This window comes from Hypomesus transpacificus, chromosome 8 (genome assembly GCF_021917145.1).
Source record: "Hypomesus transpacificus isolate Combined female chromosome 8, fHypTra1, whole genome shotgun sequence".
Classification (NCBI taxonomy): Eukaryota; Metazoa; Chordata; class Actinopteri; order Osmeriformes; family Osmeridae; genus Hypomesus; species Hypomesus transpacificus.
In genome coordinates, this window is record NC_061067.1 from 6,294,126 (window position 1) to 6,358,607 (window position 64,482).

The following is a 64,482-nucleotide window of genomic DNA, read 5'->3' on the forward strand; positions in this document are numbered from 1 at the left end:
AACACACTCTTAAAAACCTTTTCAGTTTGGCAACCGGTGAATAAAAATGTCACCTCCCTCCCTAAACACACACACACACACAGAAACGGCAGCCCCTGTGGTTTCCACTCAGGCAGAAAATGATATGATTACCTCCCCCATTATCCTATTAGCAGTGGTCTGGTCTGGGGGGATGTGGGAGGCCAGTTTAGGGGGGGCCGTTTCAGCCAGGTTTACTGCTAAACCTTTGCTGCACGGTGGGATTACTGTCACAGCCAATGAGACAGAAGAGCCCCGCCCACACAACGATCCTTCCTGCTACCAGTGTGGAGGAGTTGGCCTGGCTACTGTTAGCTTAGCAGAGCGGGCCAACAATGCATGTAGCTACTGTCAGCTTAGCATTAGGCATAGGTTAGCTAAGGCTTGTTATGCAGTTCATACAGCACATGGAGAAAGGGTTTAAATAGCCTATAGCGCATGGGTTGGTTCTTTGGGGGTTTATTGTGTGTTTTTGTGTGTGTGTGTGGGGGGGGGTTAGGTCTGGCGGCTCCCTCAGCTCTCCTCTCTCCAGTTCTCTCCAAACCCAAGACCAGCAGTCCTGCCATCTCCAAACCACAAGAAGGTTTGTATAGTAACCTCTCCTCACTAGGTAGATGTGTAGAGTGTGTCCCTGAGCTGGACTCCTGTCCCTCCGGTCTGGTTAACCCCTCAGTGGACCCCAGTCTCACCCAACACACACCTGCCCCATTCATAATGAACTGAAAATACAGTTATGTGCTTAAATATTTACTGAAATAAGCACCCTAAATCTGATTCTCACTCTTAGTTTTTTGGGCTAATCCAATGTCTTTGTTTTTCTTTGAAGACTGGGAAGAAATATTCAAAATGGAAGGTGTATTCATCTTTCTTTTGGTGTTGTATTGTATGAATCAAATCTCACAGATTGTACTAAAAGTTTCTCACAGATTTCTAAAAGTCAATCAATGACTTGTAGAATATCGAAACCCTGGGGTAGTGTTTGGTTGGCTGGTGAAAGCTTGCATCGATGCATGAGACTTATCTACTGAACCTCAATCAATCAGCACTGTTTCATGGTGGCTAAGTCTGTGCTTGTGACTCACTGTTGTGATGAAATTCTATGAACTTGTGGTCATTTTCATTGTAAGCTGCTCAGCACTGTGTAGTCCTATTCGAGGCTAACTTGCCCTGTGTTCCCAACAGAGATAGAGGCCAAGCCAGACATGAACTTGGAGACAGACAGGAAGCTGGATAAGCTTGAGTCCTTCCTGGGCAAGCTGAACAGTAAAGGTGATTGTAGTCTTCACTGTGTACAGAACATGACACCAGAACGTGACACCATTTGTATTACAGTATACATACTATACTATTCCTCATTAAAAAATTTAGACAAACTTCAAGCAAACGACACCCAGTTAACAACACCCCCCTCCCCCACCTTCTCCGTCTTGACCCCATCAGTGGCAGGCCTGTCAGAAACCACCATCACAGTGACGGAGAAGAAGGTGAAGGAGGTGATGGACCTTGACGATGAGATCTTCTCCAAGTTCTACCGCCACGCGGCTGAGCTGCCACACCTGAGCTGCCAGGTGGACCTCGAGGAGGACTTTGATGCCATATTCGGCACCAGCATGCCCATGTAAGCCTTGTGGAGCCCCTGCATGGCTTTCTTTGTGTGAAACTTTTAACATCAAAGTAAATCACATGGAGTGGACTACATGGGAATCATTAGATATACTATTACCATGACAGCATCCCTGGGGTGCACATTTTAACATACTGTAGGATGAGTCAGCATTGTGCAAACCCTAGTACACACACACACACTCATACACACACGCTACCTCCTCTCCTTCAAGCCCTAACGTCTGACCCCTCTCCCAGGTTGACCTCCGACATGGTGCAGCACAAGCGGGCAGTGCGACCGGCCCGGAACGTTCCGGCGTCCAGGAACCCCCTGAAGATGCTGGCGGCGAGGGAGGACATCCGCCACGAGTACACGGAGCAGAGGCTCAACATCGGCCTGCTGGAGAGCAAGAGATGAAGGCAGAGAAGAGTGAGTGAACCTCCCGCTGTTATAGACTCCCGAGAGACCAGCTCAAACTCTCTGAAGAAGGAACGGCTGTTGTGGAATGACTGCTTTGTAGGGTGTTTCTGTTAGCATGGTTGTTATTTCACTTCGGAATGTGTGTTTTTTACGTGTCTTAAAACTTGTTGAGGTGTATGTGTTTTGTTTTTTGTTCAATTGTATGTGTGCTGTGTGTATATACCTGCCTGTCCTTCATGGAAATATAGATTATTGGATCTGTAGGTCTGTGTGTGTGTGTGTATTCACCGTGTCTTTATCCTAACTTAGACTCTCTGTCCTGTGTGTGTGTGTGTTCTCCAGTGAGTAAGAACTCAGGTTTCTCAGAGGTTGCTCTAGCCGGTCTGGCCAGTAAGGAGAACTTTAGCAGTGTTCACCTACGCAGTGTCAGCATTTCAGAGCAGACATCCAACAACAGTGCCTTGCCCTACAAGAAGCTCATGCTGATCCAGGTCAAAGGTAGCTCCATCACACACACACACACCGTGCATGCCTGCAGCACACACACCCTCATCAGCCCTCAGAGCTCACTAAGAGAGCATGTTATGCATGTGTGTGTACCCCCAGTAGAACGTTTCCTGGCCTTTCACATCAAGTAGAAAAACATAATCCTTTTAGTCAAGTCAATGGCCTACAAAAAGTACAGCAGGGTAGACTTCTGGATGAGTCAGACGAGGAGAAAAACCGTTAACTTACAAAAAGATTGAACATTTTTACTGGAGTAAAGACAGTTAAACATTGAGCAAAATGCCCGCCTGACAATTTTTTGCGTGTTGTTCCCGTGGCAGTTGTCTCCCCAAATCCTGATACTGCTGCAGCTCCTCCAGAGGTCTGCCAGATATGTCCCAGTGACCTCATTCTAAGCTCTGACGTTCGTTGAGGGATAAAAACTAAAAAATAATTGGGGTTCACTCTAAGCTGTGAAGGATTCTCTTCAAAGACTTCCTCTCTAATGGAGGTTTCAACCCAGAGGAAAAAGGCTAAGCAAAGTTTTCATGGCTATTTTGGTTTCTTTCCCATCTCCTCCAAGGGGCTCTGGGTAACAGCTGGGGTCTCTAAATCATTCTGTCTCAAGTCAGCTCTCTCTATCCTGGGCTTGACTGTCCCTTCAAGCCCTCCCTCTCCCTAATCCACCCCCAAAGCTGTTAAAACACATGCAAGGCATATTATTAGTTTGATTCTAATCTAAAGGCTACATGTGTTAGCATGCTGTTTATTTTCTATAGCCACTGATTCTTGAAACGGATAGTAGTAACCTGTGTGTTTTACTAGGTCGCCGCCACGTCCAGACCAGGCTTGTTGAGCCCAGATCATCTTCGTTGAACAGCGGAGACTGCTTTCTGCTTGTCACACGCCAATACTGCTTTATTTGGACTGGGGAGTTTGCCAATGTCATTGAAAAGGCCAAGGTGAGTTTGTGGAACAATGCAGTGTTTCCTCTAGGATTTGTTTTAGCAGTGGGGGCAGGTCTGGCGGGCCGCCACGGCAAAATCAACATGGCGGAAACACTGCAATGTACAAATGGATGGGCAGACAGGCAGGCAGACAGATATCATACATTGATAAGCAATCACAGCACACTACCTACAGTCAAACTGAGCTCCAACACAGTCTGTGTGTTCCAGAGCATCGTTAGTAGTGTTGCTCACGTGACTCGTACTGCTCAGTGTTTAAAGGGCCTAATGTTGTCATCAGGCGTGTGCTTCAAATACAGGAAGTAAACACCGCCTCGGCAGGAAGCGGGGATTGCGTAGCAAAGGAAGTGGAATGTGAGAGGAAACCAGCTGCAGGAAGCTGCATGCTGACATGTAGACCCAAGCCCATTGTTCAGCGCAGCCTCCCAGCCCTCTGGGTAGCCAGGCATCACACTGAACCCATTTTGACAGGCTGTTTTATCAGTAGAAATTTCCATGTTTACCTCCTAAAGACAACATTCAGTATGGACTCATTTTCTGACTCACGACAGTCCTAGTTTCAGAACTAATTTAGAAAAGCCTTTTGTTCACCAAGAAGTCTGTTCACATCTAAGGAAGTAGTTGTTATTGTGGTATTGCTGTGTCATGTTGTATCTAACCCACCTCCTTGGTTTCCTGTCTCTCTTTCTGTTTGAATTTCTGTGTGTGTGCGTGCGTGTGCGTGCGTGTGTGTCTGGGCCCCAGGCTGCAGAGATGGCCGCCTTCATCCAGACCAAGCGGGACCTGGGCTGCAAGGCAGACTACGTCCAGGTGATCGAGGAAGGCATCAACACACACAGCCATGCTGCTAAGGACTTCTGGAAGGTTCTAGGCGGACAGACCAGCTACCAGGGTGAGGATAAAGTGCTGGCCTAGCATTATGATAATCTATTGTAGGCTGTGTGTTTACATAGACTCAGCATTATCAATACCAGTGCACTGGTACCTATATTAATGCAAAAATGCAACAATAATGTCTCAGGCAGATCAAGTGGACTTGTATATAAATGATATAACAGTCCTTCAGGCCACACTGCATCATGGGCTTGTAGTCAAAGCGGGCTCTCTCTGGTGTTTAAAACTTGATCGTTTAAACAACTTCTGGTTTCCGGTAGCTGCTGGGACGCCCGATGAGGATGAGCTGTACGAGAGTGCCATCGTGGAGACCAACTGCATCTACCGCCTGCTTGATGACAAACTGGTGCCCGATGACGACTTCTGGGGCAAAGTCCCCCGCTGCACTCTGCTCCGACCCACAGAGGTGGCCAGCCATCTTGTCCATCATCTCATGACAATATAATATAGGCACAGCTTATTAGGCATTTAAGCTGTGCACAAGTCCACATTTATTTAATATTTTTATAAAACATGAAACCCAATGACAGCATGCCTGTGTCTGTGGGCTCCCTAGGTGCTGGTGTTTGACTTTGGTAGCGAAGTGTACGTGTGGCACGGCAAGGAGGTGACGCTGGCACAGAGGAAGGTGGCCTTCCAGCTAGCCAAGCACCTGTGGAACGGCACCTTCGACTACACCTGCTGCGACATCAACCCCCTGGACCCCGGGGAATGCAACGCCCTCATACCCAAGTGAGGGGGTACACACACACACACACACACACACACACACTTGGCGTCTCATATATACCGGAGTGTTTATTTATTTAGTCGTGAGGAAACGGTGGTACTTCTCGCTGCTAATCTCTCAGGTCAGGACAAGCTGTATGTTTCCACCGGACTGATATTCACTCCCATAAAACTTCTCGCCAACTATGTGAGAACATGTAAACAACCTTGGGACCATGTACAGGAGCCAGACGCTCTGCACAACCTGTTCTCTATAAATGGTCATGGCTGCTCTTGCCATACACAAGCCCCCTGCGTCTGGGTTTGTGCCCAAGGATGAAGCGTCCCGGTTCCAGAGGCACAAACAGACACAATCCCTTACTGCGGAAACACACTCGTATCAGTACACAGTCGGTGCTGACCCCTCCCCCGCCCCCCCCCCCCCATCAGGAAGGGCCAAGGCCGTCCAGACTGGGCCGTGTTCGGGAGGCTGACTCAGCACAACGAGACCACCCTGTTTAAGGAGAAGTTCCTGGACTGGACCGACGCCAAGAAGACTCCCGCTGCCGGCGTCGTCACCGCCAAGAACGGCCACAATCACCACAACCAACACAAGGTACTGCTATTCCACCGTGGCCACATCTTAGTTGTGTTGCATGGTGGGTCGTTTATAGCTCAACATTTATAGCTCAATGGTAGTTAGCTAACCCAGTGCCTCCTTCCTTCCACCCATCTACATCCCCTGACCCCTCCAGGAGCAGCAGGGAGCGGAGCAGCCGCGCCCGTACGACGCCGCCCTCATGCTGCCCCTCCTCCAGGCGCCGGTGCGCACCGTGCTGGACGGCCTGAGCGTGGGGCGGGGCTACGGCATGGTGGAGGGCGAGGAGAGGCGGAGCTACGACGTGAGCACGCTGGCGGTGGAGGTGTGGCACATCTTGGAGTTTGACTACAGCCGCCTGCCACGCCAGAGCATCGGCCAGTTCCACGAGGGCGACACCTACGTGGTCAAGTGGAAGTACATGGTGAGCACGGCAGGTGAGTGGATAAAGCTTTGTCCTTCTAAAGAAAGAAAAAACCTTCTAAAGAGACTGCTGTTCAGGGTCCTCATCCCAGAGCTTTGCTCTTTCAGGCTCTCCTGTTCTTCCTCTGTTTCTTCTCCTACCCTCCCCTCCCTTTCTCCTTTCTTTCTCTCTCTCCTTCCTCATCCCTCTCTGTCTGGCAACCTAACCTGGTGCGGTAAACAGAAAACATTGACGTAGTCACGTGTCGGCCGTGTATGTCTCTCTCTCTCAGTTGGGAGGAGGCAGAATCCAGAGCAGGTGAGGACGGCGGGTGCCGGGAAAGAGAAGTGTTGCTACTTCTTCTGGCAGGGACGCAATGCCACCGTCAGCGAGAAGGGAACGTCGGCGCTGATGACCGTGGAGCTGGACGAGGAGAGAGGAGCACAGGTACGATGTGTGTGTGTACAGTGTATAAATATATGCCTGTGCATGAGGGAAGGAGCAGATGCCTGGGCTACTCTGTGTGTGTGTGTGACATCTCTCTCTTGCTCCCTGGTTGTCCAGGTGCAGGTCCAGCAGGGGAAGGAGCCCCCCTGTTTCCTCCAGTGTTTTAAAGGAGGGATGGTGGTCCATGCTGGGAAGAGGGAGGAGGAGGAGGAGAACTCTCAGAGTAAGCACTTTCTCTCACCTTGCCCTTCTCTTTGGCTCTTTTCTCCTGCCCTGGCGCTACTCTCTTGAGATAACAGTTAGTAGGGATCAGTAAGTACGTTTTGGAAGCCTTCCTCTTGTCCAGGAAAGACACTGCAGCACACTTTCATTGGTTGTCATTTTCCGTTGCATTGTTTGATACTAGACTACCTCAGGGAAGGATGCTTCCATGGGAGATATTCGGAAACCCCAGTCCAACAAAAATGCACACTGGGTGTCTTTTATTCCTCCACAATGGAACCAACACCCCCTCTCTGTGTTCCTCCTCCCCCCCCTCAGATGACTGGCGCCTGTACTGCGTGCGAGGCGAGGCCCCGGTGGAGGCCCACCTGCTGGAGGTGGCGTGCCACAGCATCAGCCTGCGCTCGCGGGCCTCCATGGCCCTGCTGAGCGTGAGCCAGGCTCTCATCTACCTGTGGCACGGCTGCAAGACCCAGACGCACGCGCGCGACGTGGCGCGCACCGCCGCCAACAGGATCAAGGAGCAGTGAGTGGCTAGCTTTTCCTGCACATGCTGTAGGCATTTCCTGGATGTGCACACCTGCTGGATCACTACCCCCCACAAGGGAGTGACGAGAACACCCAAAATGGAAGGCACTGTTTCCGAGGGGCGTGTTTTAACTAGGGGTGGGTCTGTGTGTGTGTGTGTGTCCAGGTGTCCCCTGGAGGCAGGGCTCCACACCAGCTGCAAGATGACCATCCATGAGTTTGACGAAGGCTCGGAGCCCGTGGAATTCTGGGAGGCACTGGGGAAGAGGGACAGGAAGACTTACGACTGCATGCTTCAAGGTCAGCACACATGCAAACAACGCTTTTGCATCCAAATCCCAGAATGGAAACAAGATTTTTCCTCTCTCTCTCACAGCGACTCCTTAGTTGCTCTGTACTGCCTTTGATGGTCTTGTTCTGTCTTGGGCCCAGTTTCAATTATTACAACACTCATGCATCCCTCCTTTCCTCCTCTTCTCCTTTTGAACACAACGGACCTGCGTGACATTCCTTCTTTCACCCATCCTCTATTGAGATGGGTGAAGATGTATTGAAGAGTACCCTAGCAGGTGTTGTGGCGTGACGTCGTGACATTTGCCCCCTCCCTCCGTCAGATCCAGGGAAGTTTAACTTCACCCCCCGCCTCTACCAACTCAGCAGCTGCTCTGGGGAGTTTGTTGCCACGGAGTTCTTCTACCCCGCAAGAGAGCCCAGCCTGGTCAACTCTCTGCCCTTCTTACAGGAAGACCTGTACACTGCCTCCCAGCCAGGTACACACACTTGAAATGTAGAAGTGCTCTCTCACTGTGTTTTTGTGTTTCTGATGTTCTGTCTTCGTTCTGTGCGTGCACAGCCCTATTCCTGGTGGACAACCACCACGAGGTGTACCTGTGGCAGGGCTGGTGGCCTCAGGATATCGAGAGCCCCGGCTCCGCCCACATCCGCTGGGATGCAGACAGGAAGTGTGCCATGGAGACAGTGCTGCAGTACTGCCAAGGTACGCCCCCAGACCATTTGCGGTTAACACACAGGGCGGTGTAGGTGTCACGTGGATTCTGGCATCTCATTTTATGTATCGAGTTTGTTTGCCGTCTTATCATTCTCTCTCTCCACACCCCCCTCAATCCCCACCACAGCGAAGAATGAGAAGAAGCCCCCCAAGTCTTACCTGATCCACGCCGGGTTGGAGCCCCTGACTTTCACCAACATGTTCCCCAGCTGGGAGCACCGCGAGGACATCGCTGATATCACCGAGAGGGTACGACCTCACCACAACCTCACCACCCCCCAACCTCACCACCCCCCAACCTCACCACCCCCTCAACCTCACCACCCCCCGACCTCATTACCCCCTCAACCTCACCACCCACCTATTGTCCAGGAGTTCACTTACTCTGGTTAACTTATACTGGTTAAAGGCACTCGAAATGTTAAGCATGTCCATAGATGGTCAGGTGATGGTCTGGCAGTAAGAGCCTTCCGTCCTGTCAGGAGGCAGAGGTGTGTAACCAGATCATCCTGGTGGAGGACGTGCTGGCCAGGCTGTGTAAGACGGCCTACCCCCTGACAGAGCTGCTGGCCCGCCCGCTGCCCGAGGGCGTCGACCCTCTGCGTCTGGAGATCTACCTGTCAGATGACGACTTTGAGGTGGGTTCCGGGGAGGAATGGAGTTGGTTGCAGTGTGCATTGACTTTCCCCAGATTCACTTGGGTCATAACTCCTATAGACTTAGTGAAGTGAAGATGTCCTCTTGACCTCCTCTCTGCCTTGCTGTCGTCTTTGTTCATGTCAGTGCTGTATCTGTTCTCTTTCATCCCTTTTATCTATCTCTCTCCCCCTCTCTTTATCTCTCTCTCTCTTTTGTACTCATCAATTTACTGTTCCACTTCACCTTTCAGGATGTGGGGGCTTATGGGAAGGTGAGTTCTTTGAGTTGCGCAGGCGTGGGGCTCTAGACACTCACAGCATCCTCGCTTGATCACTTGAACTACAACACCCATCATTTCAGTGTGCTGCTTTTTCACCTGCTACTTTCCCTCCTTCATCCTCCCTTCCTCTCATAACAAAGCAAGGTGTGGAACAAAAATGGCGGCATCTCTCACTTGTTTTTTTTTTTTTTTGTGCCTTTGTTTGCAGTTCACAAACTTGGTTGTGTGCTAATTGCACTAAATACTGGAGTGAACGAGCTGTTTGTGGTTTCATACAATCTTAATTTATTGATCCTAATTGCGGTTGGAGTAATGCCAGTATGTCTGTTAAGGCTGAGCATGTGTTACTGTCACACCTGTTTGGATGGTGGTGTGTTCTTCTCAGGTTGAAGTCCCGTGGTCAAAGTAGGTTGTTTCTGCTGCTGTCATTTGTGATTTGATGAAGCTGGTGAAATGCACAGTTATTATTCTTGATAGTGTGTCACACCATCTGTTTGATGTGTGTGTGTGTGTGTGGGGGGGGGGGGGGGCGGTGTTTATGGTCTTCACTCATTTTTGATCTACTTACCTAGCATAGGGACAAATTGTATGTGTGTGTCTCAACAGAAAGCGTTGGAAATGTCGAGAGAGGAGTATGAGTGCTTGCCTGGCTGGAAGCAGGTGAACGTGAAGAAAGCCAAAGGACTGTTCTAGAACGTTTGGGTGGAGAGCAAGAGAAAGCTAGCGGGGAGGAAGATGGAGGTGAGCGGACAACATTGGCGGTGTAAGTGGTGCAAGCCAGTAGGAAAAAATAAAATCAAATAAATAATCAACCCCCCCATCCAAGGAGACATGGACGGGAGGGGGCCGGACGTTGGGGCGGAGGTGTGGCCAGCCTCTTGCCTGGTTTTCCTGTCTCTGTTCTTTGATTTGTTTTTCACCTTTTCTGAGGCAAGCGATGCGTGTGGCGTCTCTCTAGGATGGACCTGTGTGCGTGCGTGCGTTTGTGTATAATGGACCAGGTCGTTTTTGTTGAGTTTTTTACTCCTTTTCTCCATCCATGTTGTTATCTATTTATATTGTGCTTCGACAGGACTGCTCAAGCCTGCACATCCATACATTATGGTCAGCCATACATCAGCATCCCTGACACCCCTGTCAGGCTGGGGGGTAGATCTGTCACTCCACCCTCCAGCCCCCCCCTCTAGCTCCACCAAGCTCTTTTTCGACGTCTGTCTATGCATTATAAATAAATAGTATTTAACACCACATAAGGAACTGAATAAATAAAGAAGAGCCTTTTATTGATAGTTTTACAGCAGGACTGGGTGTCTTCTAGTGTTTTCTGTCTGATGTGTGGGGTGTTCTGCACTGTGCCGTCACGTCAGGTGCTCAGGGGGTGCAGTTGGATTTTAAAGTGTTGCATCTTATGAGGAGTGGGGTGGTAATAAATTCACCAATGTATAGTGCCTTGCTTTTGTGTACAGTTTCTATACAGATAAATATTAGTCTGCATTTTTAAGACTCTTTTTGTGATATAAATGATATTAGAGAAATAAACACTGAAAGTTGTTAATCCTGATTTCGTTTTTGTGCTTTTTCCCCCAAAAATGTTTTAATCATTTTGCCTTTTTTATTAGAGAAATGAACCAATGCAATACACCTAAAGTGTCAAAGACATTGATTTTGGAGTCCTAAACTTTAGTTAGCAATGTATATTCAGATGATCCATTCAGAGGATCAACAACTTCTTGGTTTATCCAGCAAGTGGCGCTAAAAGACTGATAATTCCTTCTGACTGTGTGTATGAAAGGGGGTCTCAAATAACCTCGATGATCACTAGGGGGTTATAATATCACATTAAAGCCATAGTGTGATAAATTACTCTGTATAATAGGCAAGCCTTTAATTAATGCTGCCCTAGAATAAAAAAAAAAAACAGTTTACAAGTTGGAATGCATTTTGTGGGGGGCCTTGTTTATTTGCCTAAGCTATTTCCACCCTTGTTGTTGTTTTTAAAAACCTAAAATGAATGAAATGACCTGTAGATCCTAGATGACAGCCAGGCAAACAAGCCAACCTTGTCTCTGAATGTGATAGTGAGCGTGCGTGTGTGTCTGTTGACAGGAGCCCACCTACAACCAAGGCCTCTATTTGGCCCTTGTGTTTTTATAGATTCCTTTAAATGGCTTCTAAAGGTCAATTACCTGCTCTGAGGCTTCCTTCCCCCATCACTTGAAATGGTCAAATGGCAGAAAATGTTTCCCTGTTTAAAAAAAACCTCCACTCACTGGAAAGTAGTTTTAATATGAGTTCATGCAAATGTCTTTGTTTTAAATCACTGTTGATTTGCGATATAAAACTAGTGTTTTTTGGGGGGGGCTCCAGTTACTTTTCTGGTGAGGTTGAGATAATGTACAGTAGCTGCTCAATTATCTTCCTTCTGCTTCAGATGTTGTTTCTCACCTCTCTCCCCATGCTTTCTTCAACCTCACACGTGTACACCATAACCTGTCACATGACAACCCTGTCCTCCCTCTATCTGTCGTACCCTTCTTTCACTCCTTGCCTGCCATTTCGTTCCCTTCTCTCTCCTCTTCTCTGTACCCAGCATGAAAGCCCTCACGTGTTCCCGCTCCTTGAACAGAGCCTTTGGTGGAACGAAGGCTAATTAGCAGAAGTCTCTTGCAATCACAGAACAATACACAGAGCCGTGCTTAGAGAGCCGTGCTCAGGGAGCCGTGCTCAGCCGCGTGGCAGCGGGCTGCGCTCAGCTCCGTGTGGATCTAACGGGGCTCTGATCATCAGGGCAGGACGTCGTTCCGACCTCGCACACAATCCTTCACAACCTGACAGCTTGCTTTGACTTGGCCTCAAACGGCAAAGAAACTGTGGAATCCCTCCATGGCGAGTCTTCTCTCTTTCCAATTCCTCTCTCTCTCTCTCTCTCTCTCTCTCTCGTTCTCTCCATACCGAGGGGTGTCTGCTTTGACAAGTCAAAGAAGCCCTCCCCACCATCATGCCTGTGTTGATGTGGAAGCACCAAGCTAATTAAGTTGTGTTGTGTGATGTCTCCATGAAGAACAAGGAATGATTCCTGTACTGTTTCCTACCTAACATTTCTCTACCCCTCTCCCCTCCCCTTATCCACTCTTGCTCGTTTCTTTTTCTATGTAGCTCTGTTCTGCATCCTGTCAGGCCCAAATACTGAAGCCTACAGTAACTTTGCACTGTTCACAAATGTTTTGTCCTTTCAATTGGTGTTTGTACACTCACAAATACAGACACACACAATTGTCTCCTACCAGCATTAGTGAATAATACATCAAAGATACAGTTGTAAAACAACAAAGCAAAAGTCTAATATGCCCTCAAGTGCCTCAACAAATAGGTATCACTTGTCTTTCGTTTCCACGTATTGCTCTATTCAGTTTTTGTATTTTTCCCTTCTAAGCCTGCAGAAGTTTGCATTTGAAACGCTGCAGTAGCCCTCTATGGGGGTTGCATTCAGCCCGGAGTCTGAGGGCTGTCTCTCGAATTGAGAACACACGAAACACTCAACACACGTCTGTCACACGAAACACTCAACACACACGTCTGTCACACAAAACACTCAACACACACGTCTGTCACACGAAACACTCAACACACACGTCTGTCACACGAAATACTCAACACACACGTCTGTCACACGAAACACTCAACACACACGTCTGTCACGCTGTCGATACCTTTGAGATGCATTATTAGATTATGCAAAGTAGGCTATAATTGAAAATGGTGGTGAATATTAAACCGGCCATATGCCCACGTTCATACTGGCCCTAGCTCATCAGAACGCACTAATGGCCCCCAACATGAGGTAAAAAGCTGTTTGGCAGGTATCTCCCTAATGCTCTTAACCATCTGGCGTTGCTTAGGCTGTTTTTCCACAGGAGCAGAATGTTTATGATAACGGTGTTCTTTCAATGCGCAGGCTTAGGTGTGAAGTGGCACAGTCACGGTTTAGCACCTTTTATTTTCCCATATTTGCATTTGGCTCTGTGCCCGTACCTACTGTACACTCCTCTCCTCCCCGCTTCTCTCCTCTGACAGAGCCACGCAAGATGACAAGCGCCAAACAATGTGCGCTTTTAAGGGTTTAGTGTTGATTCTCCTTGCCGGTTCTATTTCCTTTTTCATTATTTTGTTGAAGTCCCTATTTATATTTTGGATTATCACCTGGCTTCCTGCAGCAGACAAGAGGTACATTTGTACTCAGCTCTCTCTCCTCCCTCCTTACACTGTCTCTCTCTCTCTCTCTCTCTCTCTCTCTCGCTCGCTTTTTCTGTTCTGGAAAATGGTCTAAGCCTGATGTTTCCTGTCCCAGAAACTAAGAACACCACATCAAAGAGCTGAAGTGATTAATGGGAAATACACCTTGGAGACAGGGGTACTTTCCCCTCTTTTCTAGTGTCCTTCATTGTTAGTGGTAAACTGTGCTTATTAACCCAAGTTTTGGCACGATATCCCCCACGAGCCTGTAAAATAGGCATGTATTTTCTTTATTTAGTCTGAAAACCATTCAGCCCTCTTCTCGCTGTCTCCAGTTGACCTTCAACATTATATATGAAGCATGCTCAACATATCACACTGATCAAATAACTTCCAAACCAAAACAGTTGTCTATTCAGCCACGGAGCTATGAATAGATTTTGAACTCCTTTTTGGGTCTTGTTTCTTTCTTGGTGTTGGGTTTCTATGGTGATGTCTCATCTATCCCAGGTGACAAGTCTTGTTTGGGTCAATGATTGGCAAGGAGAATCATCCAATCAGCTGTCTCTTCACCTTGAGGGTCACCCCTGCTAGGCACTCCACCATCAGGTACAGCTCTCCTGCACGTGTGTGTGTGTGTGTGTGTGTGTGAGCTACAAATTCCAGCCTTGGCCCAGTGTCAGAACCTCTCCTCCCGCTGTCACCTGGCACAGTTACAGAGGCTGATTCTCTAATCAACACCAACAAACAGCCCCCCCTCTGTCTCCTTCCCTCCATCCCTCCATCCTGCCCCCTGCAGCCTCTCCCCCAGGGGAGGCTGGGGCTGTCTGGAAGCAGACGGGGCCACACGCCCAGAACCACCAGGGTAACATCTCCCTATCAGGGATGACTGTGCTATGAATGACATACACACACTCATAGACACACCAGGAGAGGGGTGATTCAATATTGAGTTGTTATGGAGAAAAATAAAATGGCAAAGCAACGGTGAACAGCTGGCCGTTGTCTGTCACATAATTAGTCCAATAAACTTCGCTAACAAGGACTTTTTGAAAATTTTGATTTTCAATGGTTAATTGAAATTAGCCAGAGTGAAATATGGGACTAACGTCAACGACCAGAAATATCATCATGACCTTCAACTGGCTTTGCTCACCAAAGCTCAAGTAAGAGAGCACCTCTACAACTTGCCCATTACACACACACATGCAGTAGCTTATGTAAATTAATGGCCAGCTCTTAAGAATCCGTTAAAGCGAGACGTATGAAAATGTCTCAGTTTTTCATGTATTTGGGTCAAATTGTACAGCTGTTATTGTGTGAACCTGACCACTATCCTTTCCATATGTTTGATCCCTTAGGACTTCCTGGTTCTCAGAAATGGTCTTTTCAGGTATGTTGGTCTGTCAGTCTTTGGCTAGACCTTCTCAGACTGCTGCAATTGGGTTCTGTATCATGTATTTCCTGTTGTTGCTGTATCTAGTCTAATCTGTTCTGGCTTCGCTGCTGCGTTAGCAGAAACCTACTTCAACTTATTCTTATTCCCTCGTCTCCTCTGTTTTCTTTCCTGTACTCCTCTCTCTGTCTCTCCTTTCTCTTTATCTCTCTCTCTCCCTCTCTCTGTCTCTCTCTCCTCTCTTATCCTGGCTGATAGCACAGTGATTTATCCCCACCATGGCGAGCCAGAGAGCATAAATATACATTAAGACTGTAAACTCCTATCATCCATAAAAATGATTCAAGTACCCATTTCTGTTAAATCACTGCCCGCCCACAACTGCACTTGATTTTCTTTGTAACCAAAACCATGTGATGTTCCTCACTTTCTTCCAGCCCTCTCAGAACCACAAAGACTGAGAAGAGAGGAGAAGAGGTGGCTGGTTTTCTTTAATTCATTTTGGTACTTGAGCAGTTTGTTTCTATGTTTGTGTGGTTAAATAGGGATTGGTATAAGTGTGATGATTCAATGTGCACTAGATATTCCAACGGCAGTCTGAAGACAGACATCCACTGTTTCCCCAATCGTGTACAGCACTAATCAGCCAATCACAAATCAGCCAATCATAAAACAACCTTTTTTAGACAGGAATGTGGACCACATGACCACAACGTCTTCCTAGCTGGACCCCATTCCTTCATAACATTTGGATGGCAAGTAAGAGATTAGATATTATACATTCTTTAAAACACAGCATATTAATGCATTATCTCTCCCTCCATCCAGACCAATGTATCAGAGTATTCGAGAATGTAGGTATGACTTACGACAAAGACAAGTCTCAGGTGATGTATTGTATAAATATTACAGTGTTATGTTATAAATAATTTTTGAAATGGGAATACAATTTCACAATATGTCACTCCTTAATAAAACACACTGGTGAAATATTAAAGGCCACTCGGGGCCCTAAAAAAGCATTCCTAAATTCCTGAATTAACATTAAACATGATTTCATCACTCTCCGATTTTATTGGTCATTTTTTGGTGTCAGGTTGTTGGATAAAGAGGTTGAGAGAATGGAACAGTCATTCAAAGAAGCTGTGAGCCTGTTTGCTTCTGGCAGGGGGATGGTGCCAGATTGGAACAAAAACAACTGTGGTGGCGTTTTTGGAGAGAGGCCTCAGGTGCAGCTGTACAAGGTGTGTGTCTGTGTGCGTGCGGGAGGTCTTGTGCTAGCCACACTGGCATGTCATCTCTATTTATACACACCTTAGAGAACATGACCTCCTTCCCAGCTCCACAGTGCATGGGTAGAGCTTTGTGCCTGATAGCTCCCCTGATCTGTGTGTGTGCTGTTCATTCAGATGTGTGCACACGCTTATGTGGGTTTCCATAGTTGTGTGTGTGTGCACATTGTGTGTGTAAAATGACGTTACCTGGACAATCAGATTCAGAACTTCACCTTTGGTGGCCACGTCATGAAAGAGAACCAGCTCTCCCTCTCTCTCTCTGTTTAGCTTTTTCTCTGTCTCTCTCCTGCAACGTGCAGTTTGGCTTTTTGGCAGAATACAGTACAGTAGGTGGGTTCCAGAGGGTGCCAGTTTGTCTGAAGTTATCCCCCTACCGTGAAGACATTATCCAACATGGCAGGTTCTCGGTCGGGGGCCGCTGGTGGTGTCTGGAGGTTGCGTGAGAGGAGCAAGGAGAGAGATGGACCTGTTTTAGCAGTTAAGGTGTGGGGGGGAGGGGGAGGAGGGGGGGTCGAGAGGAAAATAAAGGATTTTCTTGTGCTGGAGGGCGATGGACATCCCAGCGGCCATACAAAGTCCAAATACAGCAGAATTGTCCTGCCTTACTGTATAACAGAACAGAGACAGTTATTGAGGCTAGCAGCAAAAGAAGGATCTCTTGTTTTCTAACTGGGAGTGTTGTGTGTGTGCTTACTTGTCCTGTGAGTATCAAAAGGAAACACATTAAGTTTGTTTCTTTATGAGGATACTTTAGAACTGACTACAAAGTGACACAGTACCTGATCCTCACAAGTGTGTACTTTTACCTAAACGGAGAGAAGGTGCCACTGGTTCAAGTGACTTTGAAATGACGTGTGGCCTGTCTTTGGACACACAAATGAAGCATAGCGCAAGTTCAGTCAGGCAAGACCGATCTCTGTACTCTGGCTCAATCGTAGTTTACACTACTCACTCCCCCCGCTAAGAACGCCCTACCTTCCCCCGGTCCCGGGTCGGGCGGTCACCGGGGTTCAGGTTGATTAGCGCTCCCGCCTACAATACGTGGCGTCATATGATCCGTGCCTTTAAATACGATTCTCTCCCTGTGTAGTTCGTTCATGCTGTCAAGTGCGCGACCCTCCACCTCCCCGTCGCCACCCGGTTCCTGTCTCCATCTTCGGCTCGATTGGTCGTCGGCTGTGCCACTGCCACCAGTGTCTGGACTCCGCGGGGGATTCTTCTTCGGGCGTTGGGCAGGCGCCCGTTGATTTATATAATTCCCCGCGGGGTCCAAGCTCCAAACATTGTAGTACATTTATTTTTCTGTAATAAATATCTTTCACTTATCCAGGTCTCTCCTGATTGAACTACCAACACACACGAAAATCCAACAGAGGACACCAAGGTTAACATTTCAAAACTGAGGTCATTCCAGATAAAGGTTTTGAAGAAACTTGAGGAAAGAATTCACCTTTTAATTTGGATTTTCTCATTTGTTATTTGTATTATTTTTCATTTCGCTCATCCTTCTTTGTTCATGAATAGTTTCCCAAATATGTACTTTAGACCTCGAGCCGTGACACAAACAAATCTTCACAGGGCAGGAACGAAAGGCTTTTTGATAAGGCTCATGTAAAACTCACCTTGGACGACAGAGGGTCGACGAGCCGCTGAAAACCGAACAGGGCTGAAGATCACTCTCATTTGAAAGAGCCCGGCTAATGACTGAAGTGTGTTTTCAATCAGCCTTTTCAATGAGCTGCAGCCGTAGGATGGGCTGAGGATGGCACACACGCAAACACACACACACCACCCTCCTTTTGCTTTTCATGGTACACACACAAACAGACACACACATCCGCATGAAGTATCCTCTGAGAGACTGACTTGATCAATTACACCTGAGGGGTTGACGGGAGAAGTGTGTGTGTTTGTGTGTGCGCAGTACGTGGCGGATGACTAATAGGGTGTGTATTCTAAGCAAGAGTCAATTTGTCCTCACTGGGAGCCTCCGCCCAGCCTGAACTCTGACCCCCACACTGTACGTATACACATAAACACCCCCACACATAAGGTTCCACTGTTTCCCATTGCACACACACGTAGGAGGCACGTCAAGAAGATGGAGTGTGTTTTGGGAGAGGACTTCTCGCGGCCATTCCTGCTTTTAATTATTCATCAAGCTCTCCCTTTCTTTCTCTTTGTTATCGGTTTGATTCTTTCTCTTCCCCTCGCTCGCTTGCCCTCTCCCTCTCTCCCTCCTTCACCCCTCCCTTCTTCACCTCAGAGGCTTGAATCAAGAGGTGTAATCAAGGGTTGCTGGCAGACGAGAGGCGAGGTGTTTAGTCAGGTGAGGAGAGTGGATGAAGCGCCCCCCTTCAGGAGACCAGGGCGAATGCAACACTTCAACTCCTTCCCATCCCAACAATAATCAGCTCTCATGAATAATACTGTCGAAGAAGTGGTCTCGACACACACTTTAACTGCTCAGATCAAATCTGTCCTTTGGGTGAGGCGTTGTGTGTGTGAAAAAAGCATTGATGACGGGATTGCCAAAACATGATGACATTGTGAGAAGTGGAGGCGTTCTATTGTCACCGGTGTGTCATGACGGCTTGTCACACAGACGGAAGGACGAAAGAGATTACAAACAGAAAGCTGGAGGACAGCCAGTGGTGCGGCTGGGTGGGAGGGTGGTTGGAGATAAGCCTGAAGAGGTATAAGGAAGGTCTCGCTTTTCCTCTTTCCGATTCACCTCGCCTCACCTCCTCTCCTTTGAATTTTTCAGGAAGTAAAAAAGAAAACAACGTTACAAATGTTTTCAGTATCCTGAATAAAACAGAACCCCATATTTTCATTGAAGAAGTGTTGGCACTAACATACAGTGCCCTCCAAAAGTATTGGAACAGTGAGGCGAATTCCTTTATTTTTGCTGTAGACTGAAAACATTTGGGCTTGACATCAAATAATGAACGTGAGACCAGAGATCAACGTTTCAGCTTTTATTTCCAGGTATTTACATCAGGATCTGATGCACAACTAAGAAAATATCACATTTTGTTTGAATCCACCCATTTGTCATGTGAGCAAAAGTATTGGAACAGATATACTTAAAACATATTTAAGTGAATAAGACTTAATATTTAGTTGCAAATCCTTTGCTTTCAATAACTGCAGCAAGTCTGTGACCCATTGACGTCACCAAACTTTTGCATTCTTCCTTTTTGATGCTTTCCCAGGCTTTCACTGCAGCCTCTTTCAGTTGTTGTTTGTTTTGTGGGGTTCCTCCCTTCAGTCTCCTCTTAAGCAGGTAAAATGCATGCTCTATAGGGTTTAAGTCTGGAGATTGACTTGGCCAGTCTAATACCTTCCATTTCTTGCCCCTGATGAACTCCTTTGTTGTTTTGGCAGTGTGTTTTAGGTCGTTATCTTGCTGCATGATGAAGGCTCTGCCAATCAGTTTGGTTGCATCTTTCCTTAAATTGGCAGACAAAATGTTTCTGTAGACTTCCGAGTTCATTTTGCTGCTGCCATCATGTGTTACATCCTCAATGAAGATTAATGAGCCCGTCCTAGAAGAAGCCATGCAAGCCCAAGCCATGACATTACCTCCACCGTGTTTCACAGATGAGCTTGTGTGTTTGGGATCATGAGCAGTTCCTTTCTTTCTCCAAACTTTAGCCTTTCCATCACTTTGGTAAAAGTTAATCTTTGTCTCATCAGTCCATAAAACTTTGTCCCAGAATTTTTGAGGTTCATCTCTGTACTTTTTGGCAAATTCCAGCCTGGCCTTCCTATTCTTCTTGCTAATGAGTGGTTTGCATCTTCTGGTGTAGCCCTTGTACTTTTGTTCATGAAGTCTTCTGCGAACAGTAGATAGTGATACCTTCACTCCTGCCATCTGGAGGTTGTTGCTGATCTCACTAACAGTTGTTTTAGGGTCTTTCTTTACAGCTCTCACAATGTTTCTGTCATCAACTGCTGATGTTTTCCTTGGTCTACCTGTTCGACGTCTGTTACTTAGTACACCAGTAGTTTTCTTCTTCTTCAGGACATTCCAAATGGTTGTACTGGCTATGGCCAATGTTTCTGCAATGGCTCTGATTGATTTTCCATCTTCTCTAAGACTCACAATTGCTTGTTTTTCACCCAAAGACAGCGCTCCGGTTTTCATGTTGTTTTCACCTCTGAATACAGTCTGCATAGACAAAACCTATCTTACCCAATCTGAACCTGAGTGTAGACATTCAGTGGTATTTATTGATTGAATAATGTATGTAATAGGACACACCTGGGCAACAAAACACACCTGTCAGTCATATGTTCCAATACTTTTGCTCACGTGACAAATGGGTGGGTTCGAACAAAAAGGTGATATTTTCTAATTTGTGCATCAGATCCTGATGTAAATACCTGGAAATAAAAGCTGAAACGTTGATCTCTGGTTTCACATTCATCGTTTGATGTCAAGCCCAAATGTTTTCAGTCTACAGCAAAAATAAAGGAATTGGCCTCACTGTTCCAATACTTTTGGAGGGCACTGTATATAGTCTGCTGTACAGCTTGGTAAATGAATGAGAATCAGTATTAGCCTCAGGTTTTCAGAGATCAAAGCTGTTATGTAACACGATGGGGGGGGGGGGGGGCACACACAGTATTTTCCAACCTCTGACTGAGGTATAGAGGCTAGGTTGCCAAGACTGATGAATCTCGTTCATATTATCCATGAGGGGAGTGGACTTTCAAGTTGTCCTTCTAAAATTGACCTGAAGGGGGCGCTAAAGCTTCTGCCACTTGGCGTCCGCATGGGACAACCTGGAGAGGAGAGAGCGGCTTGAGAAATCAAAGACAAAGACAACTAGGTGGAAGAAAAAGGCTTTCGTACAATAAGTGTCCTTAAAATGTACTTTGGTAATGAATCAACTTGACACAAAAAACAACAGAGAGGGATGAAAAATCAAGAGCAACAATGTCCAAATAATCCTAATGTATTGGAAGGATTCAAACCTACACATTCCAGACACTGCTCTGCTTTGGGGATTTTAGACATTCTCAAGTATCAGTTGGGAATGGGATATTGTTTTCAAGCTGTGTGGAAACAGGTGTTCTTGCCAGTTGTTCTTAGTTACAGCCTATTTTAAGGGGGTGGGGGGAGATGGGAGCCAACCCCTGTCTACATTCATCACTGCCCAAAAGTAGAAAAACTGAAAAGTGGGGACAAATTTGTGAACAAGACTAAATAATAAAGTGCCCCACTCATTGTGCAATAGCTGAGAGAGGTCAAGCATCGTTAGCCAGCATGTTAACAGTCCATAGCTATGCGCCAGGAAGGAATCAACAGACGTTAGTGTGGCTAACAGGATGTTCTCCGGGGTGTGGAGGTGAGGAGAGGCGAGGTCCTGAGGCCGCAGCTGTGCACAGCTGTCGAGAGGCTCTGATGTCATGTGTAATGGGGGGGAGGGGGCCCGTGGGGACCAGGGCAGGAGAGGAGAGCTGGAGAGGGGATGGAAGGAGGGCTGAAACCGGATCACCATTCTGGATCAGGGTGCTGAGCGAGGAGGACACGGGTGGAGCCACCTGCTGCAGGGAGAGATGGGGGGGGAGAAAGAAAGAGAGAAAGACAGGTTAAAAAGAGATTAAGGAGAGGCCATCATGGTTAGACAAAGAGAGAGAAGGAACAGGCTATTGCACAGACGCAGCATGGCTTCACATGTCCTGCCTGCCAGAACATGTGACCTGTTTTATAAGCCCGGCCCGTCACGTACAGGCCCGGCCCATTGACTGCAAAAAGAACACCGCACATACAGACCCCTTTCTCTCTCTCTCTGTTCAATCTTGAAGTTCTGGTTATTTACTCAGCTTTTGATGTGGAGTGATGGAAGTGCTCGAGTAAGACTGAAGAGGTGGAGGAGGATGGGAGGAGAGGGGGGGGGGGGGGGTGATGGAGGGAAGGATGGGAAGAGGGGGAAGAGAGGTCAGGAGCGTGAAGGAAAGATACGTCTGCGTTGGGTTGAGATGGAGAGGTGGAGCAGGGGGGTGATGAGGAGAGAGCAGATGCATGTTTGGGGGAGGGGGCAGAGAGATGAGAGGAATGCAAGAGAGAGAATGTGTGTGTGTGTGCGCATGTGTATGTGTGGGTGGGTGGGTGGCGTAGCTTTAAAACAGGAACCATCCATCTCCACATATCAATGTCTGTTTTCACTTTTAATGGCAGAATAAGGTTTTCCTTCTTTCTGACTGCTCCTTTGAAATGCACCCGTGTGCATGCGAGTCATTTTATGCTCACGCCATATTAAAACCTAAATATGGAAACGGTGATTGGAAATTGTTTAGACAACCTGAAATGGTTTCTCCCCCGGCTGGGGCTTTTCAAACAGAGTGCAGATCAAAGTACAGGAAACATGAATCATGAAGTATTTCTGTGTGAGGAAACGATGGCTTCCCAGCTTCTCTTCCCCACCTTCTCCCTGACACGTACAGCAACAAACAAAAGATGCAAAGTGAACCCAACAGCACTGGAGTGATCTGAGATGGCTAGCATTGACATGGCTCGTGTTCTTTTCTCTCTCTCTCTCTCTCTCTCTCTCTCTCTCTCTCTCTCTCTCTCTCTCTCTCTCTCTCTTTATCTCTCTCTCTCTCTCCTCTCTCTCTCTCTCTCTCTCTCTCTCTCTCTCTCTCTCTCTCTCTCTCTCTCTCTCTCTCTCTGTCTCCCTCTCTTTCCCTCTCTCTCTTTACAGCTCTCTCATTCTCAGAATCAGTCAGGATCATCTTTATTGCCACAACTCTTTACAGTAAATGTGCTCAGAAGAGACTTTTCCCTGTGTTGTAGACAAAGTTACAAGCATAAAATACCATGGATATTGTCCATAACAACTAGAGGGCGATACGTGCTGTAGCTCATCTACTCTCATATGTAAGCATTACCACAGGATGAGGTGCCTCGCTGACTTAACTCCTGGAGTGACCAGCGGTCACTGATGGAGGGTTGCATGTCCTTCAGGGAGATCACATGACTTGGTCCACCACCTCAGTTCCTTTGTCCATCTTCTCCTCTCATCTGCTCCACCCTCAGTTTCAATTTCACGAGTCCCCCGAGACGCCAGCATCCATCCCAGGTATCCCCTATCCTCCCGGTCTCCCTTCAAGCCTCCCTCTCAGCCTCTCTCCCGATCCCAGCCTTTCAGCCTCTCCCTCCCTGCCTCTCAGCCTCCCAACCTCCCAACCTCTCTCCCTCCCAGCCTCTCCCCCTCCCAGCCTCCCTGGCTCAGCAGTAACTGATCCTCTGTCCAGAGAGCGGGGGAGATTGCATCACTCCCTCTCCTCTTCGTCTTACCTTCCCCCGGGAGTCTGTCAGGCCGTAAAGATGGAGCAGACCGCTCCCTGCATGAACAGGCACTGAAAGCTGCCTTTCAATCTTTGTATATGGTTTATCAAAGTTAGATTCTATCTCTACCGTTTGTGTTGTTATTCACTGTGTTGTTATTCATTGCCCACGGCTGGGAAGGAAGGGGGGGGGGGGGGGTGTAAGCCCCAGAGTGTATCAACTCTGGGGCTCAGAATGCTTGAGTGTGAAAGTCAGGAGCAATATTATCATGCAGCTGAGCTCCCTTTTCTCTCTGTGTGTTTCTGCTTATGTGTGTGTGGGAGTACAGTATACTGTGTGTGTGTGGGTGGGTGGGTGTGTGGTGTGCACGCGCGTGTGTGTGTCTGCGAGTGTGTGAATCCCCAGAGGTCCTTTCTCTCCGGTGTGTCTGTGAAGTCAGGCCCCTTTTTGATGAGGAAGAGCTAACACTACGCTCGGTGCTCTTTCACTTCTCGGGCAGACGGAGGGAAGGAGTGAGGGAGAAGGACTGGAACGAGGGAGCCAACTCCGAGAAAGGTGCGTCACTTAGTGTCCTCAATTATTCATCGCAACAAAAAGGCGCTGAGAGCATCGGGGGGCGAGCTGTCACGGGGCCACAGGAGTCAAACCTACACCCGCCCACATCCTCATTTGGGCTGCCACCTTACCTCACCCCTCCCCCACCCCGCCTTCCTCCTTCTCCACGGCTCGTGCTCCCCTTACCTCACCTCTCTCGGTCTCTCGGTCTCTCTTTCTCTCTCTCTTTTGCTCTTGCCCCTCCCTCTTTTTCTTCCTCCCTCAGCCCCTCCCTGTGCGAGGGTGCGACCGGCTCTTGTTTGCCAGCGTTCTATCCCCTGACCCGACAGCAGAGCCTGACTCAGATGCCGTCCACAGAGGCAAAGCCCCGACGATGTGGAGGATGAGGATGATGTCACCGTGATGGTGAAGGGCGGTCCTGTTCCACAGAGGTGGTCCGATGAGCACAGTGTGCATGACATCACCGCGTGGTGACATCATATGGCATCATAGACCTTACGGGACACGAAGGAACAGCTTTCCTCCAAAAAGTGGGGTGAGGCAGGGAAACAAGTTCTTGAACTCTTTTCGCAAATGTCCCTCCGACTTTTGAACACTCGTCTGTCACACTTAGCTAGATACACACACATACACGCCGTTGTCTTCACCTCCCGTGTGATACGTAGGCGCTTCTACACACACATACTAACATACAAACACTGGTGTTTGAGTTCATTGTCCTGTCGCTGTGATTGAGCGAGGGACTGGCTTGGAGCTTCGTCACCGGAGTTTATGTGACACCCTCTCTCTGCTCCTCCTATCATGTTTTGCTTGAGATGACCCCAGACAGGTTCCTTTCATGGCCACATGAACACACAGCTCCACACACGTCTGAGGTCCCAGCAGATCATGTCTCACGGATGCTTGCACACACACGCACGTTCACAAATGACACAAGTTAGACTGTGGAGGACTGTGCGAGAGAATTCCTTCTTTGTACCTTACCGTGACACACACATGCACACACACCATATCAGGTTCTTCTGGAATGAAGAGACACACTCGATGGCCATCAACAGATTCACTTGAAATCACCAGATATTGAGATACTTGTCTGTCCCTGGAGTGTGTGCATGTGTGTGTGCTTGTGTGCACTCTATTGTGCTCATGTCTGTTTCATGATTGTGTGTGTGTGCAGCCCAGTCAGCCTTCTTCCCCTTGTTGCGCTGCGCCTCATTTGTTTCATTTTGATGCTCTGATTAAATATTTAGAAGTACGATGTGCTTTCCTCAGAATCAGGTGTAACTCACTCCTGTAATCTTAGATAGTGCGCAGAGCCGAGTTTGGTAATTATAGTGGAGTATTCCACCTGAAAGAGAACGAGGAGCTTAGGGCCTTGTTATTCACGCCTCCCTCGCCCCGGTTCCAACCTGCTGATGTGTTGACTCTCTCCTCCTGCTCTGCTCCTCCAACTCACTGCAGACGTGATGGAAGTGCTGCCGTTTGTTTGAAGCAGGACATTCATCTTCTCTCTTTTACCTGGTGCTTCTCCTTCCGTTAGCAGGTCCCAGAGCCGTATCCAGAACGACTGATCGGGTTTTTACTTACAGAACATGATGTGGAGGAATATGGCCCCTCCTGTGGTTGATCCAGGTGACTCAGGGTCAGTCAGAAGCAGCCCAGTAGGTGGTGCTGTTCTGCATCTGCAAGAGACCAGGGACATGATTGGGGACATAGCAGGTATACTGCTGTAGAACTAAACAAACAAGCATTGGGTCGAAAATTTAAAAGAGCTCCCTTTTTTTGTTCAGGCATTTCTTTTTGTTAGAAATGTATGTATTTCAAGGTGTGTTGTTCCAAGGGAGCAGCATTATCATGCTGTTTGGATTATCATTATCATCATAATCCAAACCATGTCTCTAATTTCTGTGTAAATCGGTTTTAAAGATATCAGTCTGATTTCTCTGTTTTGAGAAAACAAAAACAAAAAACATACATTCCCCCAGAAGGGCAAGTTTGGAGATGAAATGATGTGATAATTGAAGATGTAACTTGAGCTTGTAACAAGCTTTATTCATTTCCTGAACACATCAAGACATTAGCAGTCTTGATCCTCTCTGAATGCTGTGTGTGTTTGAGCATTTGTGTTTTATGTAGGCTAAAGTGTGTGACTGTGGAAGGCGAGGATAACAAGAATTCCTTGCCAGTTATTACTAAACAGCACGAGCCATCAACAAAACATCAACAACAATTGTGTAGTAGCACCCCTAAAACATATTCATAAAGATGTAATTGTATTATCTGTGTGTTTATATGTATATTTCTGTACAGTTTACAGAGCACACTAGCATAATGAACATGTAGGCGTATTTGACTGATGCTGACATACACGTATGTCATAAATACACACCCACATGATAGATTGACATACATACACATGGACACCAGGTATTGTAGTCTACTCTGTTCCTGGATATGTCAGGGCTGTTTAGTTCTGGCATGTCTTTTTCTGGCATAAACCATCCTTGCTTGTTTCCACAACAAGCACACCACGACAGTGTAGAAAAGGTTTGATTGCTTCTCAACATCTGACTAAGAACCAAAACCTCGTCATGGAAAACAGTGTGCTAACTCGTGCACACACACACAGCTCGTGTCAACCCATACGGAAAATATCTAATTTCTTACATGTGTCTGTGAGTGTGTGTTATCGTGAACAGTGTTCAGTCCACCAGAAACCATGCCCGTCTTTCTATTGGCCTTTCTGCTGTTGTTCTGTTTGGAGAAATGAGAGGTCTGAACTCCACTCTGACAGCTTAGAAAATGAAAAGATGAAACATTTGAACCTTATTCGATGTCAAAAGGGGGAAAGGAATAACACATGATACAACTTTTTAATGATCTGACAATTCAGTTTATTCCTGTCTAAAATATTGTCAGTGAAGTTTCTTGAGTGATATTGTGGAAGCATGTAAAGCTATCTTTGGTTGTGTGGTTGTGGGAGTAGTTTGATTGTGTAATAGGAACCATCTTGGAACTTTGAAAGACTCTGCTCTCCCGTATACCATGTTATACCTCACTGGTGGTTCTCCTTGGCAGGTGCTCGCACTTGGAGCTTTTCATGGCCCTGGTGAGTCTTCCCAGAGAGCTGGAGAACGTTATATTTCACATTATTTCAGAACAATAGGTCATTTCCTGTTGGCTTCAATCGGAAAAGTTCTAGAGGCATTGCCAAGCTCCAGGAAGGCTGTGAGGGAGAGCTTGGCACCTGAAAGGGACCTAAACCGGAGTGATGGATGGGCAGGTAGGCTCCTTCCAAACAATGTGAAATCAAAGGTGCTAATCTGGTTCGAGTCATGGTTGGCATGAGTAATGCTAGTGTTCACTATTGCTGGATGGGAATTGTGGGAAGAAACTGTGTCTATCCTTCTCCCTAATGTTTTGTCATGTTGATAACCACATTTCCTCATTATTGAAGGAGTCTTTCTCTTGCTTATTGTATTGGTAGATTTGGTGATGGTTTTAAGTGTATCTCAGATTTCTAAACTCTGTATTGAAAACTCAGTAACTGAAGAGACCCAGATTAGGTTGCCTTTTATTATTCTCAAACTATTTCAGACTCAATCATTTACAGCCAAGGCATTAAATTAAATCTCTTTAGATTGGTACTTGGAGGCCTACGCCCCTTGTGCTTACTTTCAGGGGAGGAGGGGGCCGCAGATGCATGTAACACCTTGTGTGTTTTATTATTGAAACGCTTGCTGCTGATTAACACAAAGATGAAATGGCAAAACGCTAACGTGTGATTTCCCATGGGGCTTATGGCCTTCATTAGCTGCAGGTGTTAGCTACGCTACATAGCCAACCTTCATAGAGAAAGGCCTTAAAAAGTATCGATGCCAATTATGCTTCCCGATGTTTTCAACTAATTCTGTTATTAAACTGAGGGGTAACTACTTAGGATTGTGAAATGGGTTGGCAGGTACTTGACTATAATTTTTTTAATTGAATTTGTTATTATTTATTTAAATTATTATTTATTTTTGTATCTGTGTTCTTTTTCGTGGTGGTGCACGGCTATAAATTCCCCTGTTTAGAAAGCTCCTGTGTGCACTGTTAAAACCAGTCAGTCATTTAATATGGGTAGTATTGTGAACAGTAGTTCCTCTCTTCAGCCCTGCTCAGTTTTGTTACAGTACGTGATACTATTGATTATGTTGACGGACACGAGAGGCCCTGCATGTTCGGCCAGCACTAAAACCGGCCTGTTGGAACGGCCAAAGTTTAAAGATTTAAAATTACCTAGCCCACTGCTAAGGCATAGCATAAGCTACAGTTGACCACAGTGGATCTGGTTAGAGTCAATCCCAGATGGATCTATCGATCCTGATTGGCAGGTGTGCGAGATGAAAATGACTCTTATGGGTAAACCAATGGATGAAGAGTGAGAATACTGCTTTCCATTGAGAGCAGGCATCCATCTGTAACAGTGCCAACTCATGGATTCTCCTCCTGCAATCATGCCAAGGGGATAGGAGTGCATTCCCTCCTTTTTTTCCCCTCCCCTCTCTCTCTCTCTCTCTCTCTCTCTCTCTCTCTCTCTCTCTCTCTCTCTCTCTCTCTCTCTCTCTCTCTCTCTCTCTCTCTCTCTCTCTCTCTTGCCTTCTCTCTCTCTCGGCCCATGTTCCCTCCCTCCATTCCTCCCCTCCCTGGACTTGTCCTTTTCTGCAATGCTGAGTAAGCGGGCTGTGGCGCGAGAGACAGAACAAGCCTCCTAGCCTCTCCTTCTCCTCTCCATCTCTTTCTCTTTCTTTTCCTCTACATCACGGTAGATTTATTACCTCACCGTTTTCTTCCTGTAAGCGATGAAACGGAGGGTATTATTCCCGGGTACTGACAGGGAGAGGGAGAGAGTGTCCCTGGAGGTGTGTGAGGGATGGGGTGGGGGTGGGGTGGGGGGGGTAGATATAGGTGTGCGGCCAGCGCGAAGGGAGGAGAGAGAGGAGGGGGGAAGGTACTCCAGAGCTGTAGCCTGACTCATCTAAACGCTATGGAGAAGTGGCTGAGTTTAATTGATTCTGACAGCCGGGGTCGGACTGCAGCCCTCCCCCAGGGGAGGAACAGAGTGAGCGAATCCCCTTTAAGGCTCACCGTTATGGGGAACAGGGGCTGGGGCCAGAGGGGTGGAGGTGCAGAGGATAGCTGGATACACCCCCACACAGCAAGACACACACACACATACATACACACACAGCCACACACACATAGACTTGGTGTTTCTAATATGATTGCTTCTTGTAAAAGTAATGTCCACACACTCTCATTATCCTACACACACCTCTCTCAATTAAATTTATAATAGGGAGTGAATTAAGACAGATTAAAATGTGTCAAGTGTGAACGGACTATCCTCTGTGGCATCTCACTCTGCCCTCCAGCTTCGTCTGTGCCATCGTTAGTCCACAACGTCCCCCCCACCCTCCCATGCATGGGCTAATTAACCTATCAAATCAGTGAGGGGAATTTCCCATCCTGTCTGTTTAATTGCAAGTTGGGGGGTGCGAGGGGATGGAGATGGCTGCACTAGGGTGTCGACCAACCACAGAGCTCCTCTGTCAAAGTCAGCCACACAAACACAAACCTTTACACACCTACACACGTGCAGGCATAGGGGTGTTTTCTGCAAGGCTAGGTCGAGGGATGTATCCCCCCTCCCAACGTACAACACATACTCACTGCACCTCACCCAGACTTATTCATTATTATTCCAGTATTATTCATCCATTGCTCATACCTAAATAAATAAATGACCTACTCTGGCTCCTTGTGCTTCAATTCAGGCATTGACGTGTATAATGCTTGTTCTTTTGTGTAATGTTCTATGTGTGTGTGTCGTTTTGAGCTTGTTTCTTTGTGTCCACGTGTGTGTGTGCCTGTGTGTGTCTCCATACTCCCCGAGACCTATTTCATTAACCTTATTTGTAAGATCCTTGGTAAATGTAGGTTACCACTCAGGCAGACATAATTCCCCAAAGGCAGACATTAGCATCCTGTTATCTCCGACCAATCCCTGGAGCTGGAAAGATGCTCCGCGTTTCAATAACGTCAGTCTATATCTGTCTCTAAGCAATGGAGTGAGACAGAGAGAGAACAGAAAGAGAGAAAGATCAACTGAAAAGGAGATACTAAGCGAGAGAAGCAAAGTTGGAGTGAATAAGTGAGACTAACAGAAAGAATTTAGAGAAAGAAAAAAGAGAGACAGTCCTTTCATGACCTAGCAGTGGCAGTTTAGCCTTCTAAGTGATAGATCAGAACTCAGAGAGATTAAGTTATGGTGCATCTCTTGAAGTGGGGCAGAACAGATGGCAGATGTCCCCTTGGGCAAACGGCGCCAACCCCATTGAACGCTGGGAGTTCTTGACCATCTGGACCGGAGCAGTGAGCACCGTCCCGTAGTGAATTCCCACCGAGGTGACATGGAAACGCTCGCTGGGCGCATGCTGGCAGAACTAGCAAAAAACATAATGTCTGCACGTGAGCTTCAACCATGTGTCCCAAATAGAGCTGGGTCATCGTATCACTTGGATAAAACATCCTCTCTAGAGCACGTAGGCAATCGACTGTAGCTAGCGTAGTGTGTAACAGCAAATATTGAAATCAAACATGTTACAGTAGCTGCTTTGAGCAGCCATTAGTCTTAAGCCAATCAGACTGCTCTCCTTCTTCTGACTCTATTTACTGTAGAATAGATAGCTCTTAGTGATAACCGACTTAACTTGAACAGTATGACGGCATCACCTCTGTACCTGCCTCCCAGACTCCCTCTCCTCCAACATCTCTCAATCCCTGCGCTGTTTAGGGGGCCAGTCACAATCGATGCCCCTTTCTCTCCTCTCTCTGCTCAGCAGCTGGCCATCAAGAATTCACCTGACCGCCTCTGTTCTTCATTAGATAGCTAATGTGACTGGGTGCAGAGAGCTGAGCCGCTTTGAAACACGACACCTCAACGAGGAGCAGGGCAGAGGGAACATCTGAGCCCTTCCTGGGAGGTATGTGTGCGATGGGGAGGATCGTGTGCGCACGCGTGTGTGCGTGCACGCGTCGGATGCACATTAATCAACACAACTGTTGTGCTCATTCGGGCTTCACAGGTATTAGGCCTCAAATGCTTTTGAAGACCATAGGCCACGGACCATGTCTCGATGGTGCGATGGCGACAGTTAAAACACGAGCGGTAAACAGAAAACCCTGTTACCCCAGGAGTCAGGTGTCTTCTTAGGTTACGTTACACCCCACCTGGTTGCAACATCTGTAGGAATCACTGCTCATGTTTTTATTGCTCCATAAATCTGTGCCAGAGGTCTGTTGTTGATAATGGCGTGGCTGGCTCCAGACCCACTCTCCTGAATAGTGTTTACGGGGAACCGTTTCACTTGTAGTTGGTGCTCATGTCACACACGCACACACACATGGAAGTTGGATTTGAGTTGGAGAAGTTGGCAGCCCCTGGTTGCTTCCATTTCTATCCCCAATGATTGTGTTTTAGTGTGTCTGGTGTGTAGATGTGTGTATGAGTGTCAGTCTAAGTGAGTCTGTGTGTCTTTGATCTCAGCCCCACCCCCCCACACACATCTTACCCAAGTGCCGGCCCTGACGAGGTGGGAGGCAGTGTGTGACGGCTGGGGTTTTGTGTTAACTCTTATTAAAGGGAAATATGCATCAGCATTCCAGAGCTTTCCGTTTTATCTACTCCCGCGATATGCCGTGCGATGGCGTCAGTAGATTGGGGGCCGATACACGAAGGCTGTACTCCTGCTTCACAAGCTCCCCTGCAGAACCTTTCACTGGGAAGTAGCGTTGTGCCTCTTACAAATTCAATACATTGAACACAGGTTTCACTAAGCCAACCTCAATCTGTCGTTGGTCAATATACCTCCAGGAGGACGTGTGGTCTTGCCAGTGAATCGCCTCAGCTCTCCCCAGTCCAGTGAGGAATGCAGACCCTCGGGTCTAACCGTGTCTGAGGTGCACGACCTGGGGCCAAAGGGCAGAGTGCAGTGCTGCTGTGATTTCAGGTGCCTTGTCTTAGCCTGTCCACTCCTATTTCAGGGGTGGCAACAGAGCTGAGGGGAAAGGATCTGAGTCTGAGTCTGGAGAGGGAATGGTAGGAGGAAGTATAGTGTGAGAGGCATGACAGGGGGGTGGAAGAAGAGAGGAAATGAGAAAGGGAATGAGGTTAAAAATGAGAAAGGAGAGTGAGGTTAGGAGAGGGGGGGAATGATAAAGGAGAGAGGTAAAGAGAGGAAGGGAGGGATTCCCCTAATGTATTGTTAGCTCCATTCATTAAATATGAGCCCATCACAAGGCATTTGATGATTGTGTTGATGCGTGTCGCAGGCACACAATATCCTACCCCTCCACTCAACCCCAATGGGAAGTCTTCTGGAACATGAATCTTCATGACTGTGTTCATAGAGCTAGAAAACAGTCTTTATTTGTTGGAATGAAGTCCTCATACACTGCGCATTTATAGGGCTGCAGGACCACATGCTGATTGTATTGCATTATGAGCACCCCACCGTGAACGAGTTCAACATTTTAACTTATCAACGTGCATCAGATTGTGTGTGTGTATGTACGACCATAACTGATTCATATAATGTCCATGTCACTAGTCCCAGTAAATATTCCCAAAACCTTTTTTTAATTATTATTCATTAAGTAAACCATACTATATTTTTATTTTTTGAAATTTAAGGATTTTCAGGTACACAGTCACTATCACAAAACACTTTCAGCCATTTTTGACACAGTCACCATTTTGTGGAACAAACAATATATTTAACTAGATGATTCTTCACACAGTTTTCTTTGCTGTACTAAGAGTCACTGGTGTGTTCTGGTCTCACTAAAGGAGGAAAGACACCTTAGTTTGGGTCACAAACACAAGGAGAGAGCTCTACTTGGTTTGGGTTGCCAGGCTTGAAATAAATCTCGGCCATTTCCTCTATTGTGAGACAGAACAAAGCAGCTTATTCACTGTTTTCTATGCAAATATATATTCTCCATATATCTATATATAATCTATCTATATAAGTATATTTTGTATAGATCTATATATATATATAATTTGGTTTGAAAACATTCAAGGTACATTCACTTACCCTGTGATTGTTTTTCTTTTTCTTCTATGAAAAGGTTACACAGTCATAAACAAATGCGGATACTTCTAGATTGGAATTTCCTGACCCAAAAAACACAACACTGAACATCCTCATGGCGAGTTTAGAAACGTGGAAATGCTGGGTATCCAATGACCAACTACCCACGTAAAACATACCAAAATGAATAATATTTTCTGTCTGAAAACATATACTTTTGTATAGGAGGATGCGACAGTTTAAATACTCTTTTCATTGCACAGTCCTCAGATGCACAAACTCCACAGGCTAATAATTCAGGCTGTTAGCTAGCAACAACAGACGGACGCAGTCCTGGTTCTATCCTTGTGTAAAACATGACAAACCTAACAAACAGTTTTGTTGAGTTTAAATCTTCACTCAAACCTACAGTGCGCTTCGACCTTAGCCATACCACAGGATAAACACATACACTGTTTATAGTACTTGAAAACAAAATGATGACAAGGCTTATATATATTTGTCACAAGACAAATAAAAACAATTCTGAAGGCAGTTTTTTATTTTGCTGCTGGTGAGAATGATTTTCCTTCCATGTCAAAGTTTAGAAAAGACCCGCCGTAATATTTGGTTGAATTCCAAAGTTTAAAATTATTTAAATTTCACTGGTCACATTAATGTAACTTTGTTGGTCAATATCCTGTTAGTAATTGTTTTTTCACCAATAAAAATTCAAGGCAGACAGTACGCCCTTACTATGAGACTAAGGTCTCAAAAACAGCTTTACTGTGTCGGTAAAAAACACAATAAAATAAAGAAAAAACATGTCAAACTAATATACAACAAATGAATACAGAGAAACAAAACAGTGCAATCAAAAAAAAGACAGAAAATACTATAAACTATACATAGTGGATTCTCTATTAAAGTTTCCCACAAGTATCATAGCACCATGGTCATCTCTAAATGTTTCTACCCGAGGTGAATGACGTTGGAGCTACGACACTCTTGGGAAGCTCCGCCCTGTGTGCTACTGAGGGTTGGGTATCAAGAATGAGTTCCAACTTGGAACAAAATGTCCAAGAACTGTGGAGTCGATAAGACACGTGCATTTAGATTCTGCTTCGGTTCCGAACTTTTGCATATTTTAGTCACACTTCCGAGTGAACTGGAGTGAGCCTTTTACAGCCCATAAAAGTTGCACGTCATTTGTTACGCAGTACGTCTACCAAGCACGTGAAAAGAGACACATATCAACATCCTGGAGCACCCCAGATTCAGCTAGTTGTAACCATAGCTACGTCTAAAACTCAGGTACAAAACACAGCTGAGCTTAAATGATGAATGTCTAGAAAATGTAATATGTTATTTTTCTCTAAAATATTAGAATAAGAACCGGAATCGATAGGGAGAATTGGAATCAATAAAATACCCAACCCTAGTGCTACTGACTGACTTCTAGCAGGACTGAGTCTGGGAGGTAAGGACGGAGCCCCCAGATAAGATAGTGCATGGTGCGGGGGCTTCTATTTGCAGGTTCGGGGCTCTACAGTATGGGTCTGGGGGCTCCTAGTGTACAGGGGCTCCTACAGTAACAGTTTTGGGGGCTAGTGTGAGGGGCTGTGGGCAGGTGTGTCTGTCTCCGTCTCCATCTCTGCCTCCCCCTGACCAGAGTAGGAGCTGAGGGCCTCCCACAGCACGCTGGGCTGCTCACAGTTGTGGCGACTTCTCCAGTGTTCCATCACCTCCTCTCTGCTGTCCAGCATGTGGCTACACAGCACGCAGTTATAGGCCGAGCCGGCCCAGAGAAAGCCCGCGCCCTCCCGGGACGATCGCCCTCGGCTGCAAACGCCCTCGGCCTCTCCGGCGCTCTCCCCGCTCTCGCCGTCCTCGGGCTCCCCTCGGTGGTGGCGCAGGATGTGGCGTTTGAGCTTGGAGAAGGAGAGGAACTCCTCGTCGCAGCTTCCGCACTTGACCAGATTGCGCTTCTCGTTGAGCTGCCGCCAGTAGTGCGCGGCGTGCTTGACCAGCTCGTCTTCGGCCTCGCGGCCGCCACGCGTGGCGCCCTCGCGCAGTCGCACCTGGACCTCCTCGCCGTGGACGTAGAGGAGGTGGAGCTTCATGTCGGCGAAGGTCGGGGTGATGGCCTGGCAGCGGCCGCACTTGATCTGCAGCTCCACTGGGTCCTCACGCTCCTGCCCCTGCTCATCCGGAGACATCTCCCTGTGGGTTGGACAAAACATCTCCATTATCTCCATCTGTTGGTACTACAGTGAGGCTCACCAGACAGAGGAAGCATAGTGGCTAATGTGGCCAATGTGGTTGCAGAGTAAAACTAAAAATCGAATTGACTTCCTGTCAGAGTATGAATTATACAACGACAATAGGGGGGGTCAACTTTTTCTCCAGGGCGTGTATCGACCCCTCCGACCAGTTGTTTTGACCTCTTTTGGGGGGTCCAAGTCTTAATTAGTGAGCTCAAACCCCCCCAAGCCCCCCCGTTAATCGCCCCTGCTTCCTGTTCCACTTTCTTACTTCACTAGCTCCCCCTGCATCTAATGACTCAAACCAAGCGTACCTCATGTATCTAATCCCACTGAAATAGCCAGCATCCTCCACCCAGGAGGGTTTAAAATCACTCACCCTTCTATGGCCACCTGCTCCTCGTGCTGGCTGATGGAAGGCTCCACCGTCAGCACCACCTTGTGGACCTCCCTCAGGTGGCTGAAGTAAACGCCCACGTAGCCAAAAGCCTTCTCGCAGAACTCGCATCGTAACGTCTTCCGGGGCCGTCCGTCCGAGTGCTGCAGCTTCATGTGGGTGCTCAGGCTTCCGGAGTGGGCGTAGGCCTTGCGGCAGACAGGGCAGGCGTAGGGCCGGCTGTTGGTGTGGCTGTTCATGTGGCTTTGCAAGTGATGCTTGAACTGGAAACAGCGGCCGCAGGTCGGGCATCGGTGTACCGGCCGACTCCCAAGGTATACTCGCTGGGCGCTGGGTCGGAAGTGTAGGGGAGCGGGCTCGGGAGTGCCGGGACAGTCCAGGAGCTTGGCGGAGAGCGGGTGTCCCAGGAGGAGCTCCTGGTCCTGGGTGTCGGGAGTCAGGGCGGGAAGGCTGACCAGCTGGGGAACAGTCTCCATCACCAGCATGGGCTTGGGTCGTATACTGCGGTACTTCTTGGAGATGTCCACCTCTTTCTGCTTGGAGCCCAGAGGGACAGCCAGGGGTTTCTCCGGAACCCTCCGCCTGAAGAAAGACAAGGACCTTTTTTTCCTTGCCTCAAAAGCCAGAATGTCTTCCATGGTCTTTCTCTTCCTCCCCCTCTTCTTACCTGGAGGTTTTGGTAAAGGGCTGAGCAGTGGTATGAAGGCCTTGGCTTGAGGCTGGTTCTGGGGCGTAGAGTTTGGCACCTGGCTGTGATGCAGGGCATCTACAGTCTCTGTGGTCTTGGAGGATGGATCTGGGGAGGCGATGGGGAAACTCTTCTCGGGGGACATGTTGTTGAGCTTGGCGGCGGCGGGGATGAGAGTGCTCTTCATCTTGGAATAGGGCAGGATGGGAAGCTTGCCTTTCGGGGGGGAGGGGATAATCTGAACAGCCTTGCTGAAGATGGCTGGGGAGAGGACGGTGATGCTGCCGGCTCCTGCTGGTTGTGTCGGGGTTTGCTTGGCTTGGTAGGGCCTGGGCTTGCTGCTTTCCTCCTCAATTTTGGCTAAAGGGTTCTTGGCAGCGGTCGAGGGGTAGTGGATGTTCTGGAGGAGGTCCAAGGCAGGTCTATTGGAGGGCTCTACTTCCTGCTTCACCTGGGAGCCTGGGTAGAGGACAGCGTTGTCGGGGAGCACAGCTGTGACTGAAATCTCATTGGACGAGGAGTCTATAAGGATCATCTGCTCTGAAGGTTCAACTTTGGCCGGGTTCTCCTTTGTCTCTTTGGACTCCAACGGCCTCCTCTTCACTGAAGCTAATGACCGTGCCCGGGTCGTCACGCTGACCTTACTGGGGTTCTTTGTCTTGTTAATAGGCGGGGCTGACTTGACTGGGGCGGGGGTTCCCTTGCTTCTCATTGGCTGGTATCGGGAAATAGGTAGTTTTAGGTTTGTTTGCATTGGCTGTTGTTGTGGTTGCTGTGGTTGAGGGGTCTGAGAGGAGACAGAAGGAGGCAGTGCCACCAGAGAGAAAGTTCCCTCCTGGCCTGCCACCTGCATCAGGGCATAGTTCTGGGCTGGCACGATGATGGACTTGGGACTGGTGGCCGTTGTGGCTTCGGAGGGCTGGCAGGAGAGGAGGGCTGGGGAGGGCATCACTGCTGGGGCTGGGGCCGGAGCCTTGGGGGCGATGCTTCTGAACTGGAGGCTCTTCATCAGGAAGCATGGAGGGATGCACTCGTCTGTCAACACAACAACACAAGCATCAATAGATATACAATATACTGGCTATTCCAGTTCCATACGTGTAATATTCCAATATTTTCCAACATCTCAGATGAATTCCAACAACAACAAAGTATGTGAGTTTTATCCCCGACATATGTGTCCAGTGATTACAGGTATTACAGTAGCAACCTTCCGAGCGGGAGGTTTTGAGCTTAGCTTTCGTAATGGAGCCATGACACCACAGAACCATTCCAAGTGGAGAGAGGCAGAGAGGCACAGACAAACGCTTTCATGACAACGAACATGTCTGCGTGGGTGACAAGGACACCTATTACCCTGTGCCTCCTTCAGGAGACACACACCAACACTGTCAGCACACACACACTACCACACACGGAATCCCACTTTGCCCTCAGGCACAGAGAGAGTGCCCCCTTTGATTTGAGCACAGCGTGCCGCTGTGGCTTACACCGGGGTTTGGCGGGGCAGACTGGGGAGGGTTCAGGGGGTTCTCCTTGTAGTCCCTCACTTCCTGGAAAGATCAGTCAGTGGAGCGTAAAAGGCGCCCGAAGGGGCTGGAGGTTTCACCAGACAGAGGGGAGTCATCTTTGCTCTCATCCCTCCTGCCCCTGCCTCCGAGACACAGGGAAAGGAGACTCGTAAACACTGACAGAACAACCTTCCTGTAATGCCCCCCACAGCCACATGACTGTCTCAGTGGTCCAGTAGCTTTGGGATAGTCTTACATTATGAAAACGTACCACCAAACAAACAATTAGATGTTTCTACACAATGGTATTATCTTACTACCTATCGGAAAAGTTAAAAGCTAGTTAAAAGCTAAAGCTAGAATACTTCAAGCCGAGCTTCAAGCTTCCTTTAAACATAAGCTCTGAATAACCTCAGGTATTTCTTAAGATTTTTTTTAACCCAAACTATACTTTCATAAAATATCAACGTCTCAAGAAAGAGATGAGAGTGGAATGGCTGAAGGTACATGATTGTAAACAGATGATAATGACCTGGGTTGAGTTTCAAATTTTTGATCCCACTTTAAATAAAAAGAATTGCGCTGGCACAAGTTCTGTCCATGTGAAATCTTTGGAACGAAACCCAGCTAGAGTCCGATACCTGTCAGAATCGACCAAATATTTGACTGTGGTTTCTATCACACTCTCTCTCTTTCCTTCTCTCACTTTCTAACTTCCTTGAAAACTTGGTCGAAGGTCTGTCTTCAATTTCGTGGGAAAAGGTAAGAACTAAAAGATTTCAAGAAAAAATACACGTTGTGTAACACCTGGAAGTATTTCTGTGAGAAGGATTATTTATACAGTACGGTCACACAGCATCGCAACTCATAAAACCGAGAATATACCAACCCTGTTTGGATAGTTGAGTCCAACTCAACTGTGAATTAGTCTGACTCAACTTATACCAGCACTGGGCCATGATGCATCTAGAACTTTAATTGTGTTAGATGGGAGGTAGAAATGGATGGCAGATTGCAGAGTGGGGGAGAGTGGCCTAGCTGTTCTCCTCCAATCAGCAGTATCACCTCCTTCCAAAGAAGGACAGATGTATGTGTGTGCACGTCTCCGTTTGACACAGTAAAAAGATGTCTGTTGACCCGGCCTGTGGTGGGACTGTCTGCCTGAGTCCATGAGATGAGAGAGGGAGAAGCGACAGAATGAAATGGAGATACACAGATGTGTGTGTCTGTGAGCGTTTTTGTTAGGGTTTTTTTTTTTGGGGGGGGGGGGGGGGGGGGGGGGGGGGGGTAAGACAGAGAAAGACAAACAGAGAGCAAAAGCCAGAGTAATAGGGAGAAACGGACAGAGAGAGAGAAAGAGAGAAATAGAGAGAGAGAGACAGCACAGAGTGGGGTTTTCTGAGCTGATCAGAATTGATAGCCTGTTAGGAGTGGTGCAGCTGGTGTCCTCATGGCAGACCAAGTGTAGCTCAGCTAGGAGCCAGTCTCCAGAGACTATGTGACTCTGTTGTAAAACACACACACACACTCACAACCTCCACCCCGGCTCTGTTACGGGAAGTACAGTGACAGGGCTGGTGTGTGGAGATAATGGCGACAGACTCAGGACACTCACGTACAGCTGAAGGCCAGCTAGAATCAGAGGCATGTCTGTAAATAAATGACAGATTCACTGCTTGCTGTATGGCAATTAGAGAATCCCCATTCTTCAATATTCATACATTCATATCTGACATCCTATTGGCTCTGCACCCCCTGCCTCAGTCTCTCCGACATCTCTCCTCAACCATACCCTTTTCTACCATCTCCGTTCAACCTCTCCTTCTCTCCTCTCGTTTGGTGAATCAGCTCCTGCTGCAAGTCCTCATCTGCATAATGAGCATGTTGACATCATCTTCCTTCCCGCCCCCTCCTCTCAGAGCTCCTTCCCCTCCCCCTCTTTATCTGCCTACACCCCCACCCCCTCCCCTGGCCACATGTCGACCTGAGACAGACAGGGAGTAAGGCAGACAGACAGAGAGGGAGGGGGGGGGGGAAGGGAAATCCTAAGAGACAAGCCTACATAACCAACATAACCAAACCTCCCAGTGCATACTAGGTGGTGGTGGTGGTGGTGGGGAGAGGGGTGTATTCCTGCACACCTGTGTCCAATGATCGTGACCTTAGAACAGCAGGGACCAGAGACCAGACAAGGGAGGATGGGGGGGGGGGGGGGACTGGCCCCGGGGAAAGCTAGTGGGGGGAACTGGAGCGAGAGAGAGATGGAGGAGGTTACCCATGACAATCCCAAATCCTCCGCTTTTTTGGCTCCTTGACCTGGACCACAATCAGACGGCTTGTTGTTGTAAAGCCGAGCGTCCTGATAGGTTGAGCTTGCAGACACGGACGGGGATCAATGTTAATCACGTGGTAGGTCAGCACCACAGGGGGCTGCTAACCAAAATAAACTGACGCAATTCCCAATAAAAAAAATCTGGTTGAACAGAACTTGATCCAATGTTACATATTACTGTACACTTATTGCATAGATTTTGAATCCGATTCGCAAAGTTCTGAATCTAGACTACAATGTGCTCGCTCGACTTTTCGAAAGTCGTTTTTGTTGAACGTCATTTTTCGAACGTCAGTACCTGCAGTTTTCTAACGGCCCTGTGCTGGTAACAAGGAGATCACCAGGGGAACCCCTTAAAAGGGAAACAGCCAAAGATAAGGGACATCCCTCAATCTGGCTCCGGCTTTAGCATGGCAGGAAGCTAATCTTCCCTGGGTCAGGGGTCAGGGCTGCGCTGGCCACAGCACACCAGAGAGAGTGAGATGGGAGAGAGACTACAGTCTTAGCATGAAGAGACAGAGGGCACATGAGTCCACACACACACACACAGCCCAGATTAGCAGGTAAGCACAGAGGTTAAAGGTGAGGCCTGGTGTTTGCGTTAGTACCCAGGGGTTGGAGGTGACTAGCGGACATCCAGGACGGCCCCATGCAGTCACATGGAACGGAATGCAGCAAGGAGGATGCTGGGAAAGCACGACAGCGGTCAATAGGTCAAAAGACACCAAAGCAGGAAAACAAATCACACTCCCAACACCACGACTGTGATCAGCATGTAGGACAGCGGCAGTGGCATTGTGTGGTGTCATTAACAGCGTATTCATGACAAAGACAGACACCTCGTGGCAGTAGTGCCCATCACACACTCAAGGGCCCGTTTTCACTGCACTTTCATGGGTGGGATGGGGTATGGAGGGTTCAACTCCAAACACTTTCACGCCTGGTCCCAAAAAACAGCAGTTTTTTTTGCAAGTTACGGCATCTGTGTGAAAAGTTCACTGGTGAGACGTCCACTCCCTCTTCGCTCCCTCTACACTACCGGCTACAGACTGTAGACCACTGGGCCAATAAGTGGACAAATGCTGATGATACGATAGGGCTTGTTCTACTCTGAAATACAGGGTGGGGAGCACAGCTTTTCCTTGGAGTAATTTTTTTTTGTTTTTTTTTACACAACAACAAATAAATCTTCAAATACAGAAAAGGACAAACAGGTTTGGTAAAGAGAACGAGGATGAAAAACAAAGAAAGACGACAGATACAGAGAGAGAGGGAGAGAGAGAGAGAGTGAGAGAGAGAGAGAAAGAGAGAGAGAGAGAGAGAGAGAGAGAGAGAGAGAGAGAGAGAGAGAGAGAGAGAGAGAGAGAGAGAGAGAGAGAGAGAGAGAGAGAGAGAGAGAGAGAGAGGGAAAGCCAGAGAGAAAGCGAGAGGAGAAAGAGAGAGAGCTGCCACAGGAAGTGAGAGACGGGCCTGTTATCTTGCCTGGAGGCGAGAGCACTGCTCATCTGGGGCTCAAAGATAGAGGGGGAGATGGAGGGGGGTCTGGAATGGAGTGTGTGCGAGCGACTGTGTGTGTGTGTGTGTGTGTCCAAGCAGGGCCAAAATAAACCCCAACATAGACGACTCCACCCTCCAGAGTTGGGTACTGATAAAAGCCCAGGATCTCTGCTAGATAGGAAGAAGAGCCACTGGGGTCATGGCCATCAGGCTGCGCATCTAGCAGACACACACACTCCTCACACACACACACACACAACCTTGTAAGGGCTGTGTGTGTGTAGAGCTAAGGGAGGGTGCAGTGTACACAGAGTTGACGGAGCACTGTTGTATCCATCAGGACCAACCACAGGACGCTGCGGAACAGCTTCACTATCACAACACTCGGCCAAACACTAGGACTCAATGGGACAGGTCAGATTGCTTTCCTTCGTGGACGTGCCCTGTGTTATCTGTGCTCGATTGCTTCTTCCTGCATGTATTCTAAGCACTCATTTTCCTGTCGGAAGATGGGAAGGGATTCGGAAAGGTGTGCGCGAGTGTGTGAAAAAGAGATAGAGACAGGCGAAGAGAGAGAAAGATAGTGTGCTTGTGCATTCCTGTGTGTGTGTGTGTGCTCGCGCACGTACGCGTGTGCACTAGGAGCTGTACAGTTTCTCTCAGGAGCGTGGGCGGTCAGGGAGAAAATGAAATCAGTGTTTGCAGAAGTCATTGTTTGATCCCCAGGGCTGTGTATAACCTCCAAGGAGCCAGGAGGAAGACACCACCACGAAGGAAGGAGCACGTTTACAAGACACACATGCAAATACACACACACACACCCTATGTCATGTGCTGTCACTTGAGCAGATCAATGAGAGAGAAATCCATTCCAATTATCAGCCTTCAGCAAAGGCATGAATGGGGATGATGAATCGATACTGAATCCCACCGCAGGAGAAGAAACTGAGCATTTGGAATACAGAAATACTTGCGTTCAAGCGGCTGTTTTGTCAAGCAACACAGAGTTAATAAAGCTGGTAAATGAGGAGATAAGCACAAAGGTATTTCAAGGAATGTGCTGAAATGTTCTGATGTGTGCAACGGTGTTAAAACTGGAGGAGTGGGAAAACAACTTGATCTGGGGACCACAACTCTACTCTACCGCTTCCACAATTCAACTGCGTGTCATTTCCTCCAGGAAGCAGGATGCTGTAAAGCCAACCTCTGACCTCTGCCCCCAGGTGAAGATGACAAGGCTGTGTGTCATCTCCCTGGCACTGCCGCTGTTTCAATCATCCTCAGAGGGACACAAGTCAGTCACACACACACACACACACACACGCAGTGCAATGGGGGCCCTGTCTGTCACTGGGCCGAGATGATGTGGTTGTCACCTCTAGGTTAGAAGGCAGAGAAATAGCAGAGGTGACATGGAGTGAGTGTGTGTGTGTGTGTGTGTGTGTTTAGGTGGCCCTGAGGTAGGATGTGTGTTAGTCATCCTCCAGTCTTCCACACTAAACCACTGTCTGACCTTTCCCTTGCTTTGACATTTGGAGCAGGACAATAGGTCAGACGAGGTGTCAGTTGTCAATGAAAAAAGACAGGATGAGGTAAGACGTGTGAGTGTGTGATTACATCTATAGAAACACGGCATACACTTGAATCCGAGTTCAGGAACTATATAGGAGAGGGTGATTACATAAGAATATTACCAGTCTTCTGGTAAAATAAGCTTCTCTAACCTTCTCTACGACCCTCCCACACACCCTCGCTCTCATTCACATTGCACAAGCAGCCATCCTCCCTCTCTCCCTCTCTCCCTCTCTCCCTCTCTCCTTCTCTCCCTCTCTCCCTCTCTCCCTCTCTCCCTCCCTCTCCCTTCCCCTCCCTCTCCCACACACACACACAATTACAGCCTCACTAGCCGTGGCTCCAGAGAGTATTTAAATTAAGCCGGTGTGTAGGGGGAGGGGCGCCACCACAACCCTGCCTCGGTACCCTATGAAAACACCTGCCCTAATGATAGTGCTGCGCTCGGGGAGGCCTCCTGGTCCTCTGAGGGGACGACGGAAGGAATCTGGTGGCTTATTTTAGGCACTTGGCTTGGCAGATGAAATGCTGGCACGCGCATATGTGGTAAACTTCTCTATCTCGCCTCTCTCTCTGTGAATTGTCTGTCCACCTCTCAAAGTATCCGGTCACTTCACAACCTGTGTTTCTCGGTGTCCTTCCTTGTTCCTCCTTTATTTGTGCACCCTCTCCCTTTCTTCCTCTCACCTTATCAATCCAACCACTGTTTCTCTCCCTCCCTCCCTCCCTCCATCCCTCCCTCCCTCTCCCATCCGGACTTCTCTCTTCTTCCACCCCTCTCTTTTCCTCAGTCTCTCCCCCTCCCGCTCTCAGTACCCGAGTAAATAAACAGCTCTGTAATGCTAATGAGAGCAGGTTCAGGGACAAGAGCAGACACGGATAAATAGAGAGGAACAAGAGGGTGGGGGGGGGGGGGGGGTGATAGGGAAAGAAAGAGAAAGGGGAGACCAAACCAAGGGCACTTCTATCAGTCTGGTGGTGAAGGACAGAACGGCTTTGCCAGTCTCCCTCACTTCAGCTTCGCTTTGAAGTGAAGGACAAGCCTCTGGAGTCCAGCATTAGATAGCTAACAGTGACTAGCTCCTAGCACTGTAGCTTAGCTAACGATTAGCACTAAGAAAAATACCTGCCTTGTGCAGGAAGGTTTAATGAGTGAAACCTGATCAAAGAAGTGTATACCTAAGTTCTCCTCCTATGTAGGGAGACAGAGAATCTGAGAGTGAGTCATTGCAAGGTGGCGCTAGCAAGCTAGGGGGGCTAGCTTTGTGGGGGATAATCAGGTGAGAATGTGAAAGGTACCAGCTTAGGGAGTTTGGTGAAAATACACACACTCCCTTCCAACACACACACACACACACAAATCCAGTCCAATCCTCCTTCCCTCCCCCATACACACGTACACACGCATGCACATTCCAGCAGTAAAGAAAGAAAGGTGAGAGAGCGGCTGTCTCTTGCGCGGAGTTGGAAAGGTTACTGCGCTAATTGAGCAGCTGCTCTGGTGTCTTTTGATGGACTAGAGGAACATTGTCTGGCTGGGATCAAAGAGACCCTGCTGGTAATTACTGTAGTTACCTCCACTGATGCTGTTCCATTAACCAAGCTTTACTCGCCGTACCCCCACACACTTTGATAGATAGGAGAGAGAGAGAGAGAGAGAGAGACACAGCACTATACACACACACACACACCAGGAGAACTGGCAAAACATTGAAACACACAGATTGAGGTGCACACACCACACGCACGCATACACACACACACGCCCCTGCAGGACGGGACGGAGCTTAGGGATGGCGAAGGTTGGTGTCTGTGGTAACGACTATACAGGATTAAGGACTGTGAGGGAAGATTAGACTAGCTCTCACACACTTAGCATCAGTGCTAATGTGGCTTTCAGGCGGGCTCAACGACAGAGAGGCAGCTTACTAGTAATGGTGGATGACAGTTCCTCTCGGGGTGGGGCCTGCGAATGTGCTGTACCCTGTACATATGATGGGTAGGAAAAGGGTTGAGTAAGAGGGAGAAATGATAAGAAATGATGATGGCTGGCTGGGTGAGCTATATTTATAATGAGGTCAACGTGAGCGCTGGGATTTGACTCCCCCGTGGGAGAGAGGGAGAGGAGGGGGCTGGAGGAGGAGAGGGAGGAGGATTGGGACCAGAGGAAGTAGGAGGATGAGAAGATACTAACTGTGTTTGTTGCCCTTCCGCTCCGTAAACAGGAAGTGAAAATTAGATATGGAAGAGGAGGAGAGAAGCACCACAGAACAGACCCAGCCCAGAGTCTCCCATCCCTGGAGAGCGGATGTGCAAGCCCAGGATTGGTATCGCAAAAGGCTCTCATTAGTGCACCCTTATTCAGGCAACGCTGTCTTATTACCTATTGGATGATTCCCTCCCTAGCTCCTCCTTCAGTCGTGTCTCCTCCCCTCTGGGGCGGTGATGGGGGTGTGGTCCTGTCCCTCCACAGTCCTCTGGAACACACGAGAAAAACACATCATTACAGTGTGAAACATCCTATGCAATATTTGTGTTACTGTGTATGTGAGATGAACAGCTGAACATGGTTGCAGGCACAGCGGACAAATGATTCAACATGATTACCACACACTGCCACAGTATGCATGGCCTGTCGCATTCTCTGTCTCGTGTGCGTCTCTCTCTCAGACACACACACACACAGCATAAAAAGACACACAAACACACACACACACACACACACACACACACACATGGAGACACAGCCAAACAGCATAAAAAGACACACGAACACACACTAAGCGCCTGTCACTTGGCCTCACATTAGCCAGAGCACCGCCTCGTTTAGCTAACAGTCTGGTCTTTTGGGGGAGGAGGAGGCGGGGGGGGTGGGGGTGGGGGGGTGCCTGTCAGCTTTCACTATATTCAATAAATAAAGAGAGAGCTCTCGGGTGTGAATTATTCATCGAACACGCCTTATCCTCTTCCAACAAGCTTGTTAGAGCACCTCAAGAGCGAAGAGTCAGGGAGGAGGGGGGGACACGCAGACAGAAAGTAGGAGGGAGGCGGCGTTGTGCTTCAGCTGCGACTCTGTTAACCCCCGGAGCACCTGGGGTCTCTCCCAGTGCTGGGCCAGGTGGGACACATACCCAGACACCTCCATGGCAGAAGAGCACAGCACACACACACACACACACACAAAGCAGAGCAGGGGTTTATTTGTGTGCATATTCATAGAATAAGCAGAATGCTGCGGCTGTCAGAGGATAAAAGGGGTGGAGGTGAGGAGGGGGAGGACGTGTTCACGCCATGCTGACAGGCAGCGCTGGCCCCCATGCCGGCCCCCATGCCGGCCCCCATGCCGGCCCCCATGCCGGCCCCCATGCCGGCCCCCTGCCAGCCTTGACTCCTGCTGGACAGACAGCGTGATGACTTCTCTGGACAGGAGAGGACCCTGGCTGGGTGTTTTGCGATGCCAAGCGTGATGAAATGCTTAGCCAGCAACACAAACTAGAGGCCTGCATAGAGGCAAATACGCAACAACAACAACAACAACAACAAGGGCAGGCTAATTCATGAGGAAACGTCACATGACTAAAGATTCCTCCAACAGAGAGATCTCCCGCAGCCCCCCTGCCCACCGTGTCAGCTCTCTCAGTGAAGGCCCCCAGGCGGCTGATCTCTCTGTTCTCCCTGTGACAGGACTCATTAAACACCCAGGACTGGGACTGGAGATAACAGGCTTTGGTCTACGCAGAGACTAATGGGTCTGTTACAGGTGGATTGGGCCTTAGTGTGTGTGTGTATACACATACACATACACAGAATAGACTATATGCAACACTTAGTTTTTTGAGTGACCAAAGCAGCACTTTGAATTATGAAAGCCACTCCTCGAGGCTGATCTCATTCACTCACACACACGCACGCACGCACACACACACACACACACACACACACACCTGATCCACGGGCTCTCTATGCTAAGTCTAATTCCCTCTCAGCAGCAACCCAAACCCTCACAAGCTTGTACAATCAAAAAGGAACAGCAGAACGTTGCACCGCTAAAAAGGTTAAGTTGGCCCTAAAATGTACAGGCCACATTAATCTGACTTTTTGCTCTCCTGCTATCAGGTCGGTTCATCTCCCCACAGCCTTGGCATTTACATTGGCTGGGCTGTTGCCATCGCCAGGGCTGGGAAGGTGACCACCTAGCAATGTAAATGATTACGCTTGTGATTAAAGCTTTCCACTTCAAACAGTGCTGTGCTGTTTATACAGGCGCTGATATAGCAGGGGGATGAAGAGCAGCCTAGCCTGCCAGGCCCTGTGTGTTTTCCTGCCTGAATGGCTGAATGTCATTAAACCGCAAGGCGCTAGCCTGGATGTATTCATAATGACGCATGAATGCCATTCGACATACTGCACAGCGCTTATGCTATCTGGGACATGTTTTTTGCTCGCTAGCCCATAAACTCTGGTCTCCTCCCTGTTTGTGGCCGGAAGGTATAAACAGCATATTCTACATCAATTTGGAATTGGACAGTGTTTGTTGTTCCTTGTTTCCTGTAAGATAAAGAAAGGGGAGGAGGATTTTTGTTATAGTTTTATAAGGGAAGTAAGTAGTGCTGAGGCCATGTTCCTCATGGATGTAAGACAGACAAACCACCATCCGAGACAGAAATGGTTAGTTTTTAACCACAGTCCAATTCCATGAAAGGTAGACTTTGCCTTTGCCTTACTTCCTTCATTACAAAACGAGAATCGCGACCATATTATCAAGCACCACTTGTCTGAAGGCCCAACCCTAGGCCGAGATGAACAAAATGCAAGGTGTTTGTTGGTAATGCGCTGCTGTGCCCGGATCTGGAATTAACCCGGGCCACATGAAAAGCTGTCGTCTCTATTTCAGGGTTAAGGAACGAAAATTACACCCCTCTACATTCTCTGCTCTAGTATTAAACCTCCATTAGTGCTCTGCAGTGATGTCATCATCATGAGCCTGTCGTCAAGGGTGCTCCTTTTCCAAAACACACTCTTACTCATGTCCAAAACTTTAAGGTTAAGTTACTTTATTAAGTTTGCAAACAGGGTCCTTATGAGAGCTACTTTGTGGCTGAGGTACTCAGGAAGAAAGTTCCTATCTGGGCTGTGGCAGCTGCAAATCAAAATTGACATCTGGACATTGACTTTCTATCTCTGTTTATGTAAAACAACCAAGGCAAAAAAAATATTTGACCTAGTTTGGCTAAATTTACATCAGGAATTTTAATCTAGAGTATTCCCCTGAGAGGTTACCAAGGTACGTCACAAAAAAGAAAAAGAAGTTGCCTCAACCTCCTGTGACCCCTGACGAAGACACGTAGGATCCCCGGCTTGGCTCCAGTTCAAACATCGACCCCCTCCACCCCCCAAAGTATTACACTACCAAACATGCCCTGCTGCGAGACTCGACCACAGTAACCCAACACAGAGAGGCAGCCCCAAGTCTGCTGTTGTACAGCGGTCTGGAACTGGCTCTGGTTTCAGGCAGCTCTGCTCTCTCAGCACTGCAGAGTCACTGGTTCTGTCTGACCAAACAGGCGCTCTGCTCTGATACAGTATCACCATCAAAGAAACAGGAGTATCTCCCAAGCACTATAAAATGTACCCCCAAATGGGATTTGTCAAAAGGAGAAACTTTTCTCTGTCTCTCTCCAAGGTGCGCACACACACACACATTTTCTCAAGAAGTGGCACAAAAACCAAATTGGATGAGACCAAGATGAAACTATAAGAGCCGGGCTCTGAAGAACTTAAAAGGGGCTGCGTAGGGTGTGTGGAGGGGGAAGGGGGGGAAGGGGGGCGGTTACATCAAAAGGTAGCGCGTTCCTGGCGAGGGCCTCAATCAGCCGAGAGGGCCAAGGAGAGGAGGAGGAGAGACGAGTGCTTCCCTTTAAATTGATCCCACAGAGACCCTCAAGGTTCCCCGGGACTAACAGTAACAACCTAGCCCCGTGGAGCAAAGGATGAGAGGGGGAGAGAGAAGGAGAGGCAGACACAGATAAACTGGCAGGCACAAGGTGGCTTCCTCCTCTGTGGTTCCATCCAAGCGTCGACGGATGCCAAAAGACAAGAGATTAACTTTCAAACTCAAATGTTACTAGACTAACAATGTACTTGACCGAGAGTGTATCTTCATCCTCTCTCCCATTCTGGCAGTGTGGGCCTTGGCTCATTAGGGGCTGGCCAGAGATCAGACTGTGGACTGGTCCTGGTCGGTTATCCCCCGTGCTCAAGCCTCCAAGGAACAACACTATCACCCAAACACAGAGACCATACCCGCTGCCAGACTCTCCTCAGCCTGCCCACTGGCTAATATACAAAGAGCGTGTGTGCGTGCAGAAGTAAAGGGATTAATTTGTGTCTGTGTTTCTCAGAAACGTATCCTTTCTAACTTTAAATGCAACAAAACATACACCCGTTTCTTTTCCATATGACTTGAGACTGTTTCAACATACCTATCAAAAGTAGAGAGGCCGGTAGGTTGTAGGCTGGAAGGGTACATGTTGTACAGTTATCCCGGGATAAACCTACACAGGTCCCACACCCCCCCCCCCTGTCTGTAGGTATGAAAGTATGACCCACAAAGATAGAAGATAGAATCTCCTTCCAGGGAGACAAAAAGAAGTGGGACAAGTGAGATTCATTTAAAATCCGTTTGACAGTAAGTAGAGCTTTTTCATTTGCATACTGGATTTGGTGAGTAAGAATTTGGCTTTAATGTTAATGTGACTGAGTGAACTTCACAAAACTACAACCTCGGGTTGAAACCCAAGGGTCTGGTTGGTGAGCCTGAGATCTAGAAACTCTGAGGGTTAAGGGAGCAGAAGCTAGGTTTTGGGGATAGTGGATAGTGGCATTCAGCCAGAGCACCAGACCCCTCACTGGCACCAGTCGCAGGGCTTCACGATGAGCTGTGATGAATGACCAAGGGAAGGCCATGAATAACTCCCAGCCTTATAAAATAATCCCATGGCTACTAATATTGTTAAACAACCCTGCAGCTGACACTACCACTTACCCTTCACTGCTGCTCCCCGTGCCCTTCCCCTTGCTCCCAACAACAAGTCTTTGATATCCCCTGACTGTTTTACACCTACATTTTGACGTTCCATTTAGCTTCCTCTCCAGACAACATCCATTTATTTAATTGGGGAAATAGAAATTGTCGAAAGAGGGGAATTCGAGGTTACGTGCCACAGGTAACCTGTTTTTTGCACTGACCGTGCGGGGAATCGATCGCTGCAAGAGCAGACCCATCATGCCTTATCATTTTCGAAGCGAGGAAGGGAATAGGAGTGTCTATTTATAATGCCGGGGAAACAGGAGAGGGGGATTAACTCGTCATTAGGATGAGGAGCGGAGAGAAGAATCAATTTCGGGGGGGTTAAAAAGCTGACACACCCGCATTCGCTGTCTGCTGATGTCCCTACGGGTGGACAACCCTCAGCGCAATACCCACTGTACTCTTAACATGTTTAGATAATACTCATGACTACGTTTCCGTCTTCCTTTTGCTTTTTAGTTCCTTTGTGTGGTTCTGTTTTAGAATATCCCCTCTTCACTTCAGGTTTCCACAGGTGTGTGATGGGAAAGTGTAGGGGTTAGGGTAGGAAGGACCCCGGAGTGCCGCAGGTCTCACAAAGAACCTCTGAGTCAGGTCAGGAAGTTCTCCATCCTGGAGCATAGGAGGCCTGCCACCCCCTGCCCCTACCTCTGCTCACCACAAACCCCCTCGGCCCCTGAACCTGGCCTAGATGTGGCCTCAGCTTATACAGGGCCAGTTGGGGGACAGGAACCACACAGGAAACACAGAAGCCCAATACCAGGAGGGGCCCCAGGAATAGGGGGGTGGAGAAGCTGGAGAAAAGAACATTTTGCAACCAGCGCACCATCGCCACACTTTACTGTATGGTGAAGACCCAATTCTAGATTTCATCAGTGCTGGTTGAGATATTTTCTGTCATTTGTTTTCTGTAAGACTATTATTATATATATATATATATATATTTTTTTTTTTTTATGTAATGTAAGCTTGGTTTTTACGCAGACAAACTACTGTAACTTGGAATCAGTGGGTAAACAAATTTAAGCAGAAGACCTATGAAACCAAATCTCGAAACAGAAGCAAGAAGAAAATCATAGGTGGAACACAAGTCTAATTTGCCCATTTCCCGGATAGCAGGGCTTGGATAGGCCAGCAGATCCTGTGCAGATCTGAACATCAGGTTAGCAATTCTCTGGCCTCCCCAGTCATTTGTGAGCTCCAGAGCCTGCAAATGATTAGGCCTGCGAGGGCAATTAGACTAAGCATCGCTGGGGCTAAATATAGACCGGGCCTGGTTTGGCAGGTCTATGCCTGGGTCAGGTCCATATTCCGCAGAAGGGATAGAACCCCTGTTTGTTCAATCTGGGCTTGGTTTATTTGATAACTGTGTGAATGTTCCTTTTGGGTCGGACCTGACAAAGCTACAAAAAATTGTCTGTCTATCAGGTGTTCCCCAGAGAGGTGGAATAGCAGGCGTGGGAAAAAATGCAGAGAGGAGAAGGAGAAAACAAACAAACGTGGGAATGAGGTCTGGGGAAATGTTGGGGGTGCATAAAATGTACTTTCTCAGACTGCAGGGGAATGCTAAAACAGCATAGTGATTTTTTGTATCTTACTTTTTTATTTAGCCAAATAAGTCATTTGAACCAATTCTCATTAACAATGGCAATCTGGAAGATCATGTGAAGAGAGAAGAAGAAGATAGTTTATGTTGCCAGTACTGTAGAGCATATTGTCAAAATACTTTAAGTGAGAGAGCCCAGCTTATTGGGGTTCAAGGTAGGGTTTAATCCTGACCAGTGGCTTGTTAAACCCAAACATCTACCATTAGACCAAGAAGACGTTTTGTTGTCATAAGGAACCGTTGGGGATGCAAACCTTCACGCCAAAGTAGTCGATAACCAAATCACTTATCGATAAACCTAACACTCATAACTGCACCCTCCCAAACCCTCCCAGTCCAACAGAACACAGGAACGCATGCTTTTTTCCCATGCCGAGGTTCTGAGGAATGTAGAACCAAATAACACTTTCCCAACATCCCACCCCCCATCTCCCACAGCCCAACGAAAGAGAAGAAAGGGGGGGGGTGAAAAAAACCTCGATGATTTTTTTAATCCTTAAAAAACAGGAACGCTTCGCCCACCCGCTCACCTGGGACAGCTCTTGGCCGGTGGAGGCGATGCTGAAAGGTTATGGGAGCCTGGGAATGTTTAACATCAAGCAAGCAATCAGAACAGAGCATGAGCAGTGGGAATTGAGGCAGGAAACACGAAGAGTAACCCTTTCCTGCCCGCGAGGCACAAAAGAGGAAACTATCGGGATCTGACGTATTGCTACAGTGAAGGTGAAGGGCAGCTTGTCAGCATTCAGACGTAACCATAGAAGAACAGAAAACAGTGGGACTGTAACAGAAAGGGGAATGGGTCTGATCTTCAATACTTGTGGACTGAGAGTCAACCATTATATAACAATCAATTAAAGAAAAGCTTGTGTTCTTAACTTAGGTAGCAACAAATGTGAGGTTCTTTATGTACTTTTTATTTTAGGGCATTTCTGCTTCATTGGGAGAGAGACAGGAAATGTAAAGGGGGAGAGAGAGGGGAGGACATGCAGGAAATGGCCCAGGCTGGAATCGTACCCGAGAACGTGCATCACTCGCTGTTACTGCTCCTAGTAGGCTCGTCCTATCATGTGACAGGGCCAGGCATGAGGGAGTCTGTATGACAGACAGTGCTGGTCGAAGCAACTGAGAAAAATCTCAGGAACTGAAGACCATGACTAAAAGATTCAGTATAGATTACTTCAACAGACGGGGATATGAAAACGAATGAACTGGAGGACAAATTACTATTTTGAAGAGGTCAAACTGCTGGGAAAGATGTATTGATGGCCCAGGAGAAGGAGACTAGAAAGGCATGTTTGTAGGAGACCAGAAATTAATGTTAGAAGTTCTCCAGATAAGGGTTATAAGGACAGGACATCTATTGACCGCCATCACATAAAGTAACCACATCAAGGAATCAATTTAGGCAGTGTGAACTGGTATTAAAACTGTTTACCTACTCAATGGACGTTGTACAAAAGTTTGTCAATTTATCATCTCGGAAAGACAAATGAGATAACAATATGGTCTGGCTCTAAGAGGTCTTGGTAAGGTCAAAGAGTGTCCTTGGAGTGACATAAATGTATTATAATGAATTTGGTTCACTTTAAAATCCATAGCGAACGTATAACCTACAGTCCTTGGGAGAATTCATGAGAGGGATTTGACTCAGCGTAAAATTGGCTTGCTCTTTCCAGCTAATGTCCCGTGTGACACACTGAGAAAAACAGCAAGAAAGGATTCTAACGGTTTAATTTAGCTTTTCTCCCAAAAGGAGGGGAAATCCTTTTGAAGCTTGATTTGAATATACTGTAGACAATTTGGGTTCTCTCTTTCTGTGTGCAAAGATACACATCTTAATTACATTCTTAATTAACTGTGATTCTCATGGAGAACATTGCATACCGATTCACATGACTTAAGGCTATGGGAAACCAACATGTTAGCCCCCTTACGTGACAAGGATTCATAACCCGTCTTTGCGGACATTTGTGGGGAAAACCTCACCTTCAGCAAACTTGGAACATAATTCCAATAAGATACACAGCCAGATCAGCTGTTTCCCTCAATCTACCTCAGACACGCACAGGGACACGCTGTCCTGAATTTATGGTTATCGTTTTACAATAAAAAGGAGAAGTCCTTTGGATTCAAAAACGTACTGTCTGTTCTTGTATCTGTGCGGTTCCTCTAGGCTCACTGCTTCACAAGATGTTCTAATGTACATCCCCTGGTTAGATCAATGAAGCATTTAGCTAATCAAGTTGGAACACAGGAAGAATAATAAGGACATGTATAAGTAGCCTGGGATCAATTGGTATCAGGGACATCTGTCAAGGACAAATATAAAGACCATCTTTCACGCCATAAACCATGAAGTTGGTCAAATGTGGCTAGTGACTGATGCAGCATCCAGACAGGAGTGTGGCGAGGCTGGGCGTCGTGCTCGGTCTAGTGCTGAGCTCCGAGCGGAGCCAGAATGCAACTCTTGGTTGTCGTCAGCCTCAGAGAATTCTTAAAGGCCCAGAGAGGCAGTGTCGAAACAGCATCACGTGTGTTGTCTTTATGGCTCTGGGAAATAGATCCCTGCTTAGTGAGGTCTGAGAGACAGAGAGACAGAGAGAGAGAGAGAGAGAGAGAGAGAGAGAGAGAGAGAGAGAGAGAGAGAGAGAGAGAGAGAGAGAGAGAGAGAGAGAGAGAGAGAGAGAGAGAAAGGTGAGGTCCAGCTGAGACAGCTGCATGCTATTACTCTGCATCCCACCCCCTCCAATCCCCACCCCGCCCCCACAGGAAATGAGCAATCAGTTAGTTCTGACAGGTACACGCTGAACTTCGCTATCTTTCCTCTAAAACCTACCAAATAATGTATTACAGCAGTTTAGCGTTAACCCTGTGGCTCGTTTCACCTCTCTGCCAAGGTTGGTCTCATACCTTTTGTGTGCGTGAGTGTGCTTGAGCGGTTTAGTTGCCTCTGAGACAGGAAAAAAATAACATTGAACCCCCCCCACCATCCCCCCCCAAAAAATGAAATAAAACTACAACATCTGAAGCGCTTTTTCAGGTTGTGAAAAACTGTAATTTAGAGGTCTCTTGTGGCCTGTAGAAGGTTTAGCGTGTCCAACTAGAACTCTGGTGTAGCTGAAGACCTTCCTTAATGCATTGCCAGGTCTATGTGTGTGTGTGTGTGCGTGCGTGTGTGCGTGTGTGTACGGAGTAAAGCAGATAAAAAATGGCAGATTATAGATCGGAGGGCCATATTGTCGCTCCAAACAAGAAGACAGTGTGGTGATCACCCATAATCTTCAACAAACCCAAACCACTGACTGAGATACTAAGTGATCAATTAACCACTGCCACAACCATATGCAGGCATAGAGGCATCTGCCTACATTCAAAGGAACACTAGCCCTCAAGCAATCTGCTAACAGTATCCACCTGACTGTTTGACAATTGTGACAGACTGGCAAATCTAGATGTTTCATTAACAACATGAGAGCACACAGAGCACCCAAAAAGAGACAGAACTCATCTATCCCGACAAAAGGAACCACTGCTGGTGACTGTTCCAAATATTCTGTATTCCAAACTGAGCCACATCAAACAGCCCCAAAGATGCTGTGGCGATGTGGCGCAGGGAAGCTGGAACAGGTTAGACTGGGATGAAGCATATTGGTGGAAACAAGCGCTCAGATGGCTTGTTTTGTCTGTGACAGACAGACCTGTAGTCCTTCAGGCACCGGAACACAATCCCTCCCGCTAGACAATTAGCCTGTTTCGACTCCCAAATGTCTCATTACCGTACAACAACTATGCCGATTACTTTTCTCTCTCATCTGTCTGGTGGCTGAACGCACGCTAGCATATTCTCTAGTCTACACAATCGGGCCCAAGCACAAACACGCACACACACACACACGAGAGAAGCCAGCTCCCAGCCACTTCCACAGAGATTTACAGTTGCATCCAGCCTCCATTCATCAAGTGCTAACGATCAGCCAACTGGCGAAAATCTTGCCGCGTCATGCTTTGACCCATCCACACACAGCAGAGTTGCCCGCGTCTGGCGTCCATCCCTCACACGGCGACGAGGCCCTCGTCTACAGGCCACATCACTCACTTTTATGGAGGTAGGGCAGTAGAGGGTTTAACAAGACGTTTTACTTGTGAGGGGGACCGGGATTACATAACCATAAAACGATGGGGTCCACAAATCTCTGTCAGAGTTGCGATGCATGCACGGCTTGATGTGGTCCGCAGTGAACACAGCAGAGCAGCATCTGAGTTGACTGCTGGAGCCAGTGCAGTATCCTTGCTTCCCTGCCTCTCTCTCTCTCTCTCTACTGCTGAATAGTTTACATAATAGGAAAGAGAACTTGAATCTTTTTCCAATGTGTTCCGGAGAATTATATATTTGACCACACCACAAATCCTCCAAACAATTCCGTCCCCCAGTGCCCCTCGCCCGGCTCTGTGATAGACCGTAATGAGGGAGAGCTGGAGGCTGGAGCGAGGGCTAGCCAACGCTCAGCCGACTGTGTCATTTTCCTGGGAGGCAGCCTGTGGAGGCAGCCTGTGGTTGGAGCGCCGCTGGAGCACCTCCACTGACCAGGGGCGTCTGTGGTTTCTGCTCCCCTCCTCCCCAAGAAGGACTGAGGCAGGCACAGGATGGGAGGTGGGAAGGGCAAGATTGGCAAGGCAGGGGGAGGCAGGGAGGTAGTCGCAGAGATGGACGGTGGGCAGGGAAAGGTTGGTGAGGCAGGGGGGACGCAGGGTGGGAAGGGAAGGCAGGGAAGGGGAGACACTGTAGGGGAGGCGTGCATGGCAGGTAGGTAAGGGGGAGGGAGGCAAGCCGGCTCTCCGCGCCTGACACGGAGCACCCGCGCTGGGGGAACGTCTGAGTAATGGCAGGGTAATCGGATCCAGAGGAGGAAGGGAGAGGGAACAAGCCTGACGCCTAAATCAAATGTGGATAGTGAGGGGGTATGGAGAGAGGAAGACGAAGACACAGAAGGAGAGAGAGGGAGGTTTGGGAGGAGGCCCAGACAAAAGAGGATGAAAGTAAGGCTTCCATGTGGTTCCTCCACACACACACACACACACACACACGTGCCGCACCCACTCCTGGTGTAAGACGACCTGAGTAGTACACACAAGACGTAGACCAAGGCTTCAAACTCACCGCAGCATGGACCTGTGTCAAAACAAAGCACAAAAAAACCACACATTCAAAATGTGATATTTTTTTCCCCCCCAACTTTCCTTACGTTATTAAATGTTTTTACAGACATGGACTTGAATTAAATCAAACTCATTTGGGTATAGCAAATGAGCTGTGTCAATACTGTTATTTTTCCCTCAAGGCTGTATTTGACTTTTAATTGAATTTTCCATCTTCATTTCTAGTCATACTTTCTTATCTCAATCCCCTCATGGGATTCTAGGTCACAAAGCACATGAGACCTGGCCGGGACCGTCCTGGACTGGACAGTATAAGCACCCAGCTTGTACCTACATGACCAGCCAGGTCAAATGGTACTGGTCATGTCACTATTTCCATGTCCATATTCTTTCACCACATACTATTACCACAGTTCACCAAAACAAAGTTTGCAAGGCTTGGCACAATGAGCCCTAATTTTCTTGTTGTTGATTTTTCGGCATTAAGTGTGACCATTTCAGTAATGGACGCATGCATGGCCACAGGACAGCTTAGCCTGAGTCACCACAGAGCCAGGACACCACAGAGAAGGTGGTGAGTGTTCATACACTGTCTCCAGGAGGAGGCCTCTCACCAGAGGAACATCCAGCACCAGGCCATTACTCAACCACATCCATTTCCACCCACAATGTGGAGCTCCATGCATTATTGAGACTTAGATTGACTTTCCTTGTAGGCCCATGTCTCCTGCTCTGGGCTCTGACAAGGTGTCGCTCCGTAGTACACAATGGAACGACCAGGATGTTAAGTTGCTATGATCGTGGGGTAAATAGCTTGCATGATTGTTCAACCACTATATTTTTCGATCCAGTCTTTAAGGTCAAGTTATTGGCCTAATGGGTGTATGCTATGCCAATGAACAGGGAAAATCAAAATTAACAAGAGTTTCGGCTGAAAAGGAGCCAAAGTGTATTATAAACTTAGCCTCGGGTGGAAGGTTTTATTCTGTGGAATCGTGACATTGTAGGATTATGTTGTTCTGGGAGTACATTACAATCATCACACTGGAAAAACAACCGGTTTGACAGCAAGATAAAAGTCCCTGACCCCAATACAGAAAATACATTTGGCCTACATCTGATATGGTAAAACAGTTTACTTTGGCAAACACATCTATCTTGCAGAGAAGCTTAAAGAATCCATATGCCAGGAAAGACCAGAGGTCTACACAACCCTCCTATCCTGCCTGTTTCCAGAGCAAATGAACCTACATCAGCATCACTATATCATGGGAGTAGTACCCTAACATAGTATTTGGTAGCCAGTTTCAGACACTTAACAGAAACAAACAGCCAGGAGTGTAATTCAGCAATACTTCTCTCCTCTCTGTTGGAAGCAAGCGCGCGATAGTGTCTTTTTCTAGTTATCATTGACCAAAAATTTGAAATAAGCAACTTGGTTTCCCGTGGTCCTCCCTCACTCCTCCTTTGACCACATGTGAAACCACACTGGAGGAGCTCACATGCCAACCCAAACCCTACAAATCTCTCACACCGTGTGTTTGTGTGAGATTTAGTTACATTAGGGTCCCACACACATTGTATTGTACAATCTCACAATACATGTTTATGCGTGTGTTAAACCACGTGTGCTAAAGTCCACTTGACTAGAATGTCAAAACTAAGGTCGTCAAAATTATATTAACCTGTTTGTGATATTCTGTGGAAGGCCAGTTAATAAATGAAGCCTAACTTCACCACAGCAAATCTCAAAATACCTCACCAATCCACTTTCTAAGTGTTAGTGTTGACATTTCCTGCCATGCACCTGACTGACATGTTCTGCGTTTGCCTCTGTTGTGTCCAGTTGTACTGGAGAAGGTAGCCGTCTTTTAACTTCTGAAGCATGCCTCACACTTCATTATTACTAGAGAAAATAGCACTGATACTTCCCTGCAAATATATTAAGACTCTTGAGTACAAATAATAAGCATTTGCAGCACATTACTGGTTTGCCGAAGGTAAAGACAATTCACTTCAATGTTACAGAACTATTTGTTGCTTCTTATATTTAAAAAAGGTAAATAATGAGAATGACAGACCATGTCGCCAAACAAAAGTCTGCTATATGAAACTACGACTATCAATAGGCCTGTAGCTTGATAATACCAAAAACATTGTGGGTAGTTTCAAATAACAACACTCATACATTACATTTTAAATGCTACAATGATGATTGTAAGTAGCTACTTGATTGTTGCATACTTGTGTGGTGACAGCGGCAATGGACAAGACGTCCATTGGCGTCCAAGATACCGGTAAACCTACTGCACAAACTAAACATAGGCCTACTGTTTTGAAACACTAATAGAAAACAACTACGAATTGTATGACTGTAGGATATTAGATGCATGTAATTATGAAAGGCCTAAGCCTACTATATCTGTAAATATTCCTATTGGCTAAAATGACTATCGTGATATCATAGCTAAGGCACCCCATTGGGTTCCGTTTTCTAACTCTGGAATCTTGCTAATGCAATGTATTTTCTACTACCTCACCTGTATCCCCAGTTGTGTGTAGATGTCGTTTTTAATGTGCATATAGACACATATTTGCTATTTTACTACAACGGTCGATCTTCACAACAGTTTCTCTTCAACCATTTTGAGTCGTACCTTTACTTGAGACTGTAGGGGAGTCAGAGCATGAGCTCACCGGTAATGCTTTCCTTTTTTGTTATTTGTAGAACTACATCACATTAAATGATATTAGTAATGGACGCTATATATTTTTTATTAAAATGTTTGTTTATATGAGACTTCATGATGCATTTTTTCTTTAAATCGTGTATTTCTTCATTCACCCTGTCGGAGTAAAATGGTACGGCTCGTGAAATTCTGGTTTATCTAGGCGACAGTAGCCAATCAGCTGCAGCTAAACGTAACCCTCCAATTCTGTCAGCAGTAGACAAGAAGTTCTAATGTAGCTGAAGCTTGCAGGATTAACACAACAGGAATGTTTGCCTTTGACATGAGACTGACATGTTAAATACATATTCTGGACCAAAATATATAAACACCTTAAAACCTTTCGAGTTGTGCATGCATGTAAGCAGAAGAGCAGAATGAAATGCATATTATTGTATAATTATACGAGCCAGTAGTTGGGTAGCATAATTTCACCCATGATGAAGTTACTCATTCTGCATGATTATGGCGCTTCATCAAGCATATATTATTATTAATGGTAATAAGCATGCATACTGTAGCACTGTACATTCTCTTATACATACACATACACACCTTTCTTGTGGTGTCACAAACTCTCTGACTTCCTGGGTGCACCCAAGCGTGGTGTTGCTATGGGAGTCACTAGAGGCTACACATGTCCTGTTCAGTCAGCAGCAGTGTCAGATCCCCACTCAGCCTGGCAGGGAGATGCTGTGGTAGCGGGGCTAGCAGGGACAGACAGAGGAGGACGTCTCATAGAGTCACCCACACTTACCCCACGTGTACCCTTACACTGTTTTGATCAACATCTTAAAAGGCACCACACTTTCTTTGGGTCGTTCACAGATACATCTGGTATATGCTTTAGATTCTGCTTTGCTCATCTCTTTAAGCAAGACGCAAACTAGAGAAGGATGTCGATTTTGTTGATTGAGGGATAGCTGGTCATACTCAGAAAAGGAGTTGTGAAACCTTCCATTTTAAACGGTACCCCTTTTTAACACAAGATAAAATCATCTTTGTTTCATGGTTTGATAGTATTGAGCATTGCTCTGTGGCATTGCAGTTGCGTTTAACATACTCAAATAACTGACTGAAAATGTTATTGTCTTAAAGCAATGTTTCCCTTGACAGTGGGATGTGCAACATATCACTATGTGGTCAAGAGGTTTGTCCAATATATTGCCATTGTACTGTTAAAATGTTGATCTTCTGTGGAAATGCAGGACAGAATCCGAAACAACATTTCCTACAGGAACATTAAAGTATAAATTATATTATGGTATTCTCCAGATTGACAACCACAGATGACACACTGGGCTGGCCCACAAGGGTGGTGCAGGTTCATGTGAGTTACAGTTCCCCAGGGCAGGGCAGAATAGACTGCCACTACTCCCCCTCCACTAACTTCTTCTTAAAGGAGTGACCATATGTTAAAATACAGTAACTCTTTATTTAAAGTGAATGCTGGATAAAATGTACTTCTTTCAGATCTATAGGTTTGTTAGATTTGACTTAACTGCTACGGGGTTAGTGGGACCTAAACATTAGTTTTTGCAGAAATCTTTCCTTTCCATGAAGGGAAAAGAGGAGATGACTTTACAAGTCTCTCTCCACAAATAAAATAATTTACCCGGCTCATTATGTCAGAGACTGAGGGCTGTTTTGATGTTTAGAGATGAAATGCACTGAGATGAAATATTCATTTTTAGCTGGGTTAATTATGTATGTGTCCACTGTCAACCGTTAGCTCCTCTTCCTGTGAGGGATGTTTCAGCATACCTTTATGCCAATGGCGTAGAATACATTTTCTCCTTATTACCAGGTAATATGGCAGACACTCGTATGCAACCTTATGGAAATATTAAATGAAAACAGTGCACACTTCACTGGAGACATTGTACAAGCATGAGTGTGTTTCATGTTCATGAATCACTAATGTGAAAGTCGGTTTGTTGTTTTTGACTCAAATTTCGGGCATTGCCTTATAAAGGCTTTGTCTTTATTTTTTGGAGGCCAACTAAGGACAGTCTTTACTTTCTGGATTTTTCGGATTAAAGTGGGATGCAAGCGGAGAGATAATGGTTTAGATACCTGTTGTTGTCATAGAAATGTTGGGCACAATCCATTAGGTGTGTATGTTTGTGTCTTGTACTAGAGAGTGTTACGTTAAATAATACGATAGAAATACAAAGGGGGAATAAAAGAGAAAAAGAAGACGAGAGAGAGAGAGAGAGAGAGAGAGAGAGAGGGAGAGGGAGAGAGAGAGAGAGAGAGAGAGAGAGAGAGAGAGAGGGAGAGAGTGAGAGAGTGAGAGAGAGAGAGAGAGAGAGAGAGAGAGAGAGAGAGAGAGAGAGAGAGAGAGAGAGAGAGAGAGAGAGAGCATTTAGGACCTGGAGGGATAAACAAATGAGATTATTTATGTTTGGGATTATTGGAAGGTTGGGCTCAGTGTGTGTGTGTGTGTGTTTGTTCACATGTGTGTATGTATATGCACATGTGTGTGTGTTTGTGTTAGCATGTATGTTTCACCGTTTCAGCTACAGAGCTATAAAACAGGAAAATGAAACACTTGAATATCTCCGTTGCAATTTGGTTCCTGGTGTTGGGTCTGGGTTCCAGTGTGTGTTACTACGACTGTTGATGTGTGTCTTGCTTATATGGATCACATACACAGTTGGTGGTCTGTTTGATTGTACATTGGGAATTACAGTTGATATGTGAATGCATACACAAGCACACACATTTCCTGCCCCCCCACACACACACTTCTTACACACACAAACACACACCTCCCCCCACCTCCCTCCCCTCCAGCCTGACACCCCCTCTGGTTCTTGCCAGAGTGCAAGCGGTGGAGCTCAGGGACGGAGGTTGGTGCGTGGAGGCCGAGCCCCCAGGCAGGCAAGAGAGGCCGCTCTGCCTGAGAATGGAAATCCTGCCCCTTAATGAAAGCTGCTTGACCACAGTGCACGGAGCAGCCCGGAAGATGTGGATCAACTGAGGCTTATGAAAGACAAGGATGTTGAGCATAGGGGGAGACCCACCAGGTTCAGCAGCATATGGAGCACAGAGAGGAAAACCCCGATTCTCACAGGTTCTACCAACGGGTAGAACCTGTGAGAATCAACTGATTAGGTAACTTGATATCCATGTCTGCTATCTGATTCAAGGACCACAACGTGGACCAAAGAGTTAGAACTTAAAGCACCCCAATCTCTCTGACAGGAACAGACACATGACCCGAGTATATTGTGCCTGTGGAAATGTCCATGAAAACGTGATAGTGATGGAGAGCTAGAGTTATGGAGAGCTAAACGTCCCTCAGTTTGGTAGATCAATAGCAAGGAAAGGATAAAGGGAAATATTGTTCAGGATAAAGACCTCCATCCACCTAAGTAATAATTTCCCTTCTCTAACCATACTGCATCTCACTTCACAGGTATTATTTCACCGGACAGCCATTTAGAATGTGAGAAAGATGTCTCCAAAAACAACATCATGATATACTGAGCTTGACGTCTGCACGAAATTGTGGTCTGCTGTTCCAGCAACTGCAAGAAATGAGCAGTAAAATGCAACAGGCGCTCCAATAAACACAGCATAAATTCCCAGGGCTTTTCCAGGGAAGGTTGTCTATTTTGACCATCAGAACCTTGGGGAAAGACTATGAAAGGTTATGTAGGGTGTTGAGTGTGGAAGGGTTGTGTGTGTGTGTGTGTAACATACACATCACTCACAGACACACACACACAGCCAAAATAAGTATGTATTTTGGACTGCTGGTTAGACAGGCAGTGTTGCATTCAGTTTAAGGTCAGCAGACTACATTCTCTCTGCAACAGATTACAGTTCAGATTTGTGGCCTTCAACGAGGGTGTTTGTTTGTTTTACTGTAATAGGGTACTACACTCATCAAACCCCTGACCTCCAGTCTTCCATTAAACCCTGATCTAATCTCTCCCAGGCTTCACTCCAGGAAGAAGAGAAAAGGAATAGGGCAGTCCTCCACTGAAACATGACAGTGATTTGCTGTTTGGTGGAACATCATCACCTATGGTAGACATATAAAACAATGTGTAAACAATGGTCTTTCGTTTTGTGTTCAGCCCTGGACCACTCCCCTGAATGACATGTTTGGGGTTGTGGCCACCTCTAAATCAGTGTGTAGGACACTTCCTGGTTAAGAAAAGTTTTAGAATATTGAGGAAGTGTGTCCAGAATGTTCTGGCAGTGAAAAGGAAAACTTACCAAGATTGACATCTAGTCCTCACAACATTCTACATTGTTACATTTTGTGGGGCTCTCTGTGTTATAAGGTTGTTTAATATTTGCAGGATTGTTCTGAAAACTTTCCCATGCTAAGCCTTGACCTCAAAAGAAAGATTTGTTGTTGTTATTGGAAATTGCAGCAGAAATACTTTTTATTAATAACATTATGATTTATATTATTATAATAAAACACTTCAAGGTAGCTGAAATATGTTTTTCACTGTAGAGTAGATAATTACATCATTGTCCTTAGCT

The 64,482-nt window shown here is 47.1% G+C and overlaps 2 protein-coding genes across 3 annotated transcripts in view; one reads left to right on the forward strand and one right to left on the reverse strand.

Annotated features, from left to right (window-relative positions):
- The window catches only part of LOC124469874 (supervillin-like), a 33,763-nt gene extending 23,520 nt beyond the window's left edge, over positions 1-10,243 (forward strand). Inside the window, 22 exon segments of the mRNA XM_047023354.1 lie at positions 518-601; positions 1,201-1,287; positions 1,459-1,636; positions 1,882-2,033; positions 2,036-2,053; positions 2,387-2,542; positions 3,356-3,492; positions 4,243-4,390; positions 4,653-4,798; positions 4,949-5,124; positions 5,551-5,716; positions 5,856-6,135; positions 6,394-6,548; positions 6,666-6,771; positions 7,089-7,296; positions 7,465-7,598; positions 7,913-8,068; positions 8,152-8,295; positions 8,435-8,556; positions 8,790-8,945; positions 9,197-9,217; positions 9,833-10,243. Coding sequence (XP_046879310.1) covers positions 518-601; positions 1,201-1,287; positions 1,459-1,636; positions 1,882-2,033; positions 2,036-2,053; positions 2,387-2,542; positions 3,356-3,492; positions 4,243-4,390; positions 4,653-4,798; positions 4,949-5,124; positions 5,551-5,716; positions 5,856-6,135; positions 6,394-6,548; positions 6,666-6,771; positions 7,089-7,296; positions 7,465-7,598; positions 7,913-8,068; positions 8,152-8,295; positions 8,435-8,556; positions 8,790-8,945; positions 9,197-9,217; positions 9,833-9,919 — 3,017 coding nt within the window. The 3' untranslated portion in view covers positions 9,920-10,243.
- Positions 10,244-32,539: 22,296 nt separating this feature from the next.
- Positions 32,540-59,890, reverse strand: znf438 (zinc finger protein 438). Of its 2 annotated transcripts, XM_047023827.1 has the most exons (5): positions 59,785-59,890; positions 57,246-57,257; positions 45,772-45,865; positions 35,771-37,511; positions 32,540-35,350 (listed from the first exon to the last, which is right to left on the reverse strand). In XM_047023827.1, exons 4-5 carry the CDS (start codon positions 37,483-37,485, stop codon positions 34,735-34,737), a joined length of 2,331 nt encoding a protein of 776 aa, XP_046879783.1. In that variant the 5' UTR covers positions 37,486-37,511; positions 45,772-45,865; positions 57,246-57,257; positions 59,785-59,890; the 3' UTR covers positions 32,540-34,734. The 2 variants fall into 2 exon arrangements, with proteins under 2 accessions (XP_046879783.1, XP_046879784.1); XM_047023828.1 differs by lacking the exon at positions 57,246-57,257.
- Positions 59,891-64,482: the final 4,592 nt, after the last annotated feature.

Excerpts from the sequence above, each read along its gene's own strand:
- znf438 (XM_047023828.1), bottom strand. The coding sequence starts at position 37,485 with ATGAAGAGCCTCCAGTTCAGAAGCATCGCCCCCAAGGCTCCGGCCCCA. Across the intron at positions 35,351-35,770 it reads GAGCAGGTGGCCATAGAAGG|GGAGATGTCTCCGGATGAGC; the intron begins GTGAGTGATTTT and ends TCCAACCCACAG.